Source organism: Onychostoma macrolepis, chromosome 07 (genome assembly GCF_012432095.1).
Source record: "Onychostoma macrolepis isolate SWU-2019 chromosome 07, ASM1243209v1, whole genome shotgun sequence".
Lineage (NCBI taxonomy): Eukaryota > Metazoa > Chordata > Actinopteri > Cypriniformes > Cyprinidae > Onychostoma > Onychostoma macrolepis.
In genome coordinates, this window is record NC_081161.1 from 43,187,133 (window position 1) to 43,252,773 (window position 65,641).

Below are 65,641 nucleotides of genomic sequence, written 5' to 3' on the forward strand. Positions count from 1 at the left end.
TCTGAGCACTGACAGGCTGACCCCCCACCCCTTCAACCTCTGCAGCAATGCTGGCAGCACTCATACGTCTATTTCCCAAACACAACCTTTGGATATGACGCTGAGCACGTGTACTCAACTTCTTTGGTTGACCATGGCGAAGCCTGTTCTGAGTGTCCTGTTAAACCGCTGTATGGTCTTGGCCACCGTGCTGCAGCTCAGTTTCAGGGTCTTGGCAATCTTCTTATAGCCTACGCCATCTTTATGTAGAGCAACAATTCTTTTTTTCAGATCCTCAGAGAGTTCTTTGCCATGAGGTGCTATGTTGAACTTCCAGTGACCAGTATGAGAGAGTGAGAGCGATAACACCAAATTTAACACACCTGCTCCCCATTCACACCTGAGACGTTGTAACACTAACGAGTCACATGACACCGGGGAGAGAGAATGGCTAATTGGGCCCAATTTGGACATTTTCACTTAGGGGTGTACTCACTTTTGTGGCCAGCGGTTTAGACATTAATGGCTGTGTGTTGAGTTATTTTGAGGGGACAGCAAATTTACACTGTTATACAAGCTGTACACTCACTACTTTACCTTGTAGCAAAGTGTCATTTCTTCAGTGTTGTCACATGAAAAGATATAATAAAATATATACAAAAATGTGAGGGGTGTACTCACCTCTATGAGGTACTGTATATAAATATGTGTGTGTGTGTGTGTGCATTTAGCAGACGCTTTTATCCAAAATGGCTTAAAATATATGATGTGTTTAAAGGTAGCGCAGGGTAAGAGGCCCATTGGATGTCATTTTCTCCTAAAATACAGCACAACAAAACCCACAGCAGCACTTTTCTAAAAAGTGCCACAGATAATAATAGTTTAGCGTAAATGGAGGGATGGATTTGTTGATAGATGTGTAAAGTGTGACCATATTTGTTGTTCCAGTAACAATGGAGATTTATTTATGATATAAACATGAACTAAAATTGTAGCTGTAAGAAATACACCATTCAATAACAAATAACAGAACCCACTGATAGAAAATACAATTAATACAATTTTATAAATTGCCAAAAAGTGACTGAAATCAAGTTACATTCTTTCACGTTTTCTTTGCTAAAATTGTCTTACTCAATCATAATGCACTTCAGGAGCAGATAAAACACATTCAGACCCGCTGAACCGTCATTAAGAATTCATGAATTATTGATGGTTTTCAATGTGGGTCAACTTTGAGTTTCTCGGGACAACAGGAGGGTTTAGCACTGCCAGAACAACTCATCGTCGTGAGTTTGTTCACGTCTGATGGATTTATAAATGTCAGATATACAGTAAATCCACAGTAGAACTGCTTCATTCATATCTGTCTCAAACACAACAACAATGTCAGTGACAATTTTGACATATTTTATATTACCGGTATATGTTAAGATATAAAATGTTCTTTCAGTGAATTTGAGTGAATGTGTCACATAGCTGTAATTTTTGCCACAAATTGTGCTTTGGAAAATTATAAATTTGAGTCATAATTGATGCAAGTAAAAATTATGAGATACAAATTTAAATTATGAGATATAAAGTCAAAATTATAACATAAAAATGTGAAATTATGAGATTTAAAGTCAAAATTATGAGATAAAAAGATTATCTCGTTGACGTTTTATTAAATGTTGTGTACATCTCATTATTAAGTTAAATCATTAAACTAAAATATTAAATTATTTAATGTATTATTAAATAAAAATAAGTTCTGTTTTGGACACTGAGTTTGTCTCAAATATAATGCAATTATTTAATCAGCCGGCGCAAGTCAAAATGTCCAGTTTACATGCCTCGGAATAAACATACAATCCATCACGACAGACACTTCAGGTCATTTTAGGACAACACTAACTTAGTGCTTAGTTGAGCTGGTCATGTGATCAGCCACATTATAATGAGCCTGGATTATATGACAGTGATCCCGTCCTGTCCTAATATACACACGTCCATGTCACCAGGACTGAGGGTCAGTCAGAAACGACCCCTGTGTCACAGCAGGTCACTGAGATTAGAAAGGTGAAAGCATCATCTAAACACCTGCTGTTTAGTCACACATTTCCAGGCAAACAGATATTATTTGTCCGGTGAGCAATGGGAACCCCACGGAGGCGGCTGGTGATGAAAGCACATCTATATTTATCAGCTCGTTCACCTCGCGGGCGTCTGATGGAGAGAATATGACCAGCTGATGCTGACCAACGCATGACACAGCTGGGATTCTCCTGAGACGTGTGTGTGTGTGTGTGTTTCTGAACCTCGGGCTTGTGTTGCGTTTATGACTTTGTCAGCATCCTTAGGCTGTACTCGTTAAGAGATGATGTTGTGCGATTGAAACGGAAGGTAAGCACCCACGCCTGTGGGTTTTAAATCAAACCGCTAATTAGTTGAGTCATTACAATCTGGCTTTGAAAACGCTGGATGTACTGGTTTGCATTACAGTTTAGTCATGCACAAGTGCATTTATGTGCTTGTAAAGTTGAGGAATACAAAAAGAGTGTCAAACTTTTATGTGAAAAGTATGGAAGCCCACTTCTGCCATATAAGGAAAAAAAAAAAAAACATGCTTTGGTAAATCATAATTCTGACATTATTCAGCATGCTATTGGCATTATTGACATGAGTCGTAATGATGAGATAAAAAGCTGAAATTGTCAAAATTATGACAAACAGTAAATAAAGAAAATTTAAATTTAAGTCATGATTATGACAAAAAAAAAAAAAAGAGAAGTCGATTATGAGGTAAAAAAAAAAATCATAAATCAAAAATCAAATTATGAGATAAAAGTTGAAATTATGAGTCATAATTATATATTTTTTTTCTAATAGGCCTAAGTTCAATTTCAAAAACTTTTAGGTTAACTTTTTGCCATAACTGACCTTCTATTTTTTCATTTTTTTTTCAGAATTTCTACTTTTTATACTGTAATTGACTACGCATAACTTCACCTTTTTGACTGTCATAAGTGATTCCTTTTCTCTTTTTTTTTTTTTTTTTAATCTCCTACTGATAACTTAGTATCTTACAATTTAGATTTTTTGTCATAATTATGACTTAGTATCTCATAATTGACTTTCTATCTCGTAGTTGAATTTGTCAAGATTTCTACGTTTTATATTCACTTTCTATGCCATAACGGACTTCAACTCATTTTTTGTCATTATTTAGAATTTGTCATAACTGACTTTGAATCTCAATTCAAGCTTAATTCATTTCGCCATAACTCCTATTTTTATCTCATATTGATGACTTGTATCATAATTGTGATTTACCAAGGCGTGATTTTTTCATTTGTTCTTCTGTGGCAGAAATGGGTTTCCATAAGGAAATGTGACTGACGTTTAAGGTGCAAAACTCACTTCAATGAGTACCAGCACATCTTCCTGAATAAAACTCATGTCTCACTCATCAGAAATCACCAAGCAAATGAAGACCTGAGATGATATTCGAGGCTTTAAAATGAAGTCAGTGTTTGGATGATGTCTGGAATGTTGCAAATTGGATCTTGCCCACAAATGAGACATGTTTGAGCTCATTCAGATGGCGTGTTTGACAGGAAACGAGTGTGTTGTTGTCTGAGACACGGTGTTTGAGTGTTCGTCTGCTCTCGACTGAGGTCAAGAGGCAGTGAAAGTGTTATGTAGGTCAAAACAAATCCCAGACATCAGGTGACGGTCAGACTTCCTGACGAGACTCTCACTTGCCCCCTGCTGGCCTGAGCGGCTCACTGCAGACTGAAGATTAAACCTCAAATGCGTTACAAATAAATACCAATTTTTACAGAGGTTCAAGGTTAATCAATAGGGATGTTACAAAGTCAACACTCACAAAGATACATTTTTTGTTAATTCAATATTTTAGAGTTGAGCATGTCTAAAAAACAATCTACTATAACTATTCCTTAGTCGATTAAACCTAAAAAAGAAAAGAAAAAGAAAAGTGGGTGAAATATTAAAGAAATAAAACACTAACATCAGTTTGTCATGGACTGGTATTTTATTTACAAAAACATCGAGCATAAATGAAAAATGTCCCTCACTGTCATGTGACGTACAAACACAAGGGCGCTTCTACACAACATCAGCAGTTTTAAAAGAGTAAGAAATGAAGGATGAGAAGGGCTGGCGTCCCACAGCTCACCGCAGGGCTAGAACTTGAACTCTTTGTATTTCTTCGCTCCAGAGCGCGTGTCCTGAGGCTGCGCCTTGCGCTTCTTTTGCTGCAAGGAAGACACAGAAGAACAATATTTCAGGAAACACTGGTAAAAACACACTAACCATTTACAAAGATTATACACAAAACACCTTAGTTTCTCAGAGACATTTAAACTGGCTTGACTTCAGTGCAGAAATTAATATGGTGATTTTTTCAAAAACATTTTATTATAGCATCTTTTGCAAAGCATTTCAAAAATATGTAGGGGTCATATTTAGCTTAAATCAAAAGTTAGAAAAATTTGGTGTGAAGACGAGAAAACCTGTTTAGAGTTATAGAATGTAGCGATTTTCATGGCAATTAAGCAACATTGTGATGACAAAAAATAAAGAAAGAAAAAAACAATTATAAAAAATGTCTGATTACTTATGTACAAATATATTAAATAAACTATTATAAAAATTAAAGTAATTGTATAATTGTGTATTATAAGAATATATTTATAAATTGTTTACAAAGTGTGTATACAATCAATTGTGCATATGCTAAAATGAACTGCATAAAGTAAAAATATATTTGGAATATAAAAAAATAAATGAATAAAATTATACAAAAAAGTATAAAAGTGAAATAAAAGGTACATCATAGCAGAATGATCATTTAATTGGCTGATTTTGTTTATATGTCTTCATTTTGCAGATGCTTTTGTCCACAGCAACTAACAAATAAGGAACACCATAAGGAATGTCATATTAATGAATGTTTTTTTAAGCTGTTTAACGAGAATTATGAACAAAGCTCATAAGACATCCATTATGCAAAACAATAATGGAAATGTGGAGGATAAAATGCAAATTGACCTTAAAAATAAGCTTAAATTAATGCACTAACTCAAGATATAACTTCCTGTTTCTTTGTTTTTGCCGAGATATGATCAGAAGGTTTATGATTGGCTGATGCATTTTGGAACTCACCTTCTGTTTGGCGGCGTGTTCGGCCACCATGTCGCTGAAATCCTCTTTCTCCACCTGCTGCTCTCTGACGTGCTCCTCGTACTTCTGCGTCATGGCCATGGGGTCCAGCTCCAGCTCCTCGGGTGCCAGAGCCACCTCCACCCCCTGAGAGTCTCCGCCCAGCCCCGAGACTCCGCCCACCTTACGGCTCGTCACCGTCTACATGGACCAAACAATCAGAGGGGAATCAGCAAGTAAACATGAGACAAACATTTGTCCACTGGTTTCGACTGCACAAACAAATCTGCGGTGATATAAACGGTATATAGTTGACATTTCCACCACCCAGCTGGTGCTCGTTTATCTCTCACTGTCATTTTAAATGCAAATGAGTGCCATATGGATGGAGTGATTTGCATGTGATGGCTGTGAGAGATCTAATGGAGATGTGAAGTCAGTGCTCCCGCAAAGGTCATCTGCCATCTATCACTGAAATCAACCAGACACAGAGAACGAGGCGGATGCTGTCTGGCTGTGAGGTTAAAGGATTACTCTAAACACACAAACCAATATGCATTTCTGCACCGGTTCATCTCTAGTTTATTAATGCATCTGGTTTTGTTTTTGAATATATAAATGGGAAGATGATGCATAACAGGGCTGGATATTGAAAGATTTCATGATTCGATTAAAGTCTGATTTGATATGGATTCATTTAGATGTGTATCCGGTTGTGTCAAGATTTTCTCTCAACTAATGCTGTAAACTATACAAGGAAGCATGTCAGGTGGTACATTGCTACAATATTAAGGGTTACAATTAACTCAGTTTGCTTTTTTTTTTTTTTTTAGCTATAATCGACCCTCAGATTTAAAAAAAAAAAAAGTATTTAAATTATATAAAATATAAATGCATTTATATTGCATGCAATGCAGCTTTTATCTACTTTTTAATGATATAATGACGTTTCTACTCAAATTCCTTATTTAAATATAAACATTTAAATGTTGGCTGTCATAGTTTTCATGACAGATTTATTCAAATATACATGAAATAATGAAGACTCGCTGACAGGTTAAGTGAATATAATGAATGTAATATAAATATTTATAAAAATTATCCGAGTTTTTTTTTTTCTATTCTAGTAAATGAGTTTATAGACTGATTTTCTGAGGAAAATGTTAAGTGACATTGTTCACAAGCTGTTTTTTTTGACGTCTTTATGCGGCTGAAACATTGATTGAGCAATTATGAAACATTAAGTTTTGTTTCAACACCTGATGTTCACTCATGTTTATTTCATGCAATAACTAGCAGTAAAGATGAAGAGATAATCGTTCCACGTGCCACTTGAACTGACGTGCTATAGCAATCCTTCATGCCACATTAAAGACGGTCAAAACCATATGTATCATTTGTATTTTGTGGTATAATCGATAGAATTTGAAAGATGAGACTTTGTTTCAAATCAAAAGTATCATGTCATCTTACTGCGATTATTGGATGACAGGTGCTAAAAGTGGATAAAATGTGATTTGAAACTGGACTGGAACTGATATTGATTCATTAAATCCATCCCTAATGCATAACAAGTGCATTGTTTTAAATCAACTAGGATTTTTAATTTAAATGTATATGGATGTTAAAATGAAAGCGTGCGTTTAGGTCCTGTACCAAGAATTTATCAAACCAAAACTGATCTGAGAAACTGAACAGCCCTATGCAACACACAGCCGTACCGCAGTCATGTCGTAGATGTGTGTGGATGCCATCATAGCGGCCCCGACCGGTCCCGTCCTCCTCTCCGGCAGCACCGTGAACAGCTGAGGCGTCTCATTTCTGAAAACACACACAAACAGGAGTTACATAAGCAGCGATTTATCAGACGCTTTCATCTTAAGTGCTCGAGGAACGATCCTGATAGCTCACCAAACATCACCTTGCAGAGCTCAAACCTACAGCCTGATGGTTAACAGCCCACATTTCTAACCGCTATAACACACATTAGGCACAAATGTCACTGGTTCTCACAATGTGGCTTCTGCAACACTAGAGGAATAATCAAGCCAGCATTGCCGTATGAGGCCTGTCAGCGCACTCACAAAGAGTATAAACACAATGAGTCACAATGTACTGCTGGACTAATTAACCCTATAAAGCCTACTCTATCATACTTGATACATGAATTAAGTCTCTAAATGATCAAAAATTTGCTGAAAACCTGTTGCACAATCTGCTACATGCCCTCTGTGATCTGATTGATAGTTTAGACTTTTTTAATCAAGTAAAAGGCCTTTTAGTGTAAATGTTCATCTTCAGCTCGTCCTTCACAATGTGAAATCTTTACAGATTTTCATAAAGTAAATGCAAAAATAACTATACTTTTCGCAATATTTCAAGATGAACTTGCTGGACTGAATCAACTTAGGTTTACTTGATTATCCATCTTTTTTCTATTTTTTTCCCCCAGTGAGTATCAAATATGATCTTGAGGCTTTTGTGGAACATTTATTTGTTCATCTCTCGATCATTGTATTGCACTCCATTATATGTTTTGAAACCACAGCTTTGTTTATAAAACTAAGCATTAATATCATTTAAATAACAGCATCTGCACCAATTTGCATATTTTTTTCCCCTCCAAACATGAGCTCCATATTCTCAATATATCGCTGTATGAGCCATAAAGGCCTGATGCATCAAATATGATATATAAAAATGCTAACTTTCACATTTTATCTAAAAGTTAAAAAATTTATTTCATGAGCAGATGATTAGTGAATAGGGTCTTAAATTTGGCTCTGCTCCTCACATAAACTTGTATTTGCTCACAGACACTCACCCGTCCATGGCCTCTTCGATCTTCTTCTTCCTGAGCTCGATGAGCTCTGGAGTCTCCATGCCGGCAGGAACGGAGGAGAAGCCGCCCGGAGTGATCAACCCGCTGTCAAAACAATGAGAGAACAGACATCTGTGAGCCCTCATGTCTCAAACACACGCGAGCCAATCAGAGACAGACCCTGAGATAAACAGCACCTGTCTGCAGGTGTGAAGAAGCCCGTTTCATCTGGTTTCTCCTCCTCGCTCTCCTCCTCCTCCTCTTCCTCAGATGACTCTTCATCAGACGCCTCCAGCTCGCCCCACGTGGCTCGATCTACTTCCTCCTCCTCTGCTTTGGCCTGTCAACATTATCAGGCAAACCAAACAACAGAATCAAACACTGCAGGAATGAGAAGACGTAATATAAATAGGAAATTTGCAGTTCTATCTCCTCACAATGAATTTGACTAAAATTACACTTAATATTGTGTAATATTAAGAACACCAGTTTAGTAAAAGCAGTAAGGCACGTTTGCTTCTCAGAGGCTGCAGTATCTAGTATTTAAATATGACTGTATATTCAGGACGTGATTTGGTAGTTTGCTCACATGGAAGTCTATGGCGTTGGTTCCAAACACGTCTCCATACAGCGGTCTGCCCGTCTCGTCCACAGGAGGTTTACCCCAACCGCCCGCATGATACCCAAACGAACAGCCCTGAAAGAGAGAGACACACCTAATTAGCAAGATATCACTGCTTTATATGACCACTACACTAATGAGCTTTGCACTCTAGAACAGTTTTAATGAATGTCTTGTAAGTCAGATCCTCTAATGGAGACTGATGCACTTTTGTTAGATTTGTTAGATCATTAGATTGGTGTTACACGTTACTTTATACCTGATTACAGCCAAAAGTCACTGCTGGAAGTATTAACTGTGAAAAATTCTAATTGCATATTGCAGACAAACTACATGGTTTGTCACTTTGACTAATGAACTTTAAAATGATCATTTTGTTGAGATCACACTCACAAAGAGTCATTTCTAGCCAAAGAAATGCACAAATAAACAAAATATACAATATTAATGTTAAACAGTAATATTAAAATGATTTGAATACATATATATTTAGCAATTTTAAGAAAAATAAATAAATAAATAAATATATATATATATATAAATATATATATATATATATATATATATATATATATATATATACATATATATATACATACATACACACACACACACACACTATAATCACACAATTTCAGAATCTAAAACTAAGCATAAGCAACGTAAACATACTCATATACAAACATATATACAGTAGGCCAATATATATTATTACCTTGTAATAAAATGTATTATAGAGCAGAAAATGCATCAATTTATGAAACATCTCTCTGATTTAACTATTCTGGCAACTGCAACTATGAAAGTGGGCAAATATTGCAGACAATTATGCTTAATTGAGAGAAGCAGAAATTGTGATCATAAATAAAATTATTCATCATACACACATGCAATCTTTGTACTTTATAAAATAAAAATGCACAAAAGCGTAAATTAAATTGAAGTTAGTTTTCCAATGATAAGAGCAATCACGCAAAGTGTTGCTCATAAAAGTAGCATTTCTCAATACTTTTTTTCCCGTCTGTGTTTGAGTGTGTGTCTGACCTCAGGGATGGGGGCGTTGAGGCCGGGGATCTTCAGGTTTGGATACGAGGGTGGAGGTCCGTATCTCTGCATGGCGATCAGCCACGGCGGAGGAACTTTATGAGAGTTCTGTGGAGACAAACATTTTAAAAGCACAGCTAAAATTACACAAAGAATGACATAAGCGTCTGAACAGCTCTCCTGCACTTTCACAGAACAAAAACAACAGTTGCTTTGTGCAAAAAGGAAATGCTTTGTTGTGTAAAGCAGAGCAGGATGAAGCACTCACAGGTCCTGTGGGCATCCCGAGAGCGATTCGCAGTTCACCGGACAGATCGCCTGGTTTCTTCTCCTTCAGCCGCGTTTCGAACTCTTTACCCTGACACACAACCACCAGACTAGAGTTAATCATGCTCCACGAAGCGCCATCATAACTGACATAAACATCAGCTAACGCAAGCGCACCTCATAATACAGGTCACCGTGTATCGTGAGCTTCGGTTTGATCTGCCATTTGAAGAAGGCATCGTGCAGCTTCTGGTAGTCGATGTCGATCTTTCCCATCTTGGGCCGAACCTTCTCTCTCATTTTGGTCTTCATGGTTTTGGCGTCTTCCTACAGGAATACAGAGATGTCAATAAAGCTGACAGCAGCGGGAAATACATCAACCCAGAACGTTAATGTTTAAATTAACCCGATTCACAATATTAAAAACGTCACTCAAGCGCAGTCTCTTATGAAAACGGTGTAAGAACATGAGCTCTGAAGGCCTCATGAGCTCAAGCATCACGTTTACAGACAGAAACGAAACACTGTGCTGCTCCCCGCAAGTTTGAATTTCATTGTCTGCAATAGGCATGGGACGATAACCGGTTTCAAGGTATACCGCGGTTTGGAAAATTCACGGTTTCAAAACCACTCAAATTTCCCGTTATACCGTTCCTGCGGTATGCAGAGTTTTTTTACGTGTCGTCAAAGATGGAAAGTGCAGGACTCCCTCAGTTGTGAGCAGTGAAGAGCGTAACGAGTCACACGACTCCTCCCCCTCCGGACAGCGGTCAGTGAGAGTCACCTGTGTGTAGGATGATGGCCAAATGAGGTGAATCCCTGGAACTTTTTCCCCCGTCGAAAAAGGCGAAGTCTGCCGTATGGGAATTTCTCGGGTAACGTTGATGTTCCGTACAGATGCCGTTTTGGCGCTGATCGCCAAATAAATACTTCCAGGTCGTACACAAACGATATATCTGTGTCGTCTTCATTTCTCCCTCTTTCACCCTCAATCAAGACAGAGACCCATTCGCCGGTTGTTTCAGTGTTGAAATAAATACTATTTTGCTTGCTACCGAGGCAGATAACATACCTAATTAACTAGCTAACGTCAACTAGTTTCCTCCCTCACGTTACTTCACAGAGCGGGGAATAGCAGACTACGTTTCTGCGATTTAGTACAATAAATTTAGCTGGTATCACGTCTATAATTTTAAGCCTCCTGCCATTGTTTACATCTGTTCAAAATCACGTCATTTAAAAAAGAAACAAAACTGCTGGCTCAGGTGTCTTTGCCACTGTTTGAGTGTTATACGGAGAGAGACCGTGTGTGTGTGTGTGTGTGTGTGTGCGTGAGAGAGAGAGACACAATCGCGCACTCTCCTGATGTGTATGTGCACACATCTTTGTACCTCACCGCTCATAACTTGGACTGAAAGATGAATGTGTAGAAAGTGAGCATGTCTCCAAAAACCTTGTTGAGCTGCAGGTTTAATGACTGCATTTTTGATTTTTTACAGAAATTGTTTTGATTTATGTTTTTGATTATTGAGCTATAGGTTTAGGTTAAGTGACTGCATTTAAAAAAAATTTCATTTAGAAGGATTATTTTTTTTTACAGAAAATAATTTATTTATGTTCTGATTATTGTTGAGCTGTAGGTTTAGGCTCACTTAAAGTGACTGCACGTAATTTAATTAACAAGAATTCAATTATTTATATTAATTATTTAGCCTGACATGTTTACCATTCCTAAATGTTCTATATGTTTCTTAAAAATAAAATGTATTGTGTTCAGTGGAAAAAACGTTGTTTTTCACCCAGACATTTAAAAATAACATATTTTAGAGCTGTAATCGCAATACCGTGATATTTTTATCTAAGGTTATCATACCGTCAGAATCTCATACCGGCCCATGCCTACACATTTTTTTAAACTAACTATATCGTTAAATATAAAACAGAAAAAGTCATACTTTTTTATGACCTTGTTCAGGAACAGAATGTGCCAAGAGTAACATAACTGTATGAATAAGTATCATTAATGCATATGCATTATGCAATTATATTAAAGGCTTAGTTCACCCCTTACTACGTTTCTGGGCCTGGGAATATTGCAGTTGTGTTGCTCTCTATCGAGGGTCAGAGAGCTCTCAGATTTCATCAAAAATATCTTAATTTGTGTTCCGAAGATGAACGAAGGTCTTATGGGTTTGGAACGACATGAGGGTGAGTAATTAATGACAGAATTTTCATTTTTAGGTGAACTAACCCTTTAAGCAGTAAATATGCATATTATTGCTGCATTTAATCAAAAATACAGTAAAAACAGTAATATTGTGAAATATTATAGCAATTTAACATAACTTTTCCCCCTGTCTGAATACATTTTAAAATGTAATTTATTCCTGTGATCAAAGCTGAATTTTTAGCATCATTACTGCAGTCTTCAGTGTCAAATGATCCTTCATAAATCATTCTAATATGCTGATTTGCTGCTCGAGAAACATTTTTGATTGATTATCATCAGTGTTGCTTCATATTTTAGTTAGTGTATGTAAATGAACCCAGATTGCACCTTCTCCTGCAGGGCTTCTCTCATCTCCTGAATGCCGGTTCTCTTGATGAACTCAGGCAGCTCAAACGGAGGTTTCTCTATGCCTCTCTTGCCCTGCAGGTACTTCCTCTTGAAGCACCAGTGACGTGGCACAGGCACCGTGTTCCTGGTGGCCTTCAGGTGAACCAGCAGCTTGGGCTCCTGCGCCGTCACATCGTGCATCTCCACCACATCAGGACGAGCAACAAGCTGACAGACAGAGGACGACAAACATTATGAACCGTGATCATTCAATTTTACCTGACATTAGTTCTGAAAATAGCAATTGTTTGCCACCCTGAAATGACTTGAACATGTTATTTGAATGCTAAGTAAAATTTTTAAATGTAATGATGATATAGACGGCTTCATTGTTACACATTTCATATTAAAGGATTAGATCACCCATAGTTTGCTGATAAAACTTTAGTGTTTGTTTCTTAATCAGAACAGATTTGGAAAGATGTAGCATTACATCAGTTGTTCACCAATGGATGCTCTGCAGTGAATGGGTGCCGTCAGAATGAGAGTCAAAACAGCTGATAAAAACATCACAATCATCCACACCACTCCAGTCCATCAGTTAATGTCTTATGAAGCAAAACGCTGTGTGTTTGTAAGAAACAAATCCATATTTAACTTTAAAGGTGCAGTATGTAGTATTGACACCTAGCGGTTGAACTAGGTATTGCAGTCCAAATTTAAAATAATGGAGACATTTTTTTTTCACCCGGCCCCTCCTCCTCAGACTTGATGCACACAGGTTGCCAGATTAACGACACCAACAGGAAGGAGCGCACATGCCGATGATTGAAATTAAGTACGCTGTGTTTTCCGCCAACTGGCAACCCGGGGTGCCAAAATACAATTGGGTAAACTGGCAGCGGGCGGGTTTCACAAACAATAACAAACACAGACATTCAGGGCTGGAATACACATTTTCAAAGGAGAATAACTGACTGTAGAATTGTTTTTCAGATGAACAAGTATGTTAATTTAGCACGATTCTTAAATATCTGCAAACATATTATGGTATTTTTATGCTTTAGTAGAGTCAAAATCCTACATACAGCACCTTTAAACTGTAACTTCTGATCAAAATATCCATAACATAAATCAATAATGCATTATAATGCCCTGTTTTCCTCTCACATCAAAAACAACCCACACATTTGTTTAGAGCCGTTTTGTCTTGTAAATGTTGTTTGATCTGTGCAGGTGTCTCTCCTGATTCACACGAGATGACTTTCACTGGATTAGCATTATGCGTTATGGATTATGGACTCAATGGAAGCAACAGATTGAAATTAAAAATATCTTAATGATGGATTTGTTTCTTACAAACATGCAGCTTCTCATTTCACAAGATATTAACTGATGTACTGGAGTGGTGTAGATTACTTGTGTATTATTGTGATGTGTTTATCAGCTGTTTGGACTCTCATTCTGACGGCACCCATTCACTACAGATCATCCATTGCTGAGCAAGTGATGTAATGCTACATTTCTCCAAACCTGTTCCCAGGAAGAAAAACTCTATATCTTGAATGACCTGAGCAAATTTTTATTCATTTAACTATTTACAGTTAAAAGATATTTTTAAAAAGGCCTTGTTTTTCCTCATCATTTAATCTACATTTTAATCTAAAGGTACTGAACTCAGAGGTGGTTTTAGGAGTAATTTTGATCAAATGAAGAGAAAATAAACAGAAATGGCACATTTGTTACCTGTTTGAGCTCTGCCACCGTCAGCCTGTTCATCCTCCTCAGTTTCTTTTTGGACAACTTGGGCATGTCCTTTTTGGCTTCCTGTCAAACAGGAAATGGACGGGGGTTAGACCAGAATATCTTCAGGAAACCACAAGATCTGTAAGTGGCCTTCAACTCACATCGTCGCTGTCATCACTGTCTTTCTTCTCCAGCTCGAACCCCTTCTTCTTAAATGAAAGGATTTCTGGCTTTTCAGGCTTCTCTGGCTCCTTTTCCTTCTCCTTTTTCACATCATCTGTCAGCTGTGATAGAAAGCCATTGAGTGCCACATCCATCAAAATATGAGAGTTATTTTCAGTCTTTAAAATATCAGTCTAGGTGAATGAAGCAGGATGGATGTCAAACTGTGATGGATGAGCATGAATTATGCAGCAGATCATAAAGTTCTAAATGAAACACCAAACATTCTTTATACTTTCTCATATCAAACACAAAGTTTTGCAGTTTAATTAAAAAAAAAAATTATTTTTGGAGTTTAGGATATTTTGCGCTCTGAAAGTTAAAGTACTCATCTCAAAACATCAAGAAATGTAGCATTTTCTGACCTTGAATGCCTCAAAGATCCTCTTGAAGATGATGTAGTTTGGGTCGTAGATCGCAGGCTCCTCCGTCACGTACTCGATCTCCACCTCGGGCTCCTTGTCACGGCTCTCCTCTTTCTTTTTCTCCTCCTCCTGCTCCTTTTCCTCCTGCTGCCTCTTCTTTTTATTCTTCTTCTTCCTGTTCCTGCGCTTGCGGTTTTTCTGTAAGTAACCGAGGAGAGATTCAGTAAGAGTTTGCAGAACAGCAAGTTAGATTAATGAGAGCCCTGCAAATGCTGCTAAACACCGTGAGGATACCTACATCTTTTTTAGAAAGACCACTTTCATCGTCCTCATCCGAGAATCCACGGGAGGAATTATTCATATCCATATCGCCGGTCTCATCGTCATCATCTTCCTCTGTGGATAAAACCAGCAACAGAAATGATTATTTCTACATTGTTTGAATGCAAGCACTCTTTCTCTATCAAAAGACAATTCATGTTTTGATACAACAAATAAACTTTTCTATAATTTGATATATTCTATAGTGCAAGAGATAAGGCAGACATATGCATTAGTCATTAAAAAAATTTGCACAAGCTAAACTGTAAAAAAACAAGCTTAATTATAACCAGCACAAATTTCACTATGATTTCATTAATTCTCACACCCTCAGCTCACAAACTGGAGTCTCAAAAGTAAACTCAGTGTTTCTCCCACTGATAATTAGACTTGATGTGCTCAAGTGCTCTCATCTCATAAATATGATCATTATCGACATTAAGGGGGCGTTTAAGCATGAAATAAACCCTGTGAATTGGCAGTCATAGTGTTGCTCATAGTGACCTGTAGGGGCGATGCTGAGCTGCTCCTGCCTCATTTCCTTCAGCTGCAGGATCTTCTCCAGAGCCTGAGGAATCTTCGGCCCGATGCCAACATCCTCACCCTGCCACGACTGAACGCCAATCAAACAAGTCAAGATTAGCACAGAGACTGAGTTCATATGTCAAACCGATCATGCATTCAGGCGTTCAGGGTCTCGCACCTCTCTGGTGTCTTCTCCCGGAGGGGGCGGGACTTTCTGTCGTTGATTGGCAGATTGGAGCACCACAGAAACACCTGGAGGGGCGGGGCCACTCGGAGTCCCAACTACAGCAGGACAGAAATCATGTTCAAAGTAAAAACACCCTTATCAGTAACAGATTTGCAGGCTGCACTCATCTCAATCTAGTCTGGTTGGCGAAAGGCAAGACAGATAAGGTGAATTTAGTAAAAAATAATGTATGAAAAATAATTAACAGATATCCACCATACTCCCCATGTTGATAGAATACATTGCAAACTTTTTTTTAGCGTTACAAGTTTTCTGAAATGTTATGGTTAAATATACAATTGAGGCATTCTGTAAGTAAATATGCACTCAGTTGCATACATTTCCAGAAAATAAATCTGATCTCTGAATCATTCATTTTGAGAAAACAGCCTTTAAAAACAAGTGCTATGAATAAAATCTACAGGCACAGTGTACTAAAATATAAACTAAAATGGGTATATTGAACGTTTTCTTTCCACTAGCCTGAAACATGTTATGAAAAGCCAAATGTGTCCAAAAATCTCAAAACTAATAAGTGCATGAAAAAAAATGTGTTTGCCTGTAGTGTCTTGCTTATTATATATTCTTAGTAAAATAAAAACAAAGGGCATCCAATCAGCACAATATCGTATTAGGTTAACATAAAATCGGTGTCAATGCATAAATTCAGAGCTGTTAAAGAAAACAAACATCCTGGTGAATCGGTGTTTCACCATATTTCTGCAGCATGAAGGCTGAGGGGCGCTGACCTCTGAGAGGTGGGATGGGGGGCAGGAGGTTGGGTCGTGGTCCCAGTTCAGGTCCTCTGGTGCCTGGTGGCGCCCCCTGCTGAATTTTAGCCAGTTCCTGCTGCCTCTCATGTTCCAGAAGCACAGCAGCCTGAGAGAAAGACAAACATTCACTGCAAGACCATCAAACCTTGTTTCAGAATAATTCAAGTCAATTCACACCAAGAAAAAACTATAAGTGACACACAGGATTTTAACAGCAATACTGCAAAATATTATAATTCAGAACAACTATTTTCTTGTGTGAATACATTTCAAAATGTAATTTATTCCTGTGATGTAAAACTGAATTTTTAGCATCATTACTCCAGTCTTCAGTGTCACATGATCCTTCAGAAATCATTCTAATATGCTGATTTGAAACATTTTGGAAAATTTCCAGTAAATTTCCAGAAACTTTCCAAAAATTCCTGGAAGATTAAAAAAGAATCCTGATTAAAAATGTATCACAATTTTCTAGGGTTGCAAAAAGGTGGAAAGTTTCCAGTAAACATTCCAGAAATTTTGGAAACTTTCCACCTTTTTGCAATCCTAGAAAATTGTGCCATTTTTAATCAGGATTCTTTGATGAATAGAAAGTTCAAACACATTGTAATATTTATAATGTTACATTATTATAATTGTCTTAACTGTCACTTTCATTTTTGATCAATTTAATGTGACCTTGCTGAATAAAACTACTAAATTCTTAAAATAAGCCTACTGACACCAAAAATTTGAACAGTAGTGCATTAATAATTCACAATCATACAACTGAAATTGCTTGTGCGATATGACACAAATCCTTCTGAATTTAGCAGCATGGTTGAAAACTGCAATAAGAATAAGTATTTTCTCACCCGTTTCTGCTGCTCTAGGAGTTCCTGCTCCTTCATCTGCTCATCCATCACACGCGAATCACCCTAAACACACACATACAGCTGTAAACAACAGCCTGTGACCCAAGTCAAACCTTCATTTCAATAAACTCCTAATTGTGGTTCACCATTTAACCTGTTTAGCATTGCTTTTTAGTTCTAAACTTAAAAAAAAAAAGCTAAACGTGTGTGTTTGTGTTGATTGATGATGAAAAAGATGAAATCGTGCAAATCTTTGATCGGTCATGCTCAGAATGCATTGCAAAAATGAATAGGACTCTTTGATAGTAGTTACTGAGCAACAGAAGTGGAACTTGACAGTAAAGTCATGCATCACAGTGAAATGTAAGGTTTTACACACAGAGTTGTGTGTCTCTCACCTGCGCCGCTCTGTCGTCGTGCTGCATCATGCCGGGCGGCTCCATGCCCATGTGGATGGGTGGAGGGCCGCCCATCATGTTCATGGCCTGCATCATGTTCATGCCTGGCGGCAGCGGCATAGAGGGCATCGGGGGCATGGGCGGCAGACCTGGCATCTGAGACACACAACACACTCTCAAATACAGAGATACTTGCCTTTGCAAACACAACTAATTGAAACACAAAGACAGAGAGGGAATAAACAAAACATAACAGTACCGTAGTGGTCATGACCTTGTCATCTCCTCCTTGCATGTTTGGCTTAGTTAAGATCATCCCAGACTGCAGATGAAATAAATGTTATGCTCAGACAAAGAAATCCATCTTATGAGCAGATTTGCAATTAAAAAGCCTGCATAACTTACCTGTGCAAAAGATTTCAGTCTGTCTATGAGCTCCTCTCTGGGTCCTGAAGAACAGAAAACACAAAGAGATGTGTGACCCTGGAGCACAAAGCCAGTCATAAGTTGCACGGGTATGTTTGTAGTAATAGCCAACAATACATTGTATGGGTCAAAATGATCGATTTTTCTTTTATGCTTAATCATCATTAAGATATTAAATAAAGATCATGTTCCATGAAGATATTTAGTAAACTTCCTACCGTAAATATCAAAACTTAATTTTTGATTAGTAATATGCATTGCTAAGAACTTCATTTGGACAACTTTAAAGGCGATTTTCTCAACATTTTGATTTTTTTTGCACCCTCAGATTCTAGATTTTCAAATAGTTGTATCCCAGCCAAATATTGTCCTAACAAACTATAACGTTACATTACTTATTTATTCAGCTTTCAGATGATGTATAAATCTCAATTTTGTTTTTCTCAGTTTTGTGGTTGAGGGTCACATATTGTAAACGACACCGGACTGAATTAAACATGAAACGAGTATGTGCGAGTAAACGTGCTGCATTTAAATGAGTTTTCAGTTGTATAACATACAAACATTCACACTGCGCTCACGAGCGCTTAGCTTATGTCATTCACAGTCGCACGTGTTTTAATCACCTGAATAAATGTTAATACAGCTTCCCATAAGACATATTTACATGTGCAACACACTTAAGCGCGGAGTTTAGTGCAGTAAAGGCCTGAGCAGCAGACAGGGACATAACAGGCTAACCGGCTAACGCTAGCTAGTGAGAGAAAAACTGAGCCAAACTCCGCCACAGAGCTCGTATTCAAACGCTTTCATCTCACCCATGTTAGGTGCTCCAAACTCGGCCAGTTTGGCCTGCAGCTCGCCGTGACTCCATGAGTTAATATCTGTATTTGAATCAGCGCCCGGCGGCCCGTCGCTAGCCATGTTGAAGCTCTACGGAACAAACGCGTTCAGGCGCAAAGGATCACGGGAACGCCACGCACTTCCTTGTTGTTCATTACGTCTCACAGTGTGCACGAGCTAGGACGCGATCTTAGTACACTACACACAAAAAAGTTTTATATTACACGTCAACATTTTTTTGTGCTTAATACTTAAAAATGCGACGCTAAATTGACTGTAAGTGTCTGCAACTTTTTAAATTCACGGTCGAATGAAACATCATTGAAATAACTAACCGTTTTTGTTCCCATAAAGTTCTGAGAAGGTTAGTTTTGGGTTATAAAAATGAAAAATAAAAAATATCATTGGGGTCATGAAGAAAAAAAAAAATCCTGCAACGTTCTGGGAAGGTTCTACACTAAATGTTTCCCACACCCAAAAATAACCAATCGGTAAATATATGGAAACGTTAAGGGAACGTTCTGCGTTTGCTCCATTATTTGTTTTATTTTATTTTATTTCTAGATTTTCCATTTTCATTTTTATTTTATTTAAAGTTTTAGTAATTTTGTTGTGTGATTTTATCATTTGTATTAGTTTTTCATATATATGTTTTTATATTATATATATATATATATATATATATATATATATATATATATATATAATTTTATTATTAGGCTATCAGTTTTAGCTTTAATTTGGTACATCAAGGTAAACTGAATTAAACAGAAAAAAAAAGTTTCCTTGGTAACGTTAACTAGCTGAAATAATTATTTTATATATCTATTTTTTTTTTTTTACATATATCTTAATCTTTAAGTTAAGTTAAAGTTTAACCATGAAACGTGCACTTGTATTATGATATTCACGAGAAATATTTAGCTTCTCGCCTGGGCAAATGGTTTTATTATGGGATGCGTTTGTCATGTTATGCCTCAAGGTGGCGGTCTTTCTAACAACAGCTCCTTAGATCATAGAGTAAACTGTGTGAAAAAAAATCTTATAGTTATCTTATAGTTTATTTATTGGTTATACATTTTACATTGTTAAAACTAATATTATATTACATTAAAATATAATATTATATTTATATTATGTTTTCTTGTTTTATGATATCCTGTTTGCTTAGGGTTTTCGTTGTGTTGCGTCGCGTCGAACGCGTAACCGCGCTCTCTGATTGGTCCACTGGATGCTACATCACGCTTCCAACCCCAATTCCGAGACGCGTCGCGTTTGTCACGCATTGCGCTGACGCGCCCCGGATCCGCTGGGCGTTTGTGCCGCTGGCGGGGTGAAATCCGCAGCAAGACGTTAAACTACACGAACTCCAGATGTTCGGAGGATCGAACAATAGTCAGAACCTCTGGATTATATAATCTTTGCTCACACTCGGAAGTGCACTGCAAATCAAGACACGAGGTAAGTCTGAACGCTTTGGACTTTTCTGCATCCGTGCGAACGACACTTTGTTTAACTTTTCTACTTTCACTCCTGTGTTGTTGACCACAAATACTTTTCACGTAAAGGTTGTGTTATAGAATAACTGTTCATCAGGCAAATGTCTTAACATCTTTTAGAGTTTAAAACATCAAAAGGTGTGTGAACTTCCTTGTTTTGCAGGTTCTTTAAACTGGCCATTATTAGCTCTCATATTTTTTGCATGCATGCATTGCTGTTATAATCGGGTAAATCACCCAGATGTGTGTGAATGCATGCAACTGAATCAGTTTCTAAGAGCTGATATTCTGTTTACATCTAGATTGAATTCACATTGACTTCTCCATAGCATCTGAATAGTCTGAGGCTGAATGCATGCATGCATGGCTATTAAAAGCCCTTTAAACACACACATGAACGAATGATCAGCTCAGCTGTTGTGGTCAGGGTGGGTTTACTGAATGACACAGGAAGTGATGAAAGCAAGGGCCGTTTCACCATATAACCCGATTATTTTCTATCTAAAATCCACACCCAGGCCGCTTTGGTAGCACCAAGGAAAAACTGGTAGTGTTACTTCAACTTAACGTTTTAGATGCCACAGACTCCCAAATATGATCATCTTTGCGAGAGGAACCACCATCCTACAATTTAAAAAGCATCTTTTTTTTTTTTTTTTTTTTATACCAAATTTTTACTGTGAAAAATGTATGTTTTAAATATGTTTAAGATATTATTTGGAAAGTAATTAGTTACATAATTATAACACTGTATTTGTAAGTTTATTTTTAATTATTTACTCATTTATTACTTAAATTAAAATAAATATAAAAAAAATCAATTTAAATATTTATTTAATATGAATTTTTTTATTTATTTATTTAAAAAAAAAAAGAATTTACCTACTTTTTTTATTATTTATTTTTATATTTTGTTTCCACTGACCCCCCCCTAGTGGCCCCCAGTTTGAAAACCCCTGGACCCTTCGGTTTCCTTTTGGCTGTTGTATTATATGCTGCTTTGTATTTAAATCACATCACACATAGGATGTAACCTGAGACTGTGCTGCACACAGAAGTGTTGTTCTGCCACTGTTAACATGTGATCGTATTACAGCAGAGACTAAAGCAGCATTTCTCTGGGTGTAAGCACCGCAATTTACATTTGGAAGAGTGGACATGTGCCATGCCTTGCAGGAATCAAACCGCAGAGGGAAGAGTGTCATTGTATGTATATAATAATGAGAAGTGCAGTGATTGTTGGGTGTTGTCTGTGAATTCTCTGAGTGACAGTCAGCCACGCCCAGAAATACAGGAAAATCCTACCTGTAGGCTACAGTGACCTGAGCTCACGAAGAAACCTCTGCTGTTTGCTCGCATTCGGAAAGAGTAGAGTTAGTAGTTGCAAATTGTTAATTGTTGCTTACCTTTGATCAAGGTTTAATTTAATTGTATAAGTTTCTGCACCATTAATTGCACCAAATGGAATTGAATTGCAAAATTATTTTTGACTATATACACACACGCACATAGAAATGCTATGTTTCTATTCTATTCTATTCAACTCCCATTATATAATATAGTTGGTGTTCTGGTATCGGTTTGAGGTCTTGTGGAACACATTTTCCCTCAAACAATTTCTCTGTAATCTTTTTCTCAGTATGTGAACATCTCGAGTCTCTCTCTCTGATTGGTCGACAGCATCTGTTGATAGACTGAGGTTTCATGATGTGTCTTTACTTGTTTTTCATTAGTCATCTCTCATCAGCCCATCTTTCACCAGAGAGCTATGAAACTGGTGTTCACACCCACCAGAGACAAATTCAATATTTATTTTGGTGTTTTTGTGAGCTTCTGTCTGATAGAGTCAGGCCTGAGTGCCCTCACCAGCAGAAACGGATGTTAACATGAACATATATTTTAATGAGGGTGGATTTGTGGGGTTAATGTGAGAGTGAAGCTCATGAAAACTGTCAAGAAACACCCAGGACTGCATTTTCTAAAAGCATTGCAAGTATCATAGAAAGCAAAAATCTCTACGGTCTACTTACGCTTATGATGTTTTTGGGAAACGCAACTCTGGATATTAATATAAAATATTTTCTCTCTTTCTCTTTTCCATTGTGTCATTATTTCTGTGCAAATTAAGTACACTGAAGAAAAAAAAAACAGTGTAGAAACAATATTCACTCAGAAATTGCTAGTAAAATGGAAAGGAACACAAAAAATAAATGTGCAATTTTCTATATACTGTGGGGGAAAAAATGATTTGATCCCCTGCTGATTTTGTATGTTTGCCCACTGACAAAGAAATTATCCATCTGTAATTTTAATGGTAGGTTTATTTTAACAGTGAGAGACAGAATAACAACAAAAAAATCCAGAAAAATGCATTTCAAAAAAGTTATAAATTGAGTCAAATAAGTATTTGATCTCCTATCAATCAGCAAGGTTTCTGGCTCTCAGGTGTCTTTTATACAGGCAAGGAGCAGCCCAGAACTACACGGGAGGATCTTGTCAATGATCTCAAGGCAGCTGGGACCATAGTCACCAAGAAAACAATTAGTAACACACTACACCGTGAAGGACTGAAATCCTGCAGCGCCCGCAAGGTCCCCTGCTCAAGAAAGCACATGTACAGGCCGTCTGAAGTTTGCCAATGATTCAGGGGAGAACTGGGTGAAAGTGTTGTGGCCAGATGAGACCAAAATCCAGCTCTTTGGCATCAATTAAACTCGCTGTGTTTGGAAGAGGAGGAATACTGCCTATGACCCCAAGAACATGGAGGTGGAAACATTATGCTTCGGGGGTGTTTTACTGCTAAGGGGACAGGACGACTGCACCGCATCAAAGGGACGATGGACGGGGCCATGTACCATCAGGGCCAGGGCATTAAAGCCAGCCAGGGCATTGAAAATGGGTCGTGGATGGGTATTCCAGCATGACAAGGACCCAAAACACACAGCCAAGGCAACAAAAGACTGGCTCAAGAAGAAGCACATTAAGGTCCTGGAGTGGCCGTAGCCAGTCTCCAGACCTCAATCCCATAGAAAATCTGTGGAGGGAGCTGAAGGTTCGAGTTGCCAAATGTAAGCCTAGAAACCTTAATGACTTGGAGAGGATCTGCAAAGAGGAGTGGGACAAAATCCCTCCTGAGATGTGTGCAAACCTGGTGACCAACTACAAGAAACATCTGACCTCTGTGATTGCCAACAAGGGTTTCTGCACCAAGTACTAAGTCACGTTTTGCGAAGGGGTCAAATACTTATTTGACTCTTTTGTTGTTATTCTGTCTCTCACTGTTCAAATAAATCTACCATTCAAATTATAGACTGATCATTTCTTTGTCATTGGGCGAACGTACAAAATCAGCAGGGGATCAAATAATTTTTGTATATAGTATACTGTATATAGAGCACAGTAATGAGAATTTGAGTATTTAATTGAGAAATAATTATTTGGGAATTTAAATAAAATTTAAATAAATAAACTTTTTTTTTTTTTTTTTTGGAGGAAAATATAATCTGGGCCTTTCTGCATGAGAATATATTTCATATGCATTACTGTAACTATTCATGTTATTTATGAGTCCTCTGTAAAGCACCGCGCTCATTTAATCTGCTGGATGTTTTGTGGGAGATGGCTGGAGGTTTGCCAGGAGCGTCTGACATCGATTCTCATCCTGAGACGAGCAGGAGACGTTCAGAAAGAGCTGGTGTGCACAAAACAATGTACGAAATGAAAACAAAGAAACTCACCAGAAAATCATTGCTGAAGACCTGAAGCAACATTTAAAAAGATCTCCTGTCTTTTAGCTCGGATGCATTCATGCTAAGTCACTCTTCAAGCCCTGAACGCTCTGTTTGTCCTGCTGGCAAACATCCACACATGCTTCTGCAGTTTAATACAGTCTTGGCAGCACGTCTGTGTCTTTCCATGAATCTCACGCACCACACCCTTCCACTGCTCTACTTTCTCTCATTTGTTTGAAAGACACTCATGTCAGTGTGTTCACAAACACATTTCCCTGAAAACTACAACAGATGACATGAGTACGATGAGCCGACAGCATTTAAATCAAACTAATAACATGTAGTTTAGAATTAAAGAAAGTTTTACTGAGCTTCAGCCCTACACAGGGCACAGACTAGGCTAATGTTTGTTTGTAGTTTAACAAACAATGATTGTGTGAATCAGAACGGTGAGTAAGCTGTACTTAGTTCCTCAGGTTTACCGCAGTGTGAGAAGTAGAGGAGGGGGAAGGTACATTAGACCAGTTTAACAAGCTCTTAGGAGGGAAAGGGAGGTTGTTCATTCACTCTATTGGATGCATACTTGTAGGATGAAGTGGAGTTTGTTTCTTCATCGGATTTGGAGAAATTTAGCTTTCCATCACTTGCTCACCAACGGATCCTCTGCATTAAATGGGTGCCGTCAGAATGAGAGTCCAAACAGCTGATAAAAACATCACAATAACCCACAGCACTCCAGTCCATCAGTTAATGCCTTGTGAATACAAAAGCTGTGTGTTTGTAAGAAACAAATCCATCATTAAGATGTTTTAGGTTGTGACAGCAGATCTCAGCCTTTGTTTGAAATGAATGCGAGTTTATTCTGCTTTCAGAGGCATGCCAGAATTCTCGTATTTAAGCACTGTGTAGTCAAAGTGTCCTTTGGGAATCTTTCTTAGGTTGAAATTGTGAAAATAAAACTCTATTTGAAAGCATAGTTCACAGAAAAATGAAAACTCTATCATTATTTACTCACCCTCAAGTTGTTCTAAACCTGTGGTAGTTTCTTTCTTCTCCTGAACACAAAAGATGATATTTTAAAGAATGTTAGTAACCAAACAGCCGACGGTAGCCATTGACTTCTATTGTATTTTAATCATGAAATATGGGGATCAGTTTGACCTGAAAACATCATAATCATAATAGAAAAATTGTACCCATTTCACAACACATCGTGTTGACACTTTGCAGGCATATTCATGAACTGAAATGAGAAAAAGTCACCAAAATTAAAAAAAAAAAACAGTTTTTCCAACAACTTAAAAATCAAGGTGGGTCAAATGGACTCATCTTAAGGGTTAAGTCCTGACTTTCAAGGTATAAAACATGTCAAATAAAGTATAATGCTGGAAAAGAATTGATATTGAACATATTATAAATGCATATGTTTGCTGTATTATTTAGTTTGTGTGCATTTTGTGCCCTGCCAATTAAGAATAGTGATGAAACTTGCCAGAACATTTGACTCATTAAGCTGTTGACCGATCACTTTCTGTGAGTGCACAATAATGATAAAATACAGCATCAAATACTAAACTAAACATAACCTTTCCTCTTTATATTGTTGCATTAATGCCAAAGTTCTTCTTGTCCTAGTCAGACAGCAAAAACAATGAAAAGAAATGTGAAATTGTTTATACAACAAGGTTATTTTATAATAATGAAATTCATTTAAAGACTCTTTCTTCTCTTTTCCAGGTCTTCTGAACCAGATCTTTATCAGCAGCTGATTAAATAAATGACATCCAGCTTCATCTTCCCCACTGATTCAGAATTAACATATTCTTTCTACTCCTCATTTCCTGTGTTGTGATTGGCTCGTCTATTCCCCTTCCTCCGATCTCATTGGCTATCTGGGATTACGTCATCTGTTAGTGCTGGTCCCAGTAAAGCGGGTGAAAACATGGAGCCCATTTACGCCACAGGGATGGCTGCGAAGCTGCGGAGTCAGTGGGACCGGGATGCGGGTTTGGGTCAGAACCACAATGCTGTGAAGTTCCTGGGGCAGGATTACAACTCACTGAAGGCCCACTGCCAACAGACCAGGACCCTGTTTGAAGACCCTCTGTTCCCAACCAGCGCTTCTTCACTGGGATTCAATGAGCTGGGTCCACGATCCTCCAAGACGCATGGTGTGCGGTGGATGAGACCGACGGTGAGCTGACCGCAAGGGTCGTGAGGGTCAGATGGGTTTGTCTTGCATTTGTTTAGCAAATACTACTTCCTTTATACTTCATCACTGCTTGCTGGTCCTTTTCTCTTCCATTTGCTGTATTTTATAGGAATAGTTCACCCAAAAATGAAAACGTACGCACCCTCAGGCCATCCAAGATGTAGATGAGTTTGTTTCTTCACCAGATTTGGAGAAATGTAGCATTACATCACTTGCTCAGCAACGGATCCTCTGCAGTCAATGGGTGTTTGGACTCTCATTCTGATGGCACCCATTCACTGCAGAGCATCCACTGCTGAGCAAGTGATGTAATGCTACATTTCTCCAAATCTGTTCTGATGAAGAAACACCGTCAGGCCATCCAAGATGTAGATGAGTTTGTGTAAATTTTAATTTTTGGGTGAGCTATTTCTTTACTTACACTTCACCTCGGTCATCACATATGTTCACACATTCCCTAGTTTAACCTTTTGCTCTGCTTTTTACACTCTCTGAACACATTTGTAAGTACTTCTGCATGTGACAGGTCACCTCTACAGTCAACATCCTGCAGGATTTCATAGCTTCTAGTCAGTACATTAATGCATGGCTTTATATAACCACGTCTCTCATGCTTGTTGCTATGGGATGCTCAAGAGCCGAAATGAGTTGTCAGGAAAAATGGCTACTCATTATACATTCATTTATCCGTCCTGCCTTTATAAACTAGACATGACTTTGAATATGAATGACATACTCTGCCGCACGTGCTCGTCACCGACAAACATGTAGTTGTTGAAAGCAGACCTGTTTGTGTGTGTGTGTGTGTGTGTGTGTGTGTGTGTGTGTATTTGAATGAGAGTCACAGTGCTGTGCATCATTTCTTTCTGAAAATGCAAATCCAATTTAGCATCACACGTGTGTTTGCAGGAAATTTGTATGCGCCCCCAGTTCATCATGGATGGAGCGACTCGTACTGACATCTGTCAGGGAGCACTGGGTGAGTCTGCGTCATCATCAGGGACGAGGACTTTACCTCAAACAACCCTGATTTTACCACACTACAACCTCAACTAGCTGTTCGTTTACTAGACCTGTGAACAACAGACTGTCACACAGATTTCACTTTCACTATCATTCAAAAGGTGGGGTTGGGAAGAATTTATTTATTTTTTTTTAAGTTTCTGAAATACGTTTTTTATTCTCATCAAGGCTGCATTTACTTGATCAAAAATACAGTCAAACAGTAATATTGTGAAATATTATTACAGTTTAAAATAACTCTTTCTTTGTGAACATATGTAATTTATTTCTGTGATCAAAGCTGATTTTCAGCATTATTGCTCCAGTCTTCAGTGTCCCATGATTCTTCAGAAATCACTCTAATATGCTGATTTGGTGATCAAGAAACATTTCTGATTATTATAAAATGTTGAAAACAGTTGTGCTGCATCATATTTTTGAGAAAACTGATACATTTTTCTTTTATGAAAGTTCAAAAGAGTTTCTTTACTGCCACTTTTGATCAATTTAATGCATTCTTTAATTTCTTCAAAAATTACTTTTGAACAGTAGAGTGTATATAAAATACATTTCATAGTCAATATTTTAACTTTGCAAAAAAAAAAAAAAAAGTAAAATAAGTGCATTGCAATAAACTAAATGAAATAAAGTTAATGCTTTAAAACACTTAGAAACTGGGTTGTAAAAATAAAGTGTGCCATCTGGTGTGTGGTGTATTTCAAGACACATTGAAGAGGAAAGCTATTGTAAAGTACAATGAAGTTTACTTTAAACACAGCACCTCGTTCATAATTAAAGCTCTGACTCATTAAATAAAGAGCTGCTGTCTCACAGCGAGCCGCTAATGCATTATGATGACATCATAAAAGGGTACAGCGTTTAAACATGTAAAACCGCGAGGAAGCGCCGTGATTGGTCAGGATGTGTGTGGCGGCCCAGTGACTGCTGTTGTGCTTTCACAAGCTTTAGTAAACACGGAAACAGAATGACTGACTCTCTCTCTTTTGTGTCAGGTTTGTTTGGGTCTGATGGCTATTTTAAGTTATTTACACATTCTCTGTGATGTAATGCATCAGATCATCTTCCAACAGCAGATGTGTCATGTTAAAAGAATCCCAGAGACTGTGGCATGGAGATGTAAAAATGAATAGATACAGAGAGGAATGATGGATAGGTGTTTAATACACTAAAAACCATTTGTTGGTAGACTCATGGATAGTTAGACACAATTTACTACACATTTATACAACATAAAGAGCTACTGTACGTTTAACTTTTAACAATTGTACTGAAATGAAACAGATGTTTACTTATAATATATGTTTAGTATCCTAGTTCATTTTAAATTGATTTGTTTAAATACACTTAAGTGTGTGTAAGTATATATGATATATATATATATATATATATATATTTTGTATATATTCAATTCAAGTTTATTTGTGCTTTTCATGATACAAATCGTTGCAAAGTAGCTTTACAGAAAATTACGGTTTTAAGATAGATAGATATTCACACACAAAGAAAAACTTTTTTTTTTAAATGTAAAAAATCATAATAAAAAGTGTAATTGTACACTTATTTTAAATTATAATAATTCACAATATTACTGTTTGTACTGATTTTTAAATCAATTAAAATTTAAAAATGCTTTTTAGGTAGTTAAAATTTCTATAGTTTTCTACACATTTATTACAGCATAAAGAATTATTTAACTTTTACAATTATTTGTACTGAAATAAAACAACAACAAATCCCTCTATCTTTCATGGTGGGCCACACCACCACAGACACTGATATATTGAATCATTATTTTGGCATCACATCTCGTCTGCTCTAAATCTCATCTGTTGGGTTATCTGTGGTCTGTTTTTCTCAGGTGACTGCTGGTTGCTGGCGGCCATCGCGTCTCTGACTCTAAACGACGACCTCCTGCACCGCGTGGTGCCACACGGCCAGAGCTTTGACGGCGGATACGCGGGAGTATTTCACTTTCAGGTGCGTCAGTGTGACAAACGCTAGAACATGAGCACAGATCTAGGTCTGACAGTGAGAGAGTATAGCTTTATGCTACACTTGTAAAAATAAAGCTTTCAAAAGGGGTTTTTGCAGTAATGCTATAAAGAACCATTTTTGGTTCCCCAAAGAACCTTTCAGTGAACAGTTCCAAAAAGAACCTTTTTTTTTTTTTTTTTTAATTGGTGCATTTTAAAAATCTAAAGAACTTTTTCCCAGTATAAAGAAGCTTGGAAAGATTCCATGGATGTTAAAGGTTCTTCATGGAACCATCGATTCCAATAAACTACAGAAGCTTTATATTTAAGACTGTTAAGATGCAGTTGTTTCTGTGTGATTTCACCAGCACTCATTTGTAGCTGTAAACTATCCATGAACTTTGCTCCGTAAACACTCTAGCATGAGCAGTGGTGTGAGAGTATTATAAAATAATGAAGCGCTGCTTGGAAACAGTGTAAGACAGTCTGATCAATCTTGTGTGTGTGTGTGTGTGTGTGTGTGTGTGTCAGTAGTGAATTATTGTGCTGATGTGTGGGTTTCTGACTCAGTGGGGTGAGGGGGAGGGCAGAGCTGCTCACTGCTGTTCAAACAACCTCAATGAAGTGGCAGAGAGGATTATGGGTAATGAGGTGACATAGCATGCCAAGAATCCTTTCACAATTTGTACAGACGGCAAATGACAACACAATACATTTTTTCATTCTCATTTGAGAAATACCATGGCGCTGAATGATTAAAATATTCATGTGTATTAGTATTTCCATATTATGTTGAATGAATATCATGGTATGTGTCCAAAATGCATATTTATTTGTACTTTTTTATTTTATTTGGTAATTCTGTGTAGAATAATAAAAAGAAAGCAATGCAGTCAGAAAGATGCACAAAAGTTAATCAAGACCCTGAACTGCTAAATATGTCATCAACACAAACATAGATGCTCTAAATACAGACGTGCTTCATGCATGGATGAGCCTGTGAACAAAAACACAGGATTCAAATGTGTTCACTAATGCATCACACACACACACACCCCCACACACGTTTACTTGGCTATCTAAATGGGGACATTCCATAGGCGTAATGGATTTTATACTGTACTTACTGTATGTGCTATTGCCCTACACCAATCCTACACCTAAACCTACCCCTTACAGGACACTTTCTGCATTTTTACAATTTCAAAAAACCTTTGTTTACTTTATTTTTAAACTGGTTTTACAAATGAGGATGTCCCCAAAGAGAGGTTTTTGGAGATTTTGTCAGTTTTAGCTCACTTTTGGGTACAAATTTGTCCCCAAAATATGGTTAAGTAGGTACACACACACACACTTACACTTGTGTGTTTGCTGCTAGTTCTGTTTGGCTCATCTGGGACTCATTTAGATTAAATTGGAAGCAGAAATGTCCTGAGTGTGTAAAAAACCTAATTATGAGAGAGAGTGTAAATCACTGAGGGCCGCAGGGAGAGACCTTCACAGACTGGAGAAATGCTACAGTGCATTTTAAACTATTTACCAGTGAATCTCACATGTCTGGGTCATATTTAACTCTGAAATCGTAAAAGAAATTAATGCTGTTATATGACTATTTAGATGTTTTACATTGTGATATGTACTTTCATGACAATTGCATTTTTATAACTTATACGAAAACATCAAATTCATGCTATCTTGTTGTATGAATGATAATATTTTGTCACAATAGTAAAATATATTCTTTATGCAAAATGTACATTTATACATGTTATATTTAATTTGTATAATCTTTCTTCTTTATAATAAACAGTATAATGTAATTTTTGTTCAAGTTTTTTAGTTTAGGTTTTTCCTCCAGTATTTTATTGTATCTTTTTTTTTTTTTTTGGCTTGTTTTAAATTGCTGAAAATTATTTTTTAACTAGTTGTAGTTAACGGTAACACTGTGAGATGATAATGTTTTTGTCATCTTTATTAGTTTAAAAAAGATGTATAATAATATATAATATCTTATTATAAATATTCTAAATAGAATAGTTTGGAGATTTATGTTGTGGTGAAAAATGATCCAGAAATGTTCTTGACAGGCTGTGTGACTTAATCTAGCCTCTGTATTATATAAATCAAATATCCTGGGAAGAAATTCCTCGGAGATGTGCAGCGTGATTGATGATTTCATTGACGTCTCTCAAATCCATCTTAAGCCTTATTTTAATGGCTCTTTACAGAAGTGCACATATAGGATGAGGGTGTGTATGTAGGGTGTGTGTGTGTTATTTATGGTGGATAATGTGTACAGAAATCTGCAAGTACAGGCAATTCCTACTGCACCAATAATTCCTGTAATATATATTTAATGAGGGTTCACTAACAGTAATGCTGCAGTCACATCATCTCATCATAGTTACCATAATTGCAAGATGACAACTAAGAGATTGCGCTCCGTGATCCTCCTCAGAAAGTTTCTGCTTACAGGTTTGGAAGTTATAATTACATGTGTGTGGAAGCCAATTTGTTCAGACTCTTCTGTATTTCTTCTCTTTATGTCTTTCTGATAAACCCAGGAAGCTTTTCACCACTAATGCAGCTAAACAAAGGAGAGGATGCACATTATCTGTGTAGTTAATGCTTTATCTGTGCATTTTACCATATATGTGCAGCCACCTTTAGAGCGCTACAGGTTTGCATCACCCTGGTTCCCTTAAAAACAGATTTTTCCATTTGCTTTTGAATAACTGCAAAATAAACTGTCAAAAATACACTATGCTTATACATTCCGTTCATCATGATAATCTTCACAAATAACCACAACGTTTATGAAATTTAAAGACTAAATATAACCAGCAGAAATAAAGAACAAAGCATGTGCTATAAATGACATCTACGTCACTACCATTAAGCTTTTGGAACCAGAAGATGCAACTGTTTTTGGTCGAACGGTTTTGGCCCTGCAGCACATGCATGCATGCTATTCCTAAGAATCGTACAAAGTATCTTTAACGTAGCAGATTGGGGTTAAATGATCAGTTATTGTAGAATATCTCCATGCTAATTGATATAAGCGTTATCGTAATCTACAAATGTGATTATTGACTGATTACAGAGCAGAAAGACTGCTGTGTTTGTGAGATATGCTGTTTGTGTGTGTGTGTGTGTGTGTGTGTGTATGCCACCTGCTGGACATACAGTCTTAAAAAAATAAACATTTCAAAAGATGGTTTTCGCAGTGATGCCATGGAACAACCATAAAACCGTTCAGTGAACGGTTAAAAGAACCATTTTTTTAAATTATTGTTATTATTTTGTTTTGTTTTATTAGGGTTGATGGTTCCATGAAGAACTTTTAACTTTTTCCCTGCAAACGTTTTATTTCAGAAGAGGATGTTTATAGTAGAGGTCCTTTAGATTATTAAAATGTTCTTTAAAGAACTGTGCACTGAAAGTGGTATTGCTTTGAAAGCCCTTTTTTTGGAACTGTTATTTTTTAGAATGTGTGAAGAACATTTTAAAAATCTAAATAAAATTTCTCCGCTATAAAGAACCTTTTGGGCAATTGAAAGGTTCTGCACTCTTAAACATGACGGTTCATTACTGGTTCCATGATGAACCTTTAACATTCACACTAAGATAAAAATGGTTATTTTAAGAACTGTTCACTTAAAGGTTCTTTGGAGAACCAAAAATTATTCTTCAGTGGCATCACTGCAAAAATCCTCTTTTGCAACCTTTATTTTCTAGAGTGTGTGGTTGTTTTTTTTTGTGGATCCATCAATGCCAGTAAAGAAGCTTAATGTTTTTTCAGGAGTGTATCTTGAATCTCTCTCTCTCTCTCTGTAGTTCTGGCAGTTCGGTGAGTGGCTGGATGTGGTGATTGATGACCGGTTGCCCGTGAAGGACGGGAAGCTGTTGTTGTTCACTCGGCGGAGGGTGGAGAGTTCTGGAGCGCTCTGCTGGAGAAGGCCTACGCCAAGTACGATCATCCTCAACTGCACATGTGAATCAAATACAGGTTATCTGCACTTCTTTAGTCTATTTATTGCCTTGTTTGTCAGGCTGAACGGCTGTTATGAGGCTCTGTCGGGTGGCAGCACGTCTGAGGGCTTTGAGGATTTCACAGGAGGAGTCACAGAGATGTACGAGTTAAAGAAAGCACCCGCCGATCTCTTCAGCATCATCGGCCGCGCCATCGAGAGAGGATCGCTGCTGGGCTGCTCTATAGACGTGAGCGCCGATTCTCGCTTTTCACACTGCTGAACTCAAGGTTACAGGTGGAGACGTTTGAAGGTGGATTAGTTAGCATTTAACCTTTAAATTATGATTTGAAGCCTGCAGCACAAAATGTGTGTTATGCCCAACACTGAGGTGCTAGAATATTCTTCAACAGACAACCAATTAGAAGCAGCTGTATTTGGTTTCTGAGGAAAACAGTCAAAATTTGGTGCAGTAATGATAAGCATGCTGTTTTTTTTTTTACTTTGTTTTTGCAGAATTACATGGACAAACTGTTAACAGATCACCTGTTTGATGTGTATAATAGTCCAATAGTGGTATAAGCAAATTAATTCTAAAAAAACTAAATACCTATAAATGATGATGCCCACACTGTTTAAAAAAATAAATAAATAAATTGAGCCAACTTAAAATTAAGGCAACCAGCTTCAGCAGATTTTTGAGTTTGCTCAACTTATTTTTGTGGGAGATTCTCAATTTTTGTTGTTGTATAAACTTAAAACGACAAGTTGAGAAAACTCAAAAATCTGCTGAAGCTGGTTGCCTTAATTTTAAGTTGGCTCAACTTTAAAAAAAAAAAAAAATTTTTTTATACAGTGCAGGGTTTGGAATGAGGTGTGAAAACATTGTTCTGTTCCTCATTGACTTTTCTTTGAATGTATTTTTGTAGTAAAAGATTAGGCACATTTTAACAATCAAGCAAATGTTGTAAGGATCGGTGTTATTTTTAGTATAATTAATTTTTAAAATGTACCGTTTGAATTAGCTTTTGTTTGTGTATTTTCAGTTTTCATTTTAGTTTCATTCAGTAATTTTATGTGCTTTTGTCTTTTTAAAAGTTTTATTTGATTTGGTTTATTTAGGTGCAAAGGCAGCATTTCCTTTTTTTCTCTACATTTATCAGTTTCTTTTAATTTAAAAGTTTTAATCTAATATTTAATATTATCAATAGATGATAATCGATGTTATATAGTATTATCAATATTATCAAAGATGACTTCTAGTTTTAATTTTAGTTTATTTTTTTTATATTTCTAGTTGGCTTTAATTTTACTTCATTTAGTTTTGGTAATTTTAGTGCTTCAACTTAAACCCAAGTTAATTGCCAAGGCAACGTTTATAATTTTTGTTTAGCATGTAATATTTATATTTTATCTCAGCTTTACTTCAATTATTTAAATTATTTTCTGTAGTTGTAGTTAACAATAAGGATGATTGTTTTGCTCATATTAGTTATTAACCTGTTTGTATTGGTGACGTTGATCAATATCAGTGTCTGACTGCATTATGCATCTTTTTGTCCTCAAGATCACTAGTAAGTTTGACATGGAGGCAGTGACCTTCAAGAAGCTGGTCAAAGGTCATGCGTACTCAGTGACCGGAGTGGAAGAGGTGAGCCAGAGACTCAAACACAAAGACATACTAAAACACTTACTATACACATCTATAGCAGGTTCTAGATGCAGCATGTCTTTCTTTGAAAGTTCCCAGGGAATATATGAATGACCTAGATGTATGTTAATGTAATATGAAATCAAAATCGACTTGATTTATTTAATAGATGTTTCTGGTCTTAGTGTGTGTGTTTAATCAATGCAAGTTATTCCAAAGGGAAATGTCTTTGTAATCAGAAATATTAATGATCTGTTGATCAGGTGGTGTACAGGGGAAACATGACTAAGCTGGTGCGCATCAGGAACCCGTGGGGTGAAGTGGAGTGGACGGGAGCCTGGAGTGATGAGTGAGAATCACACCAGTGTGCTGATTGATGCTTCATTCTTACGGTGTCGCGGATGTTGTGATGACTGTTCTGATGTGTACGTGTGTGTGTGTGTGTGTGTGTGTGTTCAGCTCTCGGGAATGGGACAATGTGGACTGCTCTATCCGGGGCAGATTACAGAACCGCAGCGAGGACGGAGAGTTCTGGTGAGTGAGATAACCACCTAACAACCACACAGAACACCCTATCAACAACCTATAAATGCCCTGCAAACCATCCAGAGCATAGCAACATCCTAGAAACCACCTAGCACACCATACCACACAGAACACTACAACAACGACCTATAAATAACCTGTAAACTGTTCAGAACACCCTAGCAACCACACAAAACCCCTAGAAACAATCTATACCTAATAAACCATTCAGAACATAGCAACATCCTAGAAACTGCCTAACAACCTATAAATGCCCTGCAAACCATCCAGAGCATAGCAACATCCTAGAAACCACCTACCAATCACCCATCACACCACAGTAACGACCTATAAATGTCCTGTAAACAGTTCAGAACACCTAAGCAACCTTATAATTTGCCAGCACCGCTCAGGGGGTCACCGGGTCTCTCTCTCTGTCAGGATGTCGTTCAGTGATTTCCTGCGTGAGTTCACTCGGTTGGAGATCTGTAACCTGACGGCAGACGCGCTCCAGGCGAGTCAGGTGAAGAAGTGGAGCACGTCGCTCTATCAGGGCGAGTGGAGGAGAGGAAGTACGGCCGGCGGATGCAGGAACTACCCAGGTACAGCAAAGGAAGGGGGACAGAGAACAGTCAGTGTAGGGATGGGTATTGTTTACATTTTATCGATACTATTTGGTGCAAAAAGATATGATGTGAAAAGTTATTTTAACACTGCTGAACTGTAGCAACTGTATTAAATTTCTTCAGTCAAGAGTAGTGGGTTATTTTTCTCTTTGTGTTTTATTTTATTAACATTAAATGAATAGTTCACCCAAAAATGAAAATCGTGTAATCATTGTACTCCCTCTCAAGTTGTTTTAAACCTGAATGCGTTTCTTTCTTCTGTTGAACATAAGTTATTTTGAAGAATGTGGGAAACCAAACAGCTGCTGGTCGCCAGTGACTTCCTTAGTATTTTTTGCTACCATCAAATTCCGTGTGGACCAGCAACTGTTTGGTTACATTCTTCAAAATATCTTCTTTTGTGTTCAGCACAAGAAAGAAATTAATACAGGTTTGGGACAACATGTGAGTGAGTAAATAATGACAGAAATTAAATTTTAGGGTGAACTATCCCTTTAATGACAATCGGCAGTATGTTTACTGTCCCTTTAAAGACCTGCACATGTCTAATATACAGGCACACATCCGTTTCTCTCAGCTGTTTACTTTCATTTTAGACATAACCAACTGAGTCTATATATAAAGCTTGTGTGTTTTGACAGTATTAGCGCAAAAGATAACATTAGTTCAGTAATCAGGCGCTGTTTAACTGGCGCTGATACTACGATATTTCTTTAAAAGCAGATCGTGGAGACATTTATCATCCACGATCAAAAATCGTAATATCGCGCACCCCTAAAGTACGTAAGCCCACACTTTCGAATGTTTCACTCTTGCCGCGAATGACCGATTGCACGCAAACACACACCGCACACGCGCATGGAGATCACACACGTCGAACAAACGACGGCCACATCATTCAATGAAGGAAAATGACAAGCAGCAGCTTCTAATTTTCCATTAACATTGAAGTATACAGAGATAAAACAACATAAGTATCGATAACCGTATTGTTTGTGCTGAAGCTTATCGGTAGTCCGGTATTGACCCAGTTACGTACCGGTCCAAAAAAATACCGGTTCTCGGTACCCATCCCTAGGTCAGTGGCAGCAAAACCGCCAAATCCTTATCTGCCTGTTTTTTTCCCATAAACTACAGCCACATTCTGGATCAACCCTCAGTTCAAGGTGACCCTGAAACACCCAGATTCTCCCGGCCAATCAGATTGCAGCTTCCTGGTGGCGCTGATGCAGAAGGACCGCAGGAAGAAGCGGAGAGAAGGACAGGACATGGAGACCATCGGATTCGCCATTTATGAGGTCAGAGCAGACCTCTTCCGTTTAACTCATCTAAAGTTCCTGTGTTTTTGACTCCTTTTCTGATTGGTTGCTTTTTCACCTTTATTTTTGCAGGTGCCAAGAGAGGTACGGTGAGAGCCACCCGGGGCCTTTTAAATCAAGTGCCATTTATTTAAATATACGCATATGTGCTTTATAAAGTACAGATTTTTTCAAACAGGCTTGTGAGATGATTCAGACATTTGAAGGCCATTACATACTGTAGAAGAGAGTCAAATCTTGAGAAGCTTGAATTATTTAACTAATAATTGCATAAATTGTTCATATTTATACTCACGGGAGAAAAAAAATTCTGCCTAATTTGTAGCATGCACACACATAGGTAATTATTTGTAACCCCATTATTTGTAATGACTATGGAGTATTCTAAATGAGTGACAGCATGCCCAGTGTTAGTAATTTGCATAAGACACGCCCACACCATCTCCATATAAGGTCCTTCATAGCAACAACCTATAAACGCCTTATAAACCATTCAGAACACTTTAGCAACTATATAGCAATGCTCTAGCAATCACACAGAACACCCTAGAAACAATCTATAAAAGCTCTATAAACTGTTCAGAACACCTTGGCAACCACATAGCAATACCCTAGAAACCACCTACAAATCACATAGAACACACTAGAAAAGACTTATAAATGGCGTATAAACTGTTCATAACAACTTAGCAACCACATATCCACGCCCTGGCACCCATGACAACAAGTTCTGCACTGACAAATAATGTGGAGTACCACATAGCAGCACCTTAGAAACCACCTAACAACCACAACAGAACACCAAAGCAACAATCTATAAATGGCCTAAAAGCTGTTCATAACACCTTAGCGACCACATAGCAACACCCTGGCAACAACCTATAAATGACCTTTAAACTGTTTAAAACTTATTAGCAACTACATAGCAACACCCTGGCAACCCATAATAAGAAACTTTGCACTGGCAAATGGAAACTACCATAGAAACCACCTAGGAACTTTAGCAACACCCTAGAAACCGGCTTGAAACCTTAGCAACGCCCTAGAAACCACCTATAAACAACACAGAAGACCCTAGAAACTATAATGTCCTATAAACTGTTAAACACCTTAGCAACCACACACAATACCATAGCAACAACTTATAAATCAGAACACCTTAGCAACCACATATCATTCCCTGGCAACAAATTTTACTCTGGCAAATACCACTCACTGTTTTGTAAATTGAGAATAGATTTTAACATTAATGTTATTGATGAATTGTGCTCATGAATGTGGTTGTACACAGATTTCAAAGCGGACGTCACTGAGTTAACTCTGTGTGTTTGTACTCAGTTTGTGGGGAAGTCAGGTGTTCATCTGAAGCGGGATTTCTTCCTGTCTCACGCGTCCAGCGCTCGCTCGGAGCTCTTCATTAACCTGCGGGAGGTGAGCTCACGCTTCCGGCTGCCCGCCGGCGAGTACATCATCGTACCCTCCACATTCGAGCCGCAGAAAGAGGCCGACTTCACGCTCAGAGTTTTCTCAGAGAAACCCGCCAACTCAGAGTAAGTTGGGATGCACCGACCGATCCAGCTGTTAGGATTAAACATGAGCTTTCTCAACAGGCTCCAAAATGTACAGGATGGTAACAGGAGGTCATGAATAATTTTCATTGACTATGCACATATATTTTGCACAATTTCCTCAAAATACAGTCAGGTCCATAAATATTGGGACATCGACACCATTCTAACATTTTTGGCTCTATACACCACCACAATGGATTTCAAATGAAACAAGATGTGCTTTAACTGCAGACTGTCAGCTTTAATTTGAGGGTATTTACATCCAAATCAGGTGAACGGTGTAGGAATTACAACAGTTTGCATATGTGCCTCCCACTTGTTAAGGGACCAAAAGTAATGGGACAATTGGCTTCTCAGCTGTTCCACGGCCAGGTGTGTGTTATTCCCTCATTATCCCAATTACAATGAGCAGATAAAAGGTCCAGAGTTCATTTCAAGTGTGCTATTTGCATTTGGAATCTGTCAACTGTCGAGATGAGATCCAAAGAGCTGTCACTATCAGTGAAGCAAGCCATCATTAGGCTGAAAAAACAAAACAAACCCATCAGAGAGATAGCAAAAACATTAGGCGTGCCCAAAACAACTGTTTGGAACATTCTTAAAAAGAAGGAACGCACCGGTGAGCGCAGCAACACCAAAAGACCCGGAAGACCACGGAAAACAACTGTGGTGGATGACCGAAGAATTCTTTCCCTGGTGAAGAAAACACCCTTCACAACAGTTGGCCAGATCAAGAACACTCTCCAGGAGGTAGGTGTATGTGTGTCAAAGTCAACAATCAAGAGAAGACTTCACCAGAGTGAATACAGAGGGTTCACCACAAGATGTAAACCATTGGTGAGGAAGGCCAGATTAGAGTTTGCCAAACGACATCTAAAAAAGCCTTCACAGTTCTGGAACAACATCCTATGGACAGATGAGACCAAGATCAACTTGTACCAGAGTGATGGGAAGAGAAGAGTATGGAGAAGCAAAGGAACTGCTCATGATCCTAAGCATACCACCTCATCAGTGAAGATGGTGGTGGTAGTGTCATGGCGTGGGCATGTATGGCTGCCAGTGGAACTGGTTCTCTTGTATTTATTGATGATGTGACTGCTGACAAAAGCAGCAGGATGAATTCTGAAGTGTTTCGGGCAATATTATCTGCTCATATTCAGCCAAATGCTTCAGAACTCATTGGACGGCGCTTCACAGTGCAGATGGACAATGACCCAAAGCATACTGCAAAAGCAACCAAAAGCCCTATTCGGACGGGACTAGTTTTCTAAACTACGTTTGAGTTTCGATTCTTATCACCTGACGTCTGCTATTTTCATGTACCAATTCGGACGGGACTAACATCTCTGTGTTTATTACAGAGGTGGGAGGGTCTGTTTTGTACATCTGGGCGTTTCAGAGATCACGCGCTCTGTATGCGTGCATTGCGTGTCATTCGGATTGATTACCATTAGTATAACAGTTTTACTACAAATACCATGGTGAAGTATAACAAAACCATGTTAATGTGTGGTTGCTTTAGCTTTACTTTAGTTATTTATTTGTAATAAACCCGTGTTTAATTTTCATAAAGGTGCATATGTAATTAAAACATTAATTGAGTGCAGAAATGAACACGAGTAATTTTACCTGACGCAGATATTACAATAGCCAGTCTGAATGGTTTACGTGATCTGATTCTTGATTTTATTATTGTTTTGAATTTATTTACTTATTTTTTCCTTGCCGGGAGGCAAATATATCAAACATGAGCGCGGTAAGAGCGTCTACGGTAATTCACGTTGGCCAAAACACACAAGGAAATGCGTTGTTAAAAAAAACAGAAGGGAAAATAGACAAAACAGAAGGGAAAATGCCCCAAGAACAAGCAGGAACTGAAGACGGTTGCAGTAGAGGCCTGGCAGAGCATCACCAGGGATGAAACCCAGCGTCTGGTGATGTCTATGCATTCCAGACCTCAGGCTGTAATTGACTGCAAAGGATTTGCAACCAAGTATTAAAAAGTGAAAGTTTGATTTATGATTATTATTCTGTCCCATTACTTTTGGTCCCTTAACAAGTGGGAGGCACATATGCAAACTGTTGTAATTCCTACACCGTTCACCTGATTTGGATCAAATTAAAGCTGACAGTCTGCAGTTAAAGCACATCTTGTTCGTGTCATTTGAAATCCATTGTGGTGGTGTGTAGAGCCAAAAATGATAGAATTGTGTCGATGTCCCAATATTTATGGACCTGACTGTATATACACTTCATCCTGTATGCATATTGCACATACATTCTAGAGTTGCAAAAGTAATCTTTTAAAAATTAATTGCGCTTTTTGTTGTTGTTGTTGTTGTTGAGGAAAGATTCCCAATAGTGGCATTTATTTAACAGACTATTTTGTATCTCATTGGAATTGCCCATGCTGCTTATATTTGGGGCAAAAAAGACTATTGACCTTACTCAGCAAATTAAACTATTATTTTCCAATTCCTAAAAGAGTTATTGGTCAGCTGATTAGTATCTCTTTTCTATTGTTTTATTTACTCACAAAACAAAACAAAAACAAGAACAACTTTACTAACTTTGGTGCTGCTGAGAATTAACTTGTGTACTGCACATGCTAATGGTGAATGTAAATGTAAATTTTATTTTAAATATTTTTTAGAATATATACATTTTATCCTAATGAAAACTGTATTTTGCAGTTTTAACTGTTTCAGCAAAGGTGCAAAAATTTAATGCAAAAATAAATTAATAAAATTAATAACAACCACCACCTTTTGGCTTCCTTACAAAATTTAAATTGACCATTTGTGACCCTGGACCACAAAACCAGTCTTAAGTCGCTGGGGTATATTTGTAGCAATAGCCAAAAATACGTTGTATGGGTCAAAATTATCAATTTTTATTTTATGCCAAAAATCATTACGATATTAAGTAAAGATCATGTTCCATGAAGATATTTTGTAAATTTCTTACCATAAATATCAACGCTTCATTTTTGATTAGTAATATGCATTGCTAAACATTTCATTTGGACAATTTTAAAGGCAATTTTCTCAATATTTTGATTTTTTTGCACCCTCAGATTCCAGATATTCAAATAGTTGTATCTTGGCCAAATATTGTCAGATCCTAACAAACCATACATCAATGGAAAGCTTATTTATTCAGTGCATAATGTATAAATCTCAATTTCGAGAAAATTGACACTTAAGACTGGTTTTGTGGTCCATGGTCACATTTGAATTGCATTAACTCAACTAAACCAAACCACTAAAGTAAACCATTATTTTGCCATTATTTTCCAGCTGATTTCATTATCTCTTTTCTTTCATTTCATTTACTTAGTATAAAAAAAAATATATAATATTTAGAATTGATGCTGCTGAGCATTAATTCTGGACCTTGTTAATGAAATAGTGCCACTATAGAGCTTGTTCTAATGCTGAAGCACTCACCTTTGATAGCAGTTCTGTTCATCCAGTGAACGCAAAGATTATTCTCTGGCTCATATTGTAATTCTCTTTGTGTCCTTCAGAGAAATGGATGATAAAGTCATGGCTGATATTCCAGAGGAGGTGAGATGATCAGATCGAGACTCATTTCTATAGTTCAGCAAGAAAAGAGCGACTGCACTATACTACAAATATATATTCTCAGTTAAAGGGAGTGGTTTCTGATGGTTCAGTGATGTTGTGAACAGGAGTTTATTTTATCATGCAAGACTAAAATGTATACAAGTATACATTTGTTTATGTACAAGTATATTCTCTCTCTCGATTGCTTTAGCAACATCTGGATGAGAGTCAGATTGACGCGGGGTTCAAGAGTCTCTTCAGACAGCTGGCTGGAGCGGTGAGAGACTGATGAACCACTGCTGTGTGCAGACATTAAATATTACAATGCATTTATATGTTAATCATGTGAGAATGTGTTTTCTAGGACATGGAGATCAGCACGACGGAGCTGCAGACCATCCTGAACAGAATCATCTCTAAACGTGAGATCTTCATGATTCAGTAGCTCTGTTTCAAACCCTAGTGAGCCGCGTCACTCTCTACACAGGCAGCTCACTTCTAAGACAACATCCTACTAGTTAAATCCTGCAGAATCTATGCTATATGTGCTTCTGCAGAAGCCTCGCTCTTGCTACGCTGTCAAATTATTTGTTTATTTGCATCTGAATATTTAGCATTAAACTTAAAATATCTTTATCATTGTACATATTGACTAGAAGTCATACTTTTATAGTTTAGATTCAATTATGTCACAATGTTTCATGGGATGAGAACTTTTGAACTATTAAGCTGTAGAGTTTGCACAAAAACTGTTGCCTTTAAAATGAAGTGTCAGACAGATCGCACTTCAAGAAAAGAAAGCGATTTATTCTGAGAACTCATCTCTGTTGTGTGTATTCATGCACAGATAAAGATTTAAAGACGGACGGGTTTGGGAAGGAGTCGTGCCGAAGCATGATCAACCTCATGGACGTATCCTTTCCCCACAATCAGCTTTAAAAAGAAATATTCAGTCTGATAATGCAGACATCACTTAATGTAAACCATCTGGCAAATATTGGTTACGGAGGGTTTTTCGTAACCAATTCTTTTTTTTTTTGTCACCAAAATCTGCGCTGCATGTTCACATCAAACATCTCACCGTTCAGACTGTATTTCTGTTCGCCGTGCTCTGGTTTCCTTGACATGTTTGCAGACGGACGGCAGTGGGAAGCTCGGACTCACAGAGTTTCACGTGTTGTGGGAAAAGATTAAACGCTACCTGGTGAGATATTATATTCAAGATGGGTCATAACAGAGCTCATTTACATATAGAAGTATTAAAAGTACAGCAGAAAAAGCAGCATGCTTATTTCAGACGGTCCGAGAGAAGGTGAGGAGTTGTTATAAACAACCAGTGTTAGTAAAAGTAAAACCATAAAAAAAAAAAAATTACTTGAAACTTTAACTGGAATAAACTAAGTTAGAGCATTTTATTTTAGCTAGTTAATGACAATTCATAACTATATAGGCAATTTAAAAAAAAAATTAAATTACTACATTTTCAAAAGAACTAAAACTATCTAAAAGTGAAAGCATCGTATCATTCAAAATATGAATAAAAACTATAATAGTATCTCAATAAAACTAAAATAGCAATGTGAACAACTCAGTTACAGTTTTTGGTGCGGGAAAGCTTGGCTAAAATTATAAAATGAAGAATATGTAAAATAAAGTAGAGAAATCATCATGAAATCAGAAGTTGCATGTAATTGTATTGCCACATTATGATTCATTTTGCCTGAAGCAACTAAATGAACAGACACACGTGACATTAAAGATTACAAATATTTTTTAATTAAAAAAAATAAATGGATAAATTGTGTGCAGTCCATGGTTTGAAGACGATGCATGAAGAAATGAATGATTTATGATATGCGTATGTTTACAGCAAATCTTCAGAGACCATGACGTGGATAAATCAGGCACCATGAGCTCTTATGAGATGAGAAGAGCTCTGGAAGCAGCAGGTACACGGTCTGAAAACTCTTATTTGGTCTGTTTTGTTTAATCTCTGTGTCGTGACTCTCCGTTCGTCCCTTTTTCTCCAGGCTATAAACTGAACAATCATTTATTCCAGCTGATCATCCTTCGGTACACAGAGGAAGATCTGTCTGTGGATTTCGATAACTTTGTCACCTGTTTAGTGCGTCTGGAGACCATGTTCAGTGAGTCAATGTCATGGCCATAGTATTTAAGAAATGTAGCAATTTTTCATTTTAAATATTAAACTTGTACTTTTTGTAATTTAATATTGCACAAAGATGATATATACTATATTTTTTGAAAAGTATACACTACCATTCAAAGGTTTAGGGTCACGAATATATATATAAATGTACTTTTATTGAGCAAGGATGCATTAAATTGATAAAAAGTGACAGTAAAAACATGTTACAAAAGATTTCCATTTCAAATAAATGCTGTTCCTTTGAACTTTGTTTATAAAAGAATCTCTATTCATAAAAGAATGTTTTCAACATCGATAATAGTCATAAATGTTTCTCAAGCAGCAAATCAGCATATTAAGAATGATTTCTGATGGATCATGTGACACTGAAGACTGGAGTAATGATGCTGAAAATTAAGTTTTGATCATAGGAATATTACATTTTAAAAGATATTGGCATAGAAAACAATTGTTTTAAATTATATCATTTCACAATATTATGGTTTTTAATGTATTTTTGATCAAATAAATGCAGACTTCTTTCAAAAACATGTAAAAAAGACCCCAAACGTTTGAACTGAAGTGAATAGAGAATTCATGTAATTGGGTATTTTTCTGTTACTGAGAGAAAAGTTGGACATAGATCCATTTCTGCATTAAGTGCATTGCTGTAACACAAGATTACAAGAATATGAACATGCACAATCTTTTTACAAGTACAGTAATTCTGATCTGACATGAGCTGTCAGGACAATCGGACTGAAACGTGCGTGTTTTTACAGAGACTTTCAAGACGCTGGACACAGACGCTGATGGATTCATATCGCTCACGTTCTTTCAGGTTTCACTTCAGTTCACTTACATGAACATTTCAGCACTCACACACACTCACACAACATGTTCTGAGATGGATTTGTCATGTTTGGTAAACCTCTGCACATGTGAATAAGATGTCTGGTTCAAAGACTGTTTGCAGTGTGTCAGTCAAGCAGTTGTATTCTATAATGATCTGTCTGGTCTAATGCACTCTGATGTCTCTCTGTGTTGCAGTGGATTTCTCTGACCATGTTTGCCTGAAATGGACACAGATTTTTGCTGTTCGTCTGCACTGAGACTGTCTTCTCTTCTGTAGTCCTGCCCTGTGAAGAGTGCCTTATTTCTACGGGATAAACAGCCTTAATAATGCAACCCTGTTTACATAGTCTACAGGAAAAACACTGTGCCAAACGCATTTCTAAAGCCAAAAGAAAAACATTTCCAGCATGTTTATCATTATTTCTGGATCGAGCTGCATGTATTTCTCCAGAAGACACTTGTTCACACTTTCTGTGCCAAATGAATCATTGCCAATTTCAATCTTTCTGAATTTTTATCGCTATTTTATGATCATGAGCTGCATATCTTTCAGTGATTATCATATCTGAATGTTGTTCATATAAAGGCCGCTGTATTAGAAATGCATGTGCTGATGATACGGTAGATCGAACCCAGCTTTACTTACTGAAGGGGATTTGGTTTGGATGCATGCAGCTGTTTTATGGGATAAACTGTCTAAGATGTACTGAAAAACCAAAGAATCTTTCAACAAGCGTAAAGGGACATACACTTTTTAAAAGTGCCATATGCATTCCTTTAGTTCTGTTTTTATGAACAATGCAAAACATCCATTTAATACAATCTAACAGAACTGGGAACAGATTGAATCTGATTTTCATACATCGAACCAAGACGGCACTTTTCTTTTAATAGAAAGATGTATATGAAAAGGTGGAGGATGTTCTTTTTTCCAATGCCAAACAACATGTTTTTTTTTTTTTTTTCTATGATGTTGATTAATTTGTGGGTTTTCAATAAACTTTCTTTAAAAGTAGAATGTTTTTTGGGTTCAAGGTCTTGTCAGTATGGCTTTTACCTTCTTAAGTGAGCAAATATCTGTAATAATGTAAGTTGATAGCCTATCAGCATTGTCAAGAATATTAATTATTGTACAGCTATGCATGCAGCTTTACAACCTAATTAATTTATAGTTTACATTGAATATTTATAATTTAAAAAAAAAATCTTGGGTGACTATTTAACTGTAAAAAGGCTGAAAGGACATGATGTTGAAAGTCAGCAACAACTTAAAAATTCACTTATATTTTAATCTAAATAACTAGCCATGTAGAAGAGTAAGATTGTGTTTAAATTCAAAGAGAAAATGTAAAGAAATATTTACAAACACCAAGGCATATACAAACAAAATTGAAGCGTTTCTGAAAGTCGTTATATTGTTTGAGGTCAGATTCATAAGTAATGATGTAGTACTGAATGTAATGTCGAATTTATTAGTGAAGGAATTTGTATTTTGTGAAATTAGGGCCATCGTTGGTAAGCGCTAATGCATGAAGAGGGGCTTTTATTTTGAAATTAACCGGTGTACCAAACGTAAGGTCCTGCGCTTTTAGTTCCGCGGCTCGCTGAACGGAGATCTGCGAGTGAAGATGAATTCTCTGGCGCAGGAGATCCGGGGATTCTCCGCGGCGCGTCTGAGGAAGCAGAGCACGAGAGTCACGACCGTGACGGGCGAGAGACTCGTGGAGACGCGCCGCGGAGATCGTTTCCACGCGGAGCGCGACGGTGCCGCGGCGTGCGGGTTCGTGCAGGACACGAGCCTCGACCTGCAAGTGGGCATCATCAGACCCTTCCTCCTGCTCTGTGCGTTATGTGTTTGATGTATATTTGCAATATTCATTGGGAAAACCTGGTTCAAACCCTACTGTGGTGGTACCATGGTGCGCTGCTGGAAATACCATTGTTTTCCATGGCGATTACTGTATTTATGGACTTCAAGGTGCCAAAAGTGACTCAATAAATGTGGCATTGTGTGGTCATTTTTGTGTTAACGATGCATATCAAAGATGAACAACCAGAAAAAATATTATTTTTTTTTACCATAGTCACCAATAATAATAACAATAACAATACTACTACTAAGAAAATTCTGTAATTCAGAATTTAAATAAATTTATTTATTTAAAACCCGATTCCGATTTAATAAATATGATTATCATTATATATATATATATATATATATATAAAAAGTTTCCATGATCATGATGAATTTCCATGATTAATTCTATAATTTCTAGCTATTGTTAACAATTTTTTTTTAACTTCAAGATTATTATTTTTTTATATTTTAAAACCAGATTATTTATTCATGGCTAATTCCAATTTAATATTATTATTATTTAAACATTTTGATTGAAAATTTACCATGACACATTGAGTATTAACCCTACTTCTTATATTTAACTAATTTTGTGATTTTTAGCATCACAGGATGCTGCCCATGATATAGACACATTGAAGAAATTACAGGTAATCTAATATTTTATTTTTTACTTACTTATTTTACATAATCTATATTTTATTTACCTGACTTTCTCATAAACATTCATAAAAATAAGCAAGCTAATTTACATAATATTAAAAATTAATAATTATATTTTTTTGCTGTCATGTTTCAGGTGACTCATGTGCTGAATGTGGCGTACGGGGTTGAGAACGCGTTCCCTGATCTCTTCATGTATAAAACTGTTACCGTGTTAGATCTTCCTGAGATAGACATCACCTCATACTTCCCTGAATGTTTCCAGTTCATAAATGAAGCCAGTCAGCAGGTGTGTATGTGGAAGACAGACAAATATCCAGAGGGGTGTGTCTATAACCTGTTTTCTGTGTGCTCCTCAGGGTGGAGTGGTGCTGGTTCACTGTAACGCCGGCGTTTCTCGCTCTGCTTCTGTTGTCATCGGGTTCCTCATGTCCCAGGAAAAGATGTCATTTAATGAAGCCTTCAGCGCTGTGAAAACCGTCAGGCCTTACATTCAACCAAACCCAGGCTTTATGAGTCAGCTGAAGAAATATAACCCATGATTCTCCACAAAGACTGAATTTGTAAAACAAAATGTCCTGTTTTTAGCATTTAAATGTTCCTCAAACTGCTTGATTACTGCACGTGTCAGATTTATATTTATATGATTTAATGAGCTGATGAGATGAAGCAGGTGTGTAAGATATGTTAAACATCAGAAATGTGGTGTTTGGGGACTCCAGGACCAGGACTGAGAAACTGTTTTAGTGCCAACATCTTTTATTTCATATTTATATATGATTAATTCTATTAAAATATTTTAATGAATTTTTATGTTTATACTTAATAATAAAAAAAAAATTAAACCTCGCTGCTGATTTATCGATGGCCTTTACGTTTTCGTGAGGTTTTTAGCGGGTGACTTTTATTTTAAAATCCGTCCTGACGGGAAACTGTTCAGAGTCCACGCACGGCACAACACAGTAACTGAGGAGACTTTAACAAAACAAATAAATCAGTGATATATTCACCTGTTTTATGATTTTTTAAATGATATTTTACAGGTGTGTATAGAAGCATGTCGTGTGAGGCGTCTGTCCAGAAACAAGTGCTCTTAATAATGGACAGTTTAGTCACATCTATAGTGACAGAAATTTGTCAACTCGATATTTTTCAGTCAAAACGTCAAAATGGGAATCCAGAAACTGATATTAAAATGGTAAGTTCGTTCAAATGTATAATGGTTGACATTTTAACGTTTGTAAAGATGTTAACCATTTCACTTTAACTACAAAAAAATACCGTGGTAACCATAGTTACCGTCAAAATATGCAATAGTTGATGGTAATTTTACTACTGTAAAATGATAATACACTAATATGGAATCTCCTTCGATGTATATATTTTATGTTATGTGTTATTTTTTTTTATTAATTATTTTATTAAATGCAGAAACGTAATAATGTTAACCTGTTGTATGCTACAATTAGGTAAGCAAAACTTTTAATTTTACCTTAACAGTTAAATTGATTATTTCTTGTTTGATTCACAAGAATCTGACAGCTGCTATAAGGAAAATAACAAACTCAGCAGCAGAACACATCTGTGGAATCCTTCATACAGCATCAAATGGACCAAGAAAAGATCGTACACAACCAGATCAAGTCAACCATATGCAGCAGTTTGCTGGGAGTGGAAGACCACTTAACACTCATATCAAAGATGAGGAACATGTCAAAGGTGGTTCTTCTCATAATTAAACCATGCATTACTGTTATTTTAATAGATTAAATAAGAAAAATGCACTGTTGTAGGAGGAGACCAGCAAGATTTCACCTCAGACGTTGTGTCTGGAATCCAGGAAAGATTGAATTGCACCACATCTGTTGTACATCTTCTTCAGACTGTTGAAGTAACCCACATCCTGCTGTAATTTTTGTGTTTTTGATTATACAAATGCTTTGATTTGTTGTACATCAAACTAACATAGCCCTGTCTTCATCTAGGAAGAGCCGGAGTTTAGATTTGAAGAAATATTGCACGAAGAGGAACATGTAGTGTGTCAAACTCCTCCTGCAGATGGTACAGACTCCCTGACGTTAATGCAATTGAATTAACATGGTGTAATATGTTAATGTAAGGCCTAAATATACTATATCATATCTATTATAAACATGCCTTGTTCATGTTACAGAATCAATAGAGCCCAATGCAGATGAACCTGTAGAGCATCAAAGAGAAGAGCAATGGACCACTGAACCAAACTCTAAGTACATTTCAGTACAATTAAACACACTGGATCCACCCGATATTATCGAGACAGGTTTGGACGTACCAACAGACACTGCTGAAGAAGTGCAACCGAATGCAAGCGATGAGAAGAACATATGCAAAATCTGCGGAAAGACCTTCACCCACCTCAACAACCTCAGAAGACACGAGCAGAAGTTCCACAGCGGAGCAACGCCTCACGCTTGCCAAGTGTGCGGAGAGCGCTTCATCTCCAGACGCCTCCTCCAAATCCACCGCAGAGACCACAAGGTGGAAAAACCTCACAAATGCACGCTCTGCGACAAGGTGTTTCGCTTGCCCAACCACTTGAGGAATCACATGATGAGTCACGGTGACCAGAAACCGTTCTCCTGCGCCACATGTGGGAAGAGCTTTGCGTTGATAAGCATCCTCAGAGCTCATGAGCGAACGCATGCTGGCGAGAAGAACTTTGTCTGCTTGCAATGCGGTTCGCGGTTTCTCACCAAGTCTTATTTGGACTACCACCAGCGAGTTCACACTGGAGAAAAGCCATACCTGTGCAAACACTGTGGAAAGAGCTTCGCCCAAAAGGGCAACCTAAAGGCGCACGAAAGGCTTCACACAGGCGAACAGCCCTTTAGGTGCGAGGACTGTGGAAAAACCTTCGTACACGCAAACACCTTTAAGTCCCACAAGCAGCTTCACACGGGAGTCAAAGCTTTCTGCTGTGAGCTTTGTGGGAAGGGCTTTCGGCGAGGAACGCATCTCAAGACTCATCTACTGACGCATTCTGGAGACAAACCGTTTAGTTGCGATGTATGCGGGAAGACTTTTGCCCTCAAAGGATCTTTGAAGACGCATCAGCTTACTCATACGGGGCAGAAGAATTACGCTTGTAACGTCTGCAGTAAGCAGTTCGCTCAGGCCAGCTCGCTAGTGAAACACAAGCGGGTTCATACGGGAGAGAAACCACACCGCTGTGGAAAATGCGACAAGTGTTTCTCTCAAAGCAGCCATCTGAACTATCACTTGAAGGTTTGCCAGTCTGGGACAAAAAGTTCTGCAAACTCTAAGGTGGAGGACAACTAACGGAGCAGTCATTGCGTTTGTGCCTTTCTTGAAGAAACCCAACTGTGACCAAATATTTGAGACTTTTCTTAGAAGATCTGCAAGATGTTTCATGCTTAATTCTTGAATATTATTAGGGTCAATCTCAAGATTTGACCAAGCCTGGGTCACATTTCACAATGAAATAAAGCAATTATATTTTATACAAGATATATGAGACTATTTGAAGAGTTCATTTGCAAAAACAAATTTAATAATTTTAAAAAAAATCATGTTTTTTTCATTGTGCATTCCAATTAACCTCAATAAAACTGCAGTTTGGTTAATTTGATAAAAAAAAAAATTAAAACAAAGAAAAAAAAAAAGGTTATCTGTTTTTGTAAATAAACTCTTCGTTTGCAGATTTGTACATTAACACTCAAATAAAATGTCTCACAACCAAACTGAAGTAAAGGAGTAGAAATGCAATTTAAAATGTAAAAAAAAAAAAAAAACTAATTTTCATGGAAATGTTGTAAAAAAAAAAAATTTATATATATATATATATATATATATATATATATATATATATATATATATATATATATATATATATATATATATATATATATATATATATATATATATTACACATACATACATGCATATATACACACACATATTTAACATTCTATTTTTACTTTTATTTTTTGTTTGAAATATACAGAGACAGCGTTGGAAAATTTGACAGGAGGAAAAAAAACAAACAAAAACAAAAAAAAACATTTCAACGCTTTGCATTCACTCACAAAAAGCATTGACAATTTTTCCTCCTAAGTGAAATTTTTCCTCCTTATCTCCATCACAGGTTTTGGAAATGAGCAAAAGCATTAACGTTTTTCTCCCATCTCAATATTTCCCCAGCACTATGTCCCTTTTTGTGACGCTGTAGAAACACTACCAGCATTTAAGTTTTTTGTAATGCGATATTAAAATTGTACACAGTACTCACTTTTCCCACCATAAACCAGAGGGAGACATGCGTAATAAATAGCCAAATTTATTAATAAATGTTAAAAAACACATAAGATAGGCATTTACTGTACATCTACTGACAAATACCACAAAAGCAATCAAAGTTTTACAGAGAATTCGAATTTTAAATTAAGACAGTAACAAATGGTAAACGTTAACGAAGACGTTAAATAAGAAACATCAGCTTTAACATTCAGAGGAATGTAAAAATTATTTGTATTTTTCTTTTATAAAGCACTCTCCTGTTGACCGGGTTTATGTACATAAGGGCAAAACATCACAGACCAAAACTGAATGAAGGCTTTAAGAAGATTCAGCAAATATAAATAAGTGGGAGCCAAGTGGAATTGACCTGTATAGCAAGGTTTTTGTAACCATAACCATAATGTTTGTTCATAGATGAATCAGCGTTCTTTGGTCTGCGACTGATCTGCGAACAGTCTTAAGAGAAATTGTTGTTGTGCTCTATCCGGGTGACTATGGTGGACACCAGCCTCTCCAGCTGCTCCGCCCTCTGTTTGCCCGTCTGCAGAACTTCCTCATGATTGGCCTTTTCCTCGCTGTCGTAGTCCATCACCGCCTTATTAGTTATCAAAGACAGAGCGAAGACGTGCATCCCACAGTGCCGTGCCACGATCACCTCGTGAACCGTACTCATGCCTAAAACACATGAAGCCTGGTTATGAAACTAGTTTACATAGAATAAAAAAAAATAAAAATAAAAAATGCATATAAACAAATTAATTTCAATGTTATATAAATTACATTATACAGAGCAATAACTCACCGGTCACTAAATCACTGCTTATTTGCATAAAAAGTTACATTTGGTTCAACTTAAGGTATGTTTACACCACCAATATTGTAATAAAAATAGAAAAGGTTTTCCCCTTGCGTTTTTGTGAAGTTTCGCATACAGACGACAATGTTGTCAAAACGATCGCAATCCATTCAGATCGGCGAAAACTACTAAGAGTGCTGTATTATGCATGCCAAGCCAAGCCAATAGTTGGCGATATGCATGCACGATGATACCATTTACACAAATTTGTGTATTTATAGTTAGATTCCGCTATCGTAATTTTGTACTTTGAAACCCATTTTCAAAAGTTTGCGTTCTCAGTCCCCCAAACGTGTTTGTGTATTTGAACCAAAACGCATAAAAATGTCCTGTTTTAAGTTGAAAACTGTGTCTTGTAAACACCCCTCATAGTTGCCTTGCAAAAGATTGAAAATGAATGCCTTCCAGCTACTTTGTTACAGCATCACTGTTCATTTGCATAAAGTTAAACGGTCACATTAACATTTATGCATCTGGCAGATGCTTTTATACAAAGAGGCTTGTATTACATTTTAGGTATACATTTCATTAGTTAATGCATTCCCTGGGAATCGAACCCATGACCTACAAGAATACTAACTGTTGTCAGTTTGAATCAGAGAACTGCATAATACTCTATTATATCATAAAGCTTTGATAGCATGTTCTGATTAGTTAAAAGAAGCTTTAGAGCAGACGAGACGCTTACCGACAGCATCAGCTCCCAGTTTGTGCAGCATGCGACACTCTGCGATTGTCTCGAATGACGGTCCTCCTAGAACGCAGTACACGCCCTCTCGCAGGAAGTCGCTGTAACCGAGCTCCGAACCCACGTCGAGCGCCAGCTGCTGGAGTTCTCGATCGTATGCATCAGACATGCACGGGAAACGAACGCCAAACCTAAAGGTAAAGTAAGGCTTATATAATGAACAGTATTTACAGGAGCATGTGTGGAATCTCTACTTGTCAAAACAACTCCAGGAGGTGAGTGTGGTGATTCAAGGAACTAAATAAACACATAAACATGCCTATCGTCATTGGGTCCAGCCAGAGGGTTGTTTCCAGCAAATCCAGGCATGTTGAGATGATCTTTGATGATCATGATGTCGCCTACTTTATAGTCCTGGTTCAGACCGCCAGCAGCGTTGGTGAGAATCACGGTCTCCACACCCAGCAGTTTGAATATCCGCATTGGCATCGTAATCTAAAACACAACAACAATCTTAGTTTGAGATGCTTTGAACCTCGCATCAGTTGCAGTTTGCATCAGTTGTGTTCCATTTGTGACCACAAAACCAGTCATAAGTAGCTGGGGTATATTTGTAGCAATAGCCAACAATACATTGTGTGGGTCAAATTTATCGATTTTTCTTTTATACTAAGATATAAGATGATATTAAGTAAAGATCACGTTCCATGAAGATATTTTGTAAAATTCCTACCGTAAATATACCAAAACGTAATTTTTGATTAGTAATATTCATTACTACAAAATTAATTTGGACCACTTTAAAGGTGATTTTTCTCAGTTGTCAATATCAGTTTCTGGATATTTTTATTCATTTATTGTTTGGACCCTCAGATTCCAGATTTTCAAATAGTTGTATCTTGGCCAAATATGGTCCTAACAAACCACACATCAGTGGAAAACTTAAGTGTTCTGGTCTTTGCATTCCACGGGGTCAGAGAGTTTATGCTTCAATCAGGCACACAACACAACCAGTTAAAACTAATTCGGTTTTCAAATATAGTTAGTTCCTGGTTAAGAAGGATCTTTTGGTCAGAGTCCTTCAAGTTTGTGCAGCTTGCAATTTCAGGGATATTTAAAAACACAGAAGTGAACCCTTCTTAAACCCAGAGGTTTGGATCAGCACCCAAGACCGTTTTGGATCTCTAATCCAACAATACAACCACAACTATCTCTCAATTTAACTGACTGACAAAGAGTAATATATATATATATATATATATATATATATATATATATATATATATATATAAAAATAAGGTGCTTCATACCTTTTGGATGGGATATCCCTCATAGAGATGAAACCGTCCCTGCATGCAGACACAAGGTCTGCCCTTCAAAGTGCCAAACACCAGCCGTCCTGCGTGACCGTGCACTGCAGAAGAGAAGGAAACACACAGATTCAGTAATGGTTTTTACAAGATAAGATACACAATATCCTACATTATACAGTAAACCGCACCTGTACTTTGGGGGAAGTTGGGGATGTCCCTGTAGTTGAAGGCCACCTGGTCCTTCAAGGCGTCAGCCAGCCCACCCAAACCCGAACCACACACAATGCCCACCAGAGGACGCACTGCAGTCTGGGACTGAAGCCAGTCAGCTGTGGCCTGGCAGTCCTCATAGCTGTACCTGTGAAGAGAGAATGGAAAAAATGAGTTTGAGGCCCCACACATGACTGAATTCACAGCACACACATGTACATTTCCCATCCAAGCACGTCGCCTGACACACTTAAATGTCACACAGTCGCATTACACTTTTATACAATATACTTACACAACTGACATATATAAAATAGCATTTGCATATGTATTACATAACCATGTATTATATAACTAAGATGTTGAATACTGTAACATATTTGAATGGCTATGAAGCCTGCAGATACCAAATAAAAATATCCAGGCAAATCCGAAACAGGAGCCACTTTCTGACACATCACTACTGTAATCTGAGCAGCTGACTACTAAAATAAACTTCCTGTGACAGAGCATCTTTATGATTAGTACTATGGCCTTTACACAAACATTAAGAAGTTTCATATAAAAATCAGTTTAGATTTACAATTTAATTGCAGCAAATATACACTTAAATACAATCAGCTGTCAAAACAATCCCCGTTCTCAAAATAACTAGCGAATGTTTTTTTTTCTCTCCTTTTTAAATCCGTCAAGCACTTCTCCAGAGATAGTATGGAAATGGTATTAGTGGTAATTATAATTAGTAGGTTAATGGTTGACCAATATTATTGGCCAATTAAACATATCTAGAGAGTATGGTGTCAAGACTATTGTGTCTATGTTATACAGTATATGTGACTTACTGTTTGAACAATTTAACAAATGTCAGTACAATCGATTCAAAGTCAAGTTTTTCCCTCCAATTAATGTGTACTTCAAAGCGTTCTTTCTCAACCCCGCGTTTAAATCCGAAACATTCGCTTAAATAACATTACCAACGCATTACCACGTACTCGCCACTCCTAAAATTCGTTAAAATTAAATTTCACTCCGTTAATGAAAGAAGAAATGGATGAATTATTATAGGTCGACTTTAACCAGCCAACTTAACTCCCTGTGCTATGCCACCGATCGAGTAACTTTCATTCACCATCCAAATAGAAACTAATATACACTTTCAAAAGACAAAATAAAGACAGTAGAACTAGAAAATTAGATTCGAAAAATTAAGAATAGTTTACCCAGTGCTGCTCTCAGGAAACATGGTTAAAATCGCTGGTCAGATCCTTCACGAATACAAAACGGAAATGTCGATGTTACTATGTAGCGATGTACGGTAACGTTAGAAACAAACGTACGCGACGAATTATCAATGGAAGAGATACAAATAAAACAAGAACGATACGCGAGTATGAATAAAAGCGCTTTAGCGTTTAAAATTCCTGAAGCATCGCTCACGCAGCCGGTTTCTTTATAGAGCCGCCGCTTCCGCCGCACCGCCCCGCGTTTGACGCAATGAACACACCTTCTGACGCTATGCCTCTGGGCCAGGGTGGGCCATCATGGGCTCCCGGTCTGTTATCAGTAAAATCTCACTAAAACTTGAGCAATAGCTGTCAGACTGAACACCAACCTGGAAATTGGTTTTCCGGATTAGATTTATGGATGGCTGAACAACACAAACGCATGTGACTAAGAGTCATCCAAATATAAACACTGTCATGTGCTGGTCTATGTGTATTTGGCTTGTTCAAACTAATTCACAATGATTCAGATAAAGAAACCATGCACTTTTACACAGATTGCCTCAACTGCCTTTTCTTTTTGCCTTTGAATCAATAAACTGGACATCTTGAACAGGCGTATGTTGCGTAATAGCCTACTATAATTTTAGGGCGTGTATTTAAAAACATTATGGAAAACCTCTTTTGTTGAGTTTTGAACCTACAAGAACATATTCTCAGGCTGAAACAACATTGCAGAAATGCCTAAGAAAGTTTCATAAGTTAAAGAATTCATTCCTTCAGCATTCCCCTCGTGCTAAATCAGGGTGAGCCCTGCAGAGTTTAACTCCAGTCCTAAATAAACACCTAAACAAACTAAACAAGGTCTTCAGATTCTCTAGAAACTTCTATACAAGTGTGTTGAAGTTGGTTGGAGGCAAACTCTGGCAAACCGGATACTAGCCCTCCTGGAGCAAGATTTGATGCCCTTGTACTAAATGTATCCTGAATTTATCACAGAAGTTATCGCGGCATTTACATTTAGTCATTTAGCAGACGCTTTTATCCAAAGCAACTTACAAATGAGGAAGAAATCAAAACCAACAAAAGAGCAATAATATGTAAGCGCTTTTAAAAGTCTCAGTTAGCCTAATGCAGTACATATAGCAAGATTTTTATTTATTTTATTTTTTTTATAAAAATAAAACAAATAGATAGAATAGAAAAAGAATGGAGAATGCAAGTGTTAGAGGCTAATTTAAAAATAAATAAACAAATAAAAAGAAAACAAGTAGATAAAACAGAAAAAGAATGGAGAATGCAAGTGTTAGAGGCTCATTTTTTATTTGAAAAAAATAAATAAATAAAACAAGTAGATAAAATAGAAAAAGAATGGAGAAGGCTAGTGTTAGAGGCTAATTTAAAAATAAATAAACAAATAAAAAGAAAACAAGTAGATAAAACAGAAAAAGAATGGAGAAGGCTAGTGTTAGAGGCTCATTTTTTATAATAAATAAAAAAACAAGTATACGCTACAGAAAAGAAAAAGAATAAGGAACGCTAGTGAATAAAAAACGAACAAACCCATATGTTTAAATGGTCGAGCATGCTTTATTTTAGACCTAACCTAAGAACAGGACCTACCAGGCTGACTCAGAAACAAAGTTCATGACCCCCGTTGACCTATGACCTATTTCAAACATATCACATTAGGTAGAAGAATCCTATTCATATTAGCAGCTCGTATAACACACTTCCCACACATGATCATGTCAGTCAAAACCATCTTAGGGTTATCAGTGGAGAATGATGTCAATATCACGATTTTTCATTTATAAATGATTATACATTGTATTTATAATACATTTTATTTGATCACCTCTGTGACTGCCAGTTTAATGCAATATTTATCGTAACAGCACAGTTCCTATCATCATTGCAATTTATGACATCTAATTCCCTGATACTGCTTCTGCTTTTTTGTCATATCCTGTTGTGATCAGCCGAGTACTGTAGTTCAAGGTACCGCATGTGGCTAAATGACAAACTGATAAGCATAATATTTACAGCCTCAGCTGTAATATAATGCCTGAGAGGGAGCCTGTTTTTTCCACATGTCACTGTTGTGGCTGTTTATAATCAACCTAAAAACATAGCTGAAGAGAAGAAATGGCTGTGCAGAGCTCAACCTGTATTGATGACGTGAGTTTTCTTTGCACAAGCTGACACGCCTGTATCCTGACCAATGGTGTGACCGCTTGGCTCATGATGGCACAAAACAATTTAGCCTTTTCCTCAGAGGTTACAGCCTTGTAGGAATCAATACAAATGTTCCCAAAGCTGTCCAAGTTCATTTTACAACAAGTCCTGCAGAACAAGGTCGGGAGGCCCTTACAATTTCTCACTGGTATGATCTGAAGCATTGAAACATTGCATGAAAGCCTCCATCTAAAGAAGCAAAGTATGATTTACTTAAAAATAAATCAGTTATGTTATTAACTGAGCGGTTTTCTTTCAGACTGAAGAAGCTGTGTCTGATCAGCACAAGTCTTGAATGAACACATTAATCTTTACGCAACAAACTGCATGCATAACACCTGGTAATGTTGTTATCCACGTCTGATAATTGCAATGCATACTCACTTCAGACCAGGGGTGTGCATGAAAGTCAAGTCTTGGTCAGCACTCATCATCGTACATAGTGACCCCATTATTCATAATGATTAAGAGTGTGTGCGGAACGCGTGAAATGCCTTTGAGTTTAACGCGTTTAGCTTGACGTCTTTGAACCTGACTAGACAAGAATGTACGGTTTGGCTAATGCATGCATTAGTCCTTTTATTTGGTCCTTATTATTGATTAAGAAGGCCACAAGCTCAGGTGAGACAAGTCACGAGCGAAATATAGCAGATCTGGAATTTTCCAGGCTTCAATATTGCCCTGTCCGATTAATATCTACAGATTTTCACACTGAGAATGTGACTGAGAATCTGCAGAAATGTTTCGCCCTGCATGGAAATGCTTAAAAAAGAGCAGCTTTTATGGCAGAATCAAGTGTAGTCAAGGTTAGGAAGTAAAACAGTCCAGTACCAAATGGGCCACGACTCTTACTGTCATTTCCTGACAGGTGTTTTTGTGAGATCTGCATGAAAAAGGCCGGTCCGAACCTTCTAGGACTGAGAAACATTTGTCTACAATGTTACATAATAAATGTGTGGGTCAGTTTTACTGCAGAAATTCACTGCCAAATATATTTGGACTCGGACCAAAGCAAATGTTAACTTTAACTCTGACAGCCTGTCATTAAACTTCCTGTAGCAAACACTGAGCCTTAGTAAATAGAGGTCCAAAAGTCATTTGTGAACTGCTTCTATTTGCCATTTTTGCTAATTTAATACAGATTATTTGAAGTGAAAAAGAGGTTTTCAACACCTTTCAAAGAGGAAGAACTTTGAGAAATGTATGAGGAAATTTTGGACATTATAAAAGTGATGCAATAGAAAGAGGGTGTTTAGACAAGTAGCCATCAGGTTTTGTCTTTCTTATTCAATCAGGTTTTCCAGATGAGCTCATTGTGCTTCATCATTCTTATGAAAAAATCATCACTGAGTCGTCTCGACTGTCACCTTATATCAGAATGTGGACACTGTGCCAGCCTTCCCCTTCTAGAACATGCCATCAGTCTGTCTTATGCAATCTCTCTCTTATCACCCTCATTAGGTAATAGTGTGTTGATAAAAATAAGGAAATGGGAGATAAGCCATGATAAGTTTTATCGATAAGGCATTCTTTTGTGTCCACCATAAAACACTGTCCATCACTTTAAGGCTTTGTCAATAACAGAAACTTGCTGGAATTTACAGTTTTAACATGTCGCAACAAACACTTTATGAAACTCACCCAATCGCAAGAATACAGGCATCATTTAGCGTTATTAAATTCCAAATGGAGAACTCATATTATCGTGTGCAGACACTGTTTATTTGACCAAATATTTAGGCCAAGGCCCTATACAGGTTAGTCAACACATAATAGATACACGAAGTGAAGAAACTGACGCACGTCAGCGATTGGCGCGTATAGAGGGTGGTGCGATGATGGTGGCATTTACTGTCATTTTGAGAATAAAAGTGAATGTCCTGTAAGTTCCTCCCTCAACTCTTAGTTTAACAGCCTGCTTTCTTCGATTGCCATTGCATAACACTTCATGCTTTTTGCAAGTCATTGCATACTAAGGCATCAGTTGGGCTGCTGATTTAATGAACACATTCAAATACAAATATCCCAGTGTTCTTTCCTAAAAGGGCTCATTCTCTTGCTATTATAGAATTAAGAAATAATTCATTTACTTAATATTGTTCCAAAACCATGACTTTCTTTCATCCAAGCAACTGTGTTGCATACAGTCAAAGTGGATGGTGAGTTTTCCCGCTATTCAATGAAGATGCATCACGACATCGATGATGCTGAATTGCACTGGTCCTGCTGTCTTTTACTGTATGAAAAACAGCAGCTTGGACAAGCAAACATTGCAAAATCTCTTCTTCTGTGCTCTATGGGAGAAAGTTCGTCATTGATAATGGAAAACAGACTGTACTTAACGCAAATTTAGAACACAGAGTTTTCTGTTTGTCAGCAGTGACGGGGAGGTTGACATTGGCTGTGGTTCTTGATGTCAGAGATTGTTCATGCTTTCGCTTTTCTCTCAGACATAAATTAGATCTTTGTAGAACAGTCGGTTATGTGAGAACGTATCTGGAGAATCTCACTGCAGTGTCATGCGTGAAACCTGCGACATTCACTTTGGTCCTCACAAGAGTAACTTGAAGGCCTTTATTGTTGTAAGTAACGTGCTCCTCCTGAAACTGAAAATTAGATGAGCTATTTGAAGGGACGTGCCGTTTCGTATTATGTCAAACGAGTTAAAATGCAAAATGCAAACCTGTCTGTGTCCTGCACGTGAGAGAGATAATGACAATTAGAAAAACAGAAAGAGATGACTTCACTAGTAAAAGAAAAAAAGATCCATGACTTCAATTACACATAATACACATACCTTTATCATCTCCTTTCGATAACATGAGCTGTGTCAGTAACAGACCTTCAGGAAAAAGATGAGGTTCATAAATCCTGAATTCTCCTTGATCTTATAATTAGATGAGTGCCCACATGTCACCAATAATGTGGAGAAAGACATGGAGCAGAACAAACCTAAACATACAGATTGAATGTATTTGATGCAGTCTGACAGTGAATGTGGGATCTTTTTGAAATCAAGCCAAGATAATTTTATTTATACAGAGCTTTACAAAATGTACATTGCTTTAAATATTTCAGTATTAGTATCTGAAATGGATGCATGCAATAAAATAAGATAAAGTGATGGCAGCTGTGAATGTGCTGATAAAGATCTTGAGATAAGACAATAGATGAATTATGTCTGAAAGGAACAGATAAGGCTCTCAATCACTGTTTTCTACTTGATAACAGGACAACAAACAGTCCTTAAAATCAAGGCTTTGCATGTAATGAAGACTAAAACACAGGCTCTATAGACCATCTATATCAGGGGTCTCTGTGACAGGACTGGATATTCCAGTCTTTCTTACGAACTGTGTGACTAAGATAGCCATAACAAAATCATTACATTAAAGCTTTCAGACAAAGAACCTCTTATAATTTTGAATGGAAAAACGTGGGTTATTTACTCATCTTCATGTCGTTCCGAACCTATACGACTTACTTTCTTCCACTGAACATAAAAGGAAATGTTTTGAAGAGTGCAGTTCTTCTGAGATACAACAGTTGACTGCAAGAAATTGAAGTCATTGTTTACTGATAATATTCCCCTCCAATCTATTGCATTATGCGCATACCTTCATTTTCCAACCCTTTGACCCTACCTCAGGTAAAAATGGGTGAAGGTCCCTCTGACATCCAGTTCTACTTGACAAACCCTTGAAAATGTGGAGGTGAAAAGATGCACAAGACTCCTGAGATGCAACAAACATGGTACTCATTACGTTGCATGTTTAGTTCAGCAAATCATCACCATTTGTTAGTTTGGAAATAAATATGGTTATATTGCTCATTTATTTATTGATTTAGATTTCCTCCACATTTTCTGTAAAACTGTGTAAAATTTTTTTGTGTGATTAAAAAAAAAAGTTTAATTAGGAATCAAGGTCAAATGCATTGCATTGTGGGATGCAGTAGCCTATTCAGTGCAGTGTTCTATATGTTCTAAGCATATTAAAAATTAGCATACTGTGCACTGTATACACAATAGGCCTACATATTGCAGAAATAGTTAGTGCAGTATGTTAGTGTGCAAAGTTGTCCCAGCGCTCTTGATTCTGCCCCTACTGGAGATTAATTGTGCAGCACTGCCCTCTACTGGATATATTCATTCATAGATCATTGCTGAGCTTTTCAATAAAAGCAGAGGATTTGGAAAGCTGTTTCTCAAGAAAAGAAATCCAAATCAACCAGGTTTTAGGTTAAAAAGCATATGAATTTTAAAGAAAATAATTCTTTATGCGCTAATATTGTTTTTCAGTCATACAATGCATGCACAGTTATTAGCAAAATACTGTTTAAAACGGTTTTAGATGAACAGATGCAATAGCGTCACACCACAGAACATGTTTATTTCCCAAAAGCATTAATACCAAGTTGTCAACTACTCTAGTGTCAGAACAAAACAGACTGCAAGACAAAATATCACCCATTACTAAATAAAGTCTTCGTTTCAAAATTAAAGAGAAGGGACACCTACTAGGTGAAATGGTCTCTTTAATAGCCACAGGAGGGCTCTAGAGCGAAGGGTTCCTAAGAGACCATGCATCTGATTGCAGGAATGGAAGAACACGATGGAGAATCCCTTGGCTGAATCATGAGGCCAGCTGTGAGTTACAGGAGTTAACACAGTCAGAGCACTGATTACCCTAATAAAACTTCCCTCACTGATTGTCCAAATAAAACTTCTCTCACTGGGAAGGCATAAAACTTCACTGAGCGGCTCCCTTGGACAGAAAATGGGCATTATCCCAGACATAGTGGTAATGGTTTCCTCTCTTTCTTTGAATAAAAATCCTGAATGAAAGTCTCTGCGCAGTATGTGTGTTTTTATGGATTGTACTACAAAAAACAATGAAATTCAATAATGCTCAAGGAGGTATATGAAAAAGTTGTAGCTAGACTGAACTGACAGAAAGGGTTTGATACTGGAATTGAATATCAAAAGCTCAAAAGGGGACACATGAGAAAGAAACAGCAAATGGGACGGAAGTTGAGTGGGAAAAAGAACACCATGTTTTCAGTAAACAGACGAAGTGTAATGCCAAAGAAAAGGGTCAACAAAAGAGAAGAAACAGAACACAAGAAAAAGTCTCTTCCGACAGAGCCGTCCAGCCAAAAAGAGTCCTGACCGACTTACTTCACCTCTCCTTCCTTTTTGTGCCTCATCCTGTTCTCTTCCATCCATCCTTTCTTCTCTTGTGTATCTACATCCTCTCATTTGCATCTTACAACCTTGAGTGACAGATTAGGGCCTATCTTGCCTTTCTTTATTAGATTACCCTTTATTTTATTATTTTGTTTTTCAGTTTAGTCCGATGCCATATTTAAGTTACATAGTTTTACGTCCTTATATTTAATCCTCAAAACAATGAAAAACTACCCCAACCTTGTTGAGTTATTTCGGCCTAAGAAAATTGCGCGCTTTGGCAGGTGGGCGGGAAATCAAGATTAACGCGCGTGTGAAAAAGCCGCGCGCAAAACGTCTCGGCACAAACCGCCGTCCGTGTAAAGATTTAGGATGTGTCTGGTCTGTCTAGGCTAGGGCACGCGGTAAATTTAACTTCCGCCACAACAAGCTTCGGTTTTATGTAGTCCAGCCTTCAGAAATAACCTTTAGAGTGTAAATAGGCTAATTACATTTCATTAGTTATATGACAGCCACTTGTTAAATTTACGCCCGATAATTTAGACGCCAGCGACACCAACAGTGATCAAGACTTTAGCTAAACAGAATTTAAAAGGCAACGTGAGCTTTTATGTGAAAGGTAAAATTTTATTTTTATTTTTTATTTTTTTTTACTTATATGCAAGATAACTGTCGACTTTCGTTTTGTGAAGACAAAATATGACAGACAGGCCCATTGCACCAACTGCAACAAAAATCAAGTCATTTAGCCTACCTTTTTGCGAATAAAAAGATGAGAGGAGCAGTCATACAATCGGTTGGTTCAAAATCAGCATTCAAGCAATCTGCTTATGCAACAGTAAAAATAGGCCTACATATTTTAGACTACACAAACAAATAAATAAACGATTTTTTTTTCGTTTTTGTTCGCGAAAAAAAGAAAAGAAAGAAATAAGACATATATCCTACCTTAAAACTTAATTAAAATAAATAAATAAATACAAATAATTTCCCTCTCCGCCTTATGCTTAAATTAACCTATTCACCTATATATATATATATATATATATATATATATATATATATATTTATTTATTTATTTTTTTCCCCATAGGCCTATATATTTTTTTATATTTAAGTTTTTAGTATTGTTTTTAAAATTATTTTTTACTTCTTGTATAGTAACCTAGTAGGCTAGCCTATATAATGACAGTGTTACATAATACGAATAGTAATCATAATTACGGTAATTCTTTCTTTGTCCCCTTCAGCGCCTCTTTTCAAAGGTTTGCAC

General features: G+C 37.2%; 5 protein-coding genes across 8 annotated transcripts; 3 read left to right on the top strand and 2 right to left on the bottom strand.

Annotated features, from left to right (window-relative positions):
- Positions 1-3,999: 3,999 nt before the first annotated feature.
- Positions 4,000-19,323, bottom strand: sf3b2 (splicing factor 3b, subunit 2). Of its 2 annotated transcripts, none has more exons than XM_058783260.1 (22): positions 19,134-19,323; positions 18,295-18,338; positions 18,149-18,211; positions 17,890-18,045; positions 17,492-17,554; positions 16,578-16,743; positions 15,817-15,920; positions 15,618-15,726; positions 15,091-15,188; positions 14,793-14,990; positions 14,367-14,489; positions 14,206-14,286; positions 12,460-12,687; positions 10,080-10,229; positions 9,904-9,993; positions 9,636-9,743; positions 8,559-8,666; positions 8,167-8,309; positions 7,973-8,074; positions 6,870-6,969; positions 5,152-5,349; positions 4,000-4,241 (listed from the first exon to the last, which is right to left on the bottom strand). In XM_058783260.1, exons 1-22 carry the CDS (start codon positions 19,237-19,239, stop codon positions 4,170-4,172), a joined length of 2,610 nt encoding a protein of 869 aa, XP_058639243.1. In that variant the 5' UTR covers positions 19,240-19,323; the 3' UTR covers positions 4,000-4,169. The 2 variants fall into 2 exon arrangements, with proteins under 2 accessions (XP_058639243.1, XP_058639245.1); XM_058783262.1 differs by having other exon boundaries at positions 16,614-16,743; positions 19,134-19,322.
- A 1,083-nt stretch (positions 19,324-20,406) lies between these two features.
- capn1 (calpain 1) lies at positions 20,407-46,854 on the top strand. The gene is given in 23 exon segments (XM_058783267.1): positions 20,407-20,619; positions 26,126-26,582; positions 27,510-27,579; positions 29,482-29,600; positions 33,434-33,497; positions 33,500-33,566; positions 33,649-33,817; positions 35,135-35,218; positions 35,482-35,567; positions 35,678-35,752; positions 36,185-36,345; positions 37,507-37,667; positions 37,761-37,772; positions 39,027-39,238; positions 42,789-42,828; positions 43,040-43,105; positions 43,193-43,250; positions 43,676-43,740; positions 43,964-44,032; positions 44,699-44,777; positions 44,859-44,975; positions 45,760-45,818; positions 46,028-46,854. Coding segments are annotated over 22 exon segments (2,112 nt in total). The 5' UTR covers positions 20,407-20,619; positions 26,126-26,330; the 3' UTR covers positions 46,055-46,854.
- A 549-nt stretch (positions 46,855-47,403) lies between these two features.
- On the top strand, positions 47,404-49,202 carry dusp19b (dual specificity phosphatase 19b). 2 transcript variants are annotated; one of them, XM_058783327.1, is made up of 5 exons: positions 47,412-47,483; positions 47,565-47,674; positions 48,294-48,340; positions 48,490-48,642; positions 48,713-49,202. In XM_058783327.1, the coding sequence occupies exons 1-5, from the start codon at positions 47,461-47,463 to the stop codon at positions 48,893-48,895; spliced, it is 516 nt and encodes a 171-aa protein (XP_058639310.1). In that variant the 5' UTR covers positions 47,412-47,460; the 3' UTR covers positions 48,896-49,202. The 2 variants fall into 2 exon arrangements, with proteins under 2 accessions (XP_058639309.1, XP_058639310.1); XM_058783326.1 differs by having other exon boundaries at positions 47,404-47,674.
- A 76-nt stretch (positions 49,203-49,278) lies between these two features.
- LOC131544804 (zinc finger protein OZF-like) lies at positions 49,279-52,096 on the top strand. Of its 2 annotated transcripts, XM_058783275.1 has the most exons (5): positions 49,279-49,551; positions 49,886-50,072; positions 50,147-50,244; positions 50,339-50,414; positions 50,527-52,096. In XM_058783275.1, the coding sequence occupies exons 1-5, from the start codon at positions 49,411-49,413 to the stop codon at positions 51,672-51,674; spliced, it is 1,650 nt and encodes a 549-aa protein (XP_058639258.1). In that variant the 5' UTR covers positions 49,279-49,410; the 3' UTR covers positions 51,675-52,096. The 2 variants fall into 2 exon arrangements, with proteins under 2 accessions (XP_058639258.1, XP_058639259.1); XM_058783276.1 differs by lacking the exon at positions 50,147-50,244 and having other exon boundaries at positions 49,412-49,551.
- Positions 52,097-52,676: 580 nt separating this feature from the next.
- Positions 52,677-57,191, bottom strand: pnp5a (purine nucleoside phosphorylase 5a). Its single transcript, XM_058783321.1, has 6 exons — positions 56,940-57,191; positions 55,698-55,867; positions 55,507-55,610; positions 54,516-54,691; positions 54,197-54,387; positions 52,677-53,327 (listed from the first exon to the last, which is right to left on the bottom strand). The coding sequence occupies exons 1-6, from the start codon at positions 56,960-56,962 to the stop codon at positions 53,110-53,112; spliced, it is 882 nt and encodes a 293-aa protein (XP_058639304.1). The 5' UTR covers positions 56,963-57,191; the 3' UTR covers positions 52,677-53,109.
- Positions 57,192-65,641: the final 8,450 nt, after the last annotated feature.

Bases quoted from the DNA above. Each gene is read 5' to 3' on its own strand.
- pnp5a (XM_058783321.1), bottom strand. From the start codon at position 56,962: ATGTTTCCTGAGAGCAGCACTGG. The intron at 55,868-56,939 runs GTAAACTATTCT...CTCTCTTCACAG, and splicing joins TTTCCTGAGAGCAGCACTGG to GTACAGCTATGAGGACTGCC. The intron at 54,692-55,506 runs GTATGAAGCACC...GTTGTGTTTTAG, and splicing joins AGGGATATCCCATCCAAAAG to ATTACGATGCCAATGCGGAT.
- LOC131544804 (XM_058783275.1), top strand. From the start codon at position 49,411: ATGTCGTGTGAGGCGTCTGTCCAGAAACAAGTGCTCTTAATAATGGAC. The intron at 49,552-49,885 runs GTAAGTTCGTTC...TTGATTCACAAG, and splicing joins CAGAAACTGATATTAAAATG to AATCTGACAGCTGCTATAAG. The intron at 50,073-50,146 runs GTGGTTCTTCTC...GCACTGTTGTAG, and splicing joins AGATGAGGAACATGTCAAAG to GAGGAGACCAGCAAGATTTC.
- sf3b2 (XM_058783260.1), bottom strand. From the start codon at position 19,239: ATGGCTAGCGACGGGCCGCCGGGCGCTGATTCAAATACAGATATTAAC. The intron at 18,046-18,148 runs GTACTGTTATGT...TGTGTGTCTCAG, and splicing joins ACAAGGTCATGACCACTACG to ATGCCAGGTCTGCCGCCCAT. The intron at 6,970-7,972 runs GTGAGTGTCTGT...GTGTGTTTTCAG, and splicing joins ATCGAAGAGGCCATGGACGG to AAATGAGACGCCTCAGCTGT.
- dusp19b (XM_058783326.1), top strand. From the start codon at position 47,461: ATGAATTCTCTGGCGCAGGAGATCCGGGGATTCTCCGCGGCGCGTCTG. The intron at 47,675-48,293 runs GTGCGTTATGTG...TGTGATTTTTAG, and splicing joins CAGACCCTTCCTCCTGCTCT to CATCACAGGATGCTGCCCAT. The intron at 48,643-48,712 runs GTGTGTATGTGG...TGTGCTCCTCAG, and splicing joins TAAATGAAGCCAGTCAGCAG to GGTGGAGTGGTGCTGGTTCA.